This window comes from Bos indicus, chromosome 3 (genome assembly GCF_029378745.1).
Source record: "Bos indicus isolate NIAB-ARS_2022 breed Sahiwal x Tharparkar chromosome 3, NIAB-ARS_B.indTharparkar_mat_pri_1.0, whole genome shotgun sequence".
Lineage (NCBI taxonomy): Eukaryota > Metazoa > Chordata > Mammalia > Artiodactyla > Bovidae > Bos > Bos indicus.
The window spans coordinates 32,751,199-32,823,287 of record NC_091762.1 but is presented as its reverse complement, the minus strand read 5'-3'; the positions used below and the strand labels follow the sequence as shown (position 1 = coordinate 32,823,287).

The window sequence follows — 72,089 nt, the reverse complement described above, 5'->3', positions numbered from 1 at the left end:
CTTTAGAAAGACTCACCCCTAAGGAAGCCCACCCATGGAAACATAAAGAAGCCTATTACTTGTGGGACTGTGCCCAGTCTCAGCAATAACTCAGGAGCCCAATGAGAACCCCATTGCCTTTCTGGAGAGGCTAAAAGAGGCACTCCAAAAGTTTACCAACCTGGACTTAGACTCTTATGAGGGATGGGTGATTTTAAAGGACAAATTCCTGTCCCAATGTGCATCAGATATCAGAATTAAGTTACAGCAGCTACAACAGCAGGACGCTGCTGCCTCTTTAGATGAGATGGTCCAGACAGCCACCAATACCTTTTATAACAGAGAACAGGAGAAGGAGGCCAAGGCCCAGGAGGAGAGAAAGAAAGAGACAAGGCATGCCCAAATGCTGGCTGCCCTCCAGAGAAGCCCTATGGCAAACCCTGAGTCCTTGAGGGACAAGGCATGAGACAGATGCCTGATCTCTAGACAGGCGGGGCATTGGGCCAAAGAGTGTCCAAACCGTCCAAACAAGTCTCCTAGAATGGCTTGCCACAAATGCCATCAACTGGGACATTGGGCGGCACTCTGCCCTGGGGACCCAAGAGCCTCAAGGTCAAGTGCCAAGCCTACCCTCATAATGGTTCAAGAGGACTGAAGCAGCCCACTCCAGCCAGCCCGCCTGTCACAGATAACCATCATGGGGCTGGAGCCAAGGGTGCAACTGGATGTGGCAGGTAGGTCTGAGAATTTCTTGGTTGACACAGGGGCTACCTACTCTGTCTTGATCTCCTACTCCGGAGCCTTCTCCTCCCAAACCTGTACCATTTTGGGTACTACAGGAAAAGCAACTACTAAAAGATTCACCCGAGCACTTCTTTGTTGCTGGGATCGACAAATATTTTCCCACCAGTTTCTGGTGGTCCCTGAGTGTCCTACCCCCTTATTGGGAAGAAATATACTCACTAAACTGGGGACCAACCTTGTGATGGGAAGTTTTTCAGCCCCTAGAGCTCTACAGCTCCTGGTTACTACTGAAGAACCCATTACACCTTCAATAGAGAGGGATCAAAAACTATGGGAAGACAAAATTAACCCCCAGGTGTGGGACCAGGGGATTCCTGGACGAGCCCACCAAGCTGAACCGGTCATCATTGTCCTCCGAGATCCCACTCGCTTTCCTAACCGGAAACAATATCCTCTCAAAAGAGAGGCTCGGGAGGGACTATAGCCTTTAATAAATAAATTCCTTGCTTGCGGGCTATTGATCCCTACCAGTTCGCCATGTAACACCCCAATCCTCTCAGTAAACAAAAAAAAGACGGAACCTGGCAAATGGTTCAAGATCTCCGGATTATAAATGAAGCTGTAGTTCCCCTCCATCCCACAGTACCCAATCCCTATGTAATCTTGGGAGAAATCCCACCCAGTGCCAAGTGGTTTTCAGTCTTGGATCTCAAAGATGCATTTTTTTTTTTTTGCATACCACTGGCTAAAGAATCCCAATACCTTTTTGCCTTTGAGTGGGAGGCCCCAGGAGAAAAACACCAACAGATGACTTGGACAGTATTACCTCAGGGGTTCGGAGATAGCCCCCACCTGTTTGGACAGGCCCTTAGCCGGGATCTCATAGATCTGGACCCGGGACCTAATGGGAAAATATTACAATACGTAGATGACCTACTAGTCTGCTCTCCAGATGAGAAAAGTGCCCAACAACATGCAATTCAGGTTCTAAACTTCTTGGCAGAAAGGGGATATAAAGTCTCCCGTACTAAGGCACAGATGGTCGAGACAAAGGTCACTTACCTGGGAGTTCAGATTACACACAGGTCCAGGAGGCTGTCCTCTGATCGGGTACAAGGAATCCTCCAGTTGCCCTCCCCCACGACTCGAAAACAATTGTGAGCTTTCCTGGGGCAAACTGGTTATTGTAGAATCTGGATACCCAACTATGGTCTAATTGCCCAGCCCTTATATGAAAGCTTAAAGGGACGAGATGATTCAATCCCACTGATGTGGGGAACTCCTCAAAAGGAGGCAGAGGCTACACTAAAACAGGCCTTAACTCAGGCACCAGCCTTGAGGTTGCCAGACCCAGAAAAGCATCCCAACTTTATGTCCATGAAAGAGAGGGAATAGCCTTGGGAGTGTTAACTCAAAGGTTGGGATCTGAGCCCCAGCCTGTAGCTTACTTATCCAAGAGGCTCAATCCAACTTCCCGAGGTTGGCCCCCCTGCCTTTGAAATCTTGCAGCTATTGCAATCATGATAGAAGATGCTTTAAAACTCTCCTTTGGGGGCAAACTATTTTTACCAGCCACCAAGTAAAACAACTCCTAAATGGGAGAGGCCATTTATGGATGTCTGATCAAAGAATCCTCAGATATCAAGTAATGCTGATGGAAAATCCAGGCCTCACTATATCCCCTTGTGAGGTTTTTAACCCAGCCACCCTCCTACCTACCCTTGAGGGCTCTCTCCCATTTCATTCTTGTCTAGAAACCTTGGACCACTGGACAAAACCCCAAGAGGGATTGTCAGAAGATCCTCTGACCAATCCTGAGGAAATCTAGTACACTGATGGAAGCAGCTTTGTCTTGGATGGAAAAAGAAGAGCCGGGTATGCAGTAGTCTCCAGTTTTGAGACTGTAGAGGCTAAGCCTCTGCCACCAGGTACTTCAGCCCAATTAGCTGAGCTCATAGTCCTGACTCGAGCTTTAGAGCTGGGAAAAGGAAAAAGAATAGCCATTTACACTGACTCCAAGTATGCCTTTCTGGTGCTACATGCACATGCAGCTATTTGGAAAGAAAGGGACCACTTGACCACCCGAGGGTCCCCAATCAAATATGGTGATCAGATTCTTCGACTCTTGGAGGCAGTCCATCTGCCCACTGAGGTTTCAGTCTCCCACTGTAAAGGACACCAAAAAGGGAACACGGAAGTGGCATGAGGGAACCAAGCAGCTGATCAGGCAGCTAGGAGAGCAGCATTACAGAACCATGACCTAATAGGGATTGCCACCTTAGTTTCACAGACTAATTTTCCAAAAACTCCTTCATATACTGGAGGTGGGAGGTGAGACTCTTAAAGCTAAGAGCGAGGGCTTTCAAGAAGATCATATGGGGTGGTTCCAAAAAAAGGGACTCCTTTTTCTGCCTGGAAACCTCCAATGGAAGTTGGTTAACTCCTTGCATGCCACTACTCATTTAGGAGAAAAGGCCCTCCAAAGATTACTAGAAAGGTCCTTCAGAGGAATAGGCCTCCAAACAACTATAAGACAGGTGGTCTCCTCTTGTCCCACTTGCCAATTAAACAACCCTCAAGAAGCTCAAAGACCCCAGCTGGCCCAGCCCATCCAACAACGTGGGGCCTACCCAGGAGAGGACTGGCCAGATCGACTTCACCCAGATGCCAGTTTCTCAAGGGTATAAATACCTATTAGTTATGATAGATACATTCACAGGATGGATTGAAGGCTTTCCCACCTGGACCGAGAAGGCTGAGGAGGTAGTTAAAAAACTGCTCCATGAAATCATTCCAAGATTTGGTCTGCCCAGGTCATTACAAGTGACAATGGGACATCATTTACTTCTAAGGTCACCCAAGGGGTCTCGAAAGCATTGGGCATTACTTATTATCTCCATTGTGCCTGGAGGCCTCAATCTTCAGGAAAAGTAGAAAGAGCCAATCAGTTCTTAAAATCAGCGATAAAAAAGATAACCCAGGAGACCTCCCTGGGATGGAAGGAGGCTTTACCAATAGCTCTCCTCCGCACCTGCATTGCCCCTAAGGAACAGGTTGGTCTTAGTCCTTATCAGATGCTATATGGGAGACCTTTTGTTTATGTCAATGACCTCTTCCTAGATCCAGAGGTTCAGACCTTCCAGTCTTATATCATGGCCATGGGGCAGTTCCAACAGGATATACGCTTGTGGGGTATGAACCAGGACCCAAAAGATTCTAAAGAGTCACCACTATATGCTCCAGGGACTCAAGTCCTAATTAAAGTCTGGAAAGATGGGTCCCCAAAGGCTCAATTCCAGCCCACATGGAAGGGCCCCTACCCTGTAATACTTTCTACCCCCACAGCAGTCAAGGTACCAGGACATGACTCCTGGATTCACTACTCACGAGTCAAGCCATGGAAGAAAACAGAAGAGTACACTCAATACACCTGTGAGCCCCTGGGAGATCTCAGATACCTATTCAGAACTACCAATGAGTGCCATTCTAATGAACACCCCCAAAATCTGGTTTCTGTTGATAAGATTTCTCAGGATAACTCCCAACACAGCTTGACAGAGACTGTACTCCAAAACGGACAGGAGATAGATCTTCTGATCCCTGAACAAGGAGGGACTTGAGCTATCCTGGCGATGTGGATTTAAAATTGACCAATGTCCCTACTAGTCCTCATTATGCTATATTGATGATGCCTATGATTATTCCATGTACTGTCAATTGTCTAACCTGTTTTGTCTCTGCCCAGATCAACCAGCTACAACATGCAGTGCCAGTTCAACAAAGATATAAAACTACAGCTGACCACGGAAAATATCACACACCCTTGGACACCGCTATAAGGACTCTGGGGGTTGAGACTAGCAAGAGGGGGAGGCCCAATACCCCTCACCGCTCCAGTTCAGCAGGAAGTAGCCAGAAAGACCTCGACGCCCGTATTCTCAAAGAATTGGGCCTCCCATCTCTTGGGGAAATGTTAGGTAGGTAGAATAGGGAAAAGGAGTCCAAAATGGCGGTGACTAGAAGACAAGGAAGGTCAAAGAAGGTCCGAGGACCAGAGTGAAGACTTCAGGCAGAACAAACAGCACTCCTGGCTAAGCCCAATTTGCATAGGGCAGGCCCAGGTGGAGGAAAAAACATATAAAAGGAGGAGCCAAAGCGCTTTCTCACAGACTGTCTCTCTCTCTCTCCGCCCCCCACCCCCCCCCCCCCCGCGTACGCATGCGCTCTCTCTCTCTCTCTTCCGTGTGTGTGTGCGCGCGCGCTCTCTCTCTCTCTCTCTCTCTCTCTCTCTCTCCCCCCCACTCCCCACGCATTCCTCCACTCTCTTCTCTTCGAGTCTTGGATTCCCCTGCTATCTTCTAAATAAAATGGAGCTGTAACACTGATTTGCCTAAGAGCTGTAGCACGGTTTGTCCAAGACCCGAGAGCTGTGACGCACTGAGGACTTTAATGTCCGTCGCTCCAAATCTTTGTTGTGATGAGACAAAGAACCAAGGAACATACACTCGTGTGACATACCTATCAAAAGTGAAAAGATGGACTTTTCAATTAAGAATCTTGAAACAATGGGTTAATCATTTGGAAAGAAATCGAATTGAACTCATTCACACTGTACATATATGAAAACCAATATGAAGCAAGTTAAAGAACAGTCTTTGAAAGGAAAAAAATTCTAAACTCTTCACAGAAATTGTTGGAGAATTTTAAAATAAATTCAGGGTAATGTATAAGTCAGAATTCAATCAGAGAAGCAGAACCACAATGTGGAATATGTATGTCTGTGTATGTGCAAAAGGATTCATTCTAGGAATCTAATCTTCTTGCCTCCTTGTGAAGAGCTATTGTCTCCCTATCTGATGGTGAAACTTCAAGTCCACAAGGCAGGAAATCAGCAAGAAATTCTGAGGGAGAGGAAGAACAAGTCGGAACACACAAGGACAAGCTGAGGGCCACAGGACAGATTGAAATTTGTGTCAATTCCTATTGTCTCTTACCTTGATGGTTTGCATGCCCTCTTTGTCACAGACCTAAACTTAGTAACTTGGCCAATAAGTAAGAAAGCTGAAGAAAGATACAGGGAAGATGAAGTAGTTCCAGATCTGGCCACACCTCATGACAAAGATATGTGTCAGTAGATCAGACAAGCTGTGTGAGCAATAAAGTGGCTACTGCTTTGCTTTTGCCTCCCAAGTTTCCCACAGAAGTCTCTCTTGTAGTCCACCCTAACTAGAAATACTATATACAAAAGGAAGTTCTAGGAAATGTAGCTTAGCCTAGCCAAGCTGACTTAGTACAAAGCCACTGTTGTTCAGTCACTCAGTCATATCCAACTGTTTGTGACCCTATGGACTGCAGGACACCAGGCTTCCTTGTCCTTCTCTATCTCCCAGAGTTTGTCCAAACTCATATCCATTGAGTTGGTGATATCATCCAACCATGTCATCCTCTGTTGTTCCCTTCTCCTTCTGACTTCAATCTTTCCCAGCATCAGGGTCTTTTCCAATGTCAGCTCTTTGCATCAGGTGGCCAAAGTATTGGAGCCTCAGCATCAGTCCTTCCAATGAATATTCAGGGTTAACATATTTTTAAAAACAAAATATGCAAGGAATACCCTGGTGGTCCAGGGTTAGGACTCCGTGCTTCCAATGCAGGGGACCTGGATTCAACCCCTGGTGGAGGAACTAAGATTCTGCAAGCTCTGGGGCCAAAATAAACGCCCTACAATGAGCTGTAATAGCACATGTTAAAATAGTTTTATTCAACAAGGAAACCTGAAAAGCATATTTTCTCGGCTCTTGTATATTTGAGAATATTTTGTTATATATATATATATCATTTTTCATTTAGAACTTCAGTTCAGATCAGATAACTCAGTCATGTCCGAATCTTTGCAACCCCATGAATCACAGCACACCAGGGCTCCCTGTCCATCACCAACTCCCGGAGTTCACTCAAACTCACGTCCATCGAGTCGGTGATGCCATCCAGCCATCTCATCCTCTGTCGTCCCCTTCTCCTGCTCTCAATCCCTCCCAGCATCAGAGTCTTTCCAATGAGTCAACTCTTCGCATGAGGTGCCCAAAATATTGGAGTTTCAGCTTCAGCATCAGTCCTTCCAATGAATATTCAGGACTGAGTTCCTTTAGAATGGACTAGTTGGATCTCCTTGCAGTCCAAGGGACTCAAATACAGTCTTCTCCAACACCACAGTTCAAAAGTATCAATTCTTCGGTGCTCAGCTTTCTTCACAGTCCAACTCTCACATCCATACATGACCACTGGAAAAACCTTAGCCTTGACTAGATGGACCTTTGTTGGAAAAGTAATATCTCTGCATTACGATATGCTATCTAGGTTGGTCTTAACTTGCCTTCCAAGGAGTAAGCATCTCTTAATTTCATGGCTGCAATCACCATCTGCATTTTGGAGCCCCCCAAAATGAAATTTGGCACTATTTCCACTGTTATCCCATCTATTTCCCATGAAGGGATGGGACCAGATGCCATGATCTTCATTTTCTGAATGTTAAGCTTTAAGCCAACTTTTTCACTCTCCTCTTTCACTTTCATCAAGAGGCTCTTTGGCTCCTCTTCACTCTCTGCCATAAGGGTGGTATCATCTGCATATCTGAGGTTATTGATATTTCTCCTGGCAATCTTGATTCCAGCTTGTGCTTCTTCCAGCCCAGGGTTTCTCATGATGTACTTTGCATATAAGTTAAATAAGCAGGGTGACAATACAGCCTTGTACGTACTCCTTTTCCTATTTGGAACCAGTCTGTTGTTCCATGTCCAGTTCTAACTGTTGCTTCCTGATTTTGGAAGGAAAGTTATAACCAATCTAGATAGCACATTGAAAAGCAGAGACATTACTTTGCCAACAAAGGTCCATCTAGTCAAGGCTATGGTTGTTCCAGTGGTCATGTATGGATGTGAGAGTTGGACTGTGAAGAAAGCTGAGCGCCGAAGAATTGATGCTTTTGAACTGTGGTGTTGGAGAAGACTCTTGAGAGTCCCTTGGACTGCAAGGAGATCCAACCAGTCCATTCTGAAGATCAGCCCTGGGATTTCTTTGGAAGGACTGATGTTGAAGCTGAAACTCCAGTGCTTTGGCCACCTCATGTGAAGAGTTGACTCATTGGAAAAGACTCTGACACTGGGAGGGATTGGGGGCATGAGGATAAGGGGACGACAGAGGATGAGATGGCTGGATGGCATCACTGACTCGATGGACGTGAGTCTGGGTGAGCTCTGGGAGTTGGTGATGGACAGGGAGACCTGGCGTGCTGCAATTCATGGTGTCGCAAAGAGTCAGACACCACTGAGCAACTGAACTGAACTGAGTGTGAACTCCAATGTGAACTCTCTTCCTGGTTTGCAGATGGTTGCATTCTCACCATGTCTTCAGTTGATCTTCTTCAGAGCGAGCATGCTGGTTCAGTACATTCTTGCTGGGGGTGGGGGGGTGATTGTGGGGGATCATTCTAAAGTCTCATAAGGACACTAATCTTACTAAATCACAGTCCCATTCCTATGACCTCATTTAACCTCATTTACTTCCTTAGAGGCCCCATCTCCACACTGGGGTTTAGGGCCTCAGTGTATGAATTTTAGAAAGGACACAAACATTCAGCCCATAACAGAAAGGTTTTGTATTTTTGGAAAGACTACCACATACAAAAATGTCTTTATGCATCATATCAAGGGATTCATGATATTGATATGTCTACTTACTGGTGTTATTTATCCTGATCATTTGGATAGGTTGGTGTCTGCTAGGTTTCTCCCCTAAATTACAGTTACTTTATTTCCCCTTATAGTTAATAAGTATCTTTGGGGGAGTATTTTGAGATTGAAATTCCTTCTCAAACATCTGCCCCCTAATTTTAGCATCCATTGGTGAATCTTGTCTGCAACAAATATTACCAGGGCACTTAGAATGATGATTCTCTATTTCCCCTTTCCATCTACATTTAATTCAAATTCAACTGTAAGAAAGAGCTGTCTCTTTTCCTTCATTTATGCATTTAATTTTTATATTTGCATAGACTCCCTGAGTGTATTATTCTAGGCGTTAAAGTCAAACGCTATTATATTGTTATTCACATTATTCCAGTTTTAGCCATTAGATGCTCCTTTAGATTGGTTTCTCTGTTTTTAATAAGCCTCCATCTTTTGTAGGAGCATTTCCTTACCTTCTGACATCACAAAATGTCCTAAGTTTATCTTCTATTTTCTTTGCTCCAGGCTGCTGTGGAATCAAATTATCCAAGGAACTCTGGTTCCTTATGTTGGAGCATGGCATCTAGAAACCAAGATCTGATAGTAGGTGTGCTCATTGTTCTGGAGTGTCAACTGCTTCTAGGCCTTCTCAGTGAGTTAGTTAGGAAATATCAATGTATACTAACCCACACATATGCCCATATTATATATTTATAATAATGTGTCTGAATTATATACTAAAACCCATGAATCTATGTGGATGCCTCTTATTCTAATCCAATACCACAGGCTTGACTTTATCCTTCTTCCTTTCTTTACAAAGTTTTCCTCCAACAGTAAGACGCCTGGCTCTCACTATCCACAATATATGTACTTACTTGTTCAATTCCAGTACATAGTAGGCAAATGCAGTTTCAGGATTGCTAACTCATATACCTGTGAGAATAACATTTACTAACTAGAGCACAGTGCTTAAGACTTTAGCTCTGTGCCTAGTGAAGATACTGCTTCTAAGTTGCTTAGGTTGATTTTTTTCCCCATCTTCTTAAGTATGGTCATGTTATTCTTTCACAGTACATTTACTTTCATTTGTTAGTATTGGCATTTCAATTTTCTTTTGTCATTTCCTGCTTGGTTTTAGTCATTTGTTTATTTAAGGGTATGTGAAGAGCATGCAAGATTCTACGAATCATACAAAAAGATGTAATCAGAGAAATGTTACTCTACTTCATTCTTGCTAACCTATTGCCATTCTCTTCTTCTTTCTATCCCTTTCCTTTAGGTAGTCTGTCTTGTTAGCTTTTGGTTTATGCTTCTCGTATTTTTTTATTTTGTACAAATGAGCAGATGTTTATTTTCTTATAGCTCTTATGCCTGCTCAGTCGCTTCAGTCGTGTCTGACTGTGACTCCAAGGACCACAGTCTGCCAGGCTTCTCTGTCCATTTGCCAGGGATTTTCCTGGCAAGAATACTGGATTGGGTTGCCACGCCCCCCTCCAGAGGGTCTTACCCACCCAGGGATCCAACCTGTGTCTCCTGCATTACAGACAGATTCTTTACTGCTGAGCCACAGAGGGGAGATATTTTGAAGGGTAGATACATGAAGGGTAACATGCTATACTCTTCTGTGTTTTGTTTTTTTTTTTCATTTTAAAGCATGTCTTAGAAATTACTCCATGTCTTAGAAATCACTTATCAGTTCATAAAGCTCTTCCTCATCCCACTATGTAGACATGTTTTTTTTCAACTACTCTCCTATGAACGGGCATTTAAATTGTTTGCAATTCACTGCAATTAAAAACTATTATAATTAATATATTTTTGTATATACTTTAATACTGTTGGAGGGATATCTTCAGGATTCCTGAAAACAGAGGAGCTGGCCCCACTGGTTAAAACGTAAATGAATAACTTTGTTACATACCATCAAATTTCCCTCCAGAAAAACTGTATCCATTTGTAGTCCCATCAGGAACATGTGAACATGACTATTTCTTTAGTCTTGCCAACATGTATTGCCATATTCTTAAGTATTTTCCATTCTTACCAATGAAAATTGTTGAATTTTAATTTGCATTTATCTAATCTCAAATGAATTTTAATACTTTTCGTTTGAAGGTTATATCTTTCATCATGAATTATCTGTTCATATATTTTGCCCATTCTCATTCTGCTTTTGGTTCTTTTTCCTCTCATTACCTATACTTTTGGGGCTTCCCAGGTGGTGCAGAAGTAAATCTGCCTACCAATATAGTAGCCGCAAGAGATGCAAATTCATTCCCTGGGTCTGGAAGATCCCCTGGAGTAGGAAATTCCAACCCATTCCAGTATTCTCGCCTGGAAAATTCCATGGACAGAGGAGCTTGGCAGATCCACTCCTCAGGGTCACAAAGAGTTGGACATGACTGAGCATTCACGCACTTTTTTATACTTTTAGCACAATTATTTGCCTATTGTGCTAAGTAAAGGTTGTAGGAGGACACTGGTGGAAGCAGGGAGACGGTTGCTTCAATAATCCAAATGACAGATAATGCAAGGCTGTCACAATACAGGTGGTAAACAATGGTCAGATTCCAGGTAAATGAAGACAATTTCCTAACTGACTAGGGTAAGAGAAAAAGAAAAATCAAGGTTACTCCAAGGTTCAACTGTGGTGTACTTAGTCACTCAGTCATGTCTGACTCTTTGCGATCCCACAGACTGCTGCCCTCCAGGGACCTCTGTCCATGGGATTCTCCAGGCAAGAATACTGGAGTGGGTTGCCACGCCCTCCTGCAGGGGATCTTCCCAACCCAGGGATCAAACCCAGGTCTCTGCATTGCAGGTGGATTCCTTACTATCTGAGCCACCAGGGAAGCCCAAGAACACTGGAGTGGGTAGCCTATCCCTTCTCCAGAGAAGCTTAGACTAGGGTATAAGAAAAAGAAAACTCAAGGTGTACTCCAAGTAGGTACACTTGAACAAGTTGAAGCCTGGATTTTTCATTAACTGAGATAGAGATCTTGGTTGAGGAAAATTGTGGGTGTGGATTAGAACTTGGGTTTGGTCTGTGTTAATTTTGAGATGCCCACTGAACTTCTAAATAGAAATCTCAAGAAGGTGGTTGGAAACACAATGTTGAAGTTCAGGAAAAAGTTCCTGTATATAGATGGTATTTTAATTTATGAGAATTAGATGAGACTATCGTAAGTGAACATAGGTATAAAATCAAAGACACACCAGGACTGAGCTGTATGTAACTTCAACATTAAGAGATCATGGAGGAGGGAAAAAAATAACAGGAGACTAAGGAGGAGCAACCAGTAAGGTAGTAGGAAATCAAGAATATGATGTCTTGGTAGCAAGAGTGAAGAACAAATTTCAGTGTTGTTGTTCAGTCACTCAGTTGTGCCCGACTGGATGGAGAAATGAGAAATTGACTAAAAACAGGTACATGGAAACTCTTTGGAGCAACAGAAACACATCTTGCTTGGTATGTACATAGGTGTGTGTATCACTTCAGTTGCACAGTTGTGTCTGTGACCCCATGGACTGCAGCACTCCAGGCGTCCCTGTCCATCACCAACTCCCAGAGCTTGCTCAACCTCATGTCTATCGAGTTGGTGATGCCATCCAACCATTCATTCTCTGTCGTCCCCTTCTCCTCCTGCCTTCAATCTTTCCCAGCATCAGGGTCTTTTCAAATGAGTCAGTTCTTTGCATCAGGTGGCCAAAAATATTGGAGCTTCAGCTTGAGCATCAGTCCTTCCAAAGAATACTCAGGACTGATTTCCTTTACGATGGACTGGTTTGATCTCCATGCAGTCCAAGGGACTTGCAAGTCTTCTCCAACACCACAGTTCAAAAGCATCAATTCTTTTGTGCTCAGCTTTCTTTACCGTCCAGCTCTCACACCATACATGACTACTGGAAAGCCACAGCTTTGACTAGATGGACCTTTGTTGGCAAAGTAATGTCTCTGCTTTTTAATATGCTGTCTAGGTTGGTCATAGCTTTTCTTCCAAGGAGCAAGAAGAGTCTTTTAATTTCATGGCTGCAGTCACCATCTGCAGTGATTTTGGGGCCCAAGAAAGTAGTGTCAAATTTCAATGACTTATAAATTGTCAAATGCTCTAACAGGTCAAGTAATATAAAGACTAAGCATTGACCATTAGATTTAGCAATATGTTGATATTTGAAGACCTTGAGAAAAATAGCTTTAATGGAGTGATAAAGCTAAAACCCTAATTTGAGTGAATTTCAAATGAGAAATAAGAGTTTGAGACCATCAGTATAGATAAATTTTGAGAATTTTGCTCTAAAGGATTCAAGCTACATTCCATATTATGGAATTTATTATCAGAAAAAAATGGGTGCTTGATAATTCCATGAGAAGCAAAGCCTTAATAATAAAAGCAGAAAGCATCAAAAGGAGGAGGTAAAGTAAGAAAATGAAATGAAATGAAAATGGATGCAATATGTCTATTAGGATGATTTTAGATGATTTTATTTAACAAATACTGATACATCGCTGTCAGGCACTATCCAAGGATTTATAAATACAATTAATTCAAGAAGCTTCTGATTCCCAAAATTCATTTGAGACTGCCCTTTTCCCAATCTTTAATTGTATTAAGACATGAGCCCACAATTTCACCTTCTTCTCTGTTTATACTGTTTCCCTAAGTGAAGTTATTCAGACCAATGGCTTCAAATGGTACCTATTTACTGATAGCCTTTAATTATGTATACCCAAGCTCCAACATTTAATATTTTAGCTTGATAGGAAAGTGAAATTTTAATATTTTGGATTGTTGTATTTGCAATTTTCCCAAAATGGACATGTACTGCTTCTTTTTTTAAAGCTTAAATTTTTTTTCAAAGGAGGTAATTAATTCATGAACTAATCTCCCCACAGATAGATAAATTAAGAAGACTGACAACTGACCACTGGATCTAGCAACATGGTAGTTGCTGGTGTCCTTAACAAAATCTAATATGGTGGAGAAGGGGGAGAAAAATCTGCCTGGAATAATCTGGCAGTTCCTCAAAGTTAGGGTATGGCCCAGCAATTACACTCCTAGGTATATACCCAAGAGACTTGAAAACATTATGTCTACACAAAAACATATACCCAAACATTCAGAAAAACATAGCAATATAACATCCTAGTAGCCAAAGTGTACACAACCCAAATGTCCATAAACAAATGGATAAACAAAGTATGGTATATCCATACAATGGAATATTAGCAATTTAAAAAATTAAGTATGAATGCATGTGACAGCACAGATGAACCTTGAAAATATTAAACTAACTCAAAGAAATCAGTCACAAAGGAAAATATACTGAATGGTTCATTCCATGCATATGACTGTCTAAACTAGGCAAATTTATAGAGACAGAAAGTGTATTGTTGTGTTGCCAAGGGATGCGGAAAGAAGGGTCTGGGGAGACTGCTAATGAGTATGACGTTTTCTAGGTGGTAATGAAAATGATCTAAAATTAGATCATGTTGAAGGTTACACAACTGTGTGAATAACTACATTTCAAAAGGGTGAAATTACAATATGCAAATTACCTTAATAAAGTTACAGAAAAAAGCGGGGGGGGGGGGGGGGGGGGCAAGAGAATCTAGTTGACACTCAGTTTGCATTTGTTTTATTCCCTCTCAGTATTTTCTGACTTTCTGTTTTCTATTTTGTTGCCAATGTCCAGGTTTTATTTGACCTTACTTCCAGAAATTTATTATTTCTTAAAAATAACCTTTTCCTCCTTTCCCTTAATCCCTATCTCTACAACTCTCCAAATCAAAGATAACCAGAGATTAAAATGTCTGGCTCTATTAAGAAAAGCTACACTTTACAATTTTAAAAAGTATTAAATGTGGCCATGTTCAGATTTACTTTTCACACAATCTTAGTCATATATTTACATATTTCAAAAAACGGAAGCATTTGCCTAGAGATAACATACCACTTTAAGCAAACAATACATTATCTAGCCTGAATTCTAAAACCCATTTTGTATCATATGAAACTACTTTGTAAAAGTTACAAAACATCCCTCACTCTTGAAAAATGTTGGAAGTTTTTAATGCTGCTGCTATAATACATTTTCTTTCATGAAATTTAAGAAAAACTTACAACAATGGTGAGTAGAAGGTATTGTCATTTTATGGGTAAAGAGACATATAAAGATACAAGCCCACTGGCAAAGCTAAGTTTTAAGTTGATTTCCTATCTTGGATTATATAATTTTAAAAGTACACAATAATTAACTATTGTTGGAATAACATCTGGGCAATTTAGCTAAACATACAAATAACAAATATTCAAACAGGGAATTCTAGTTGAAGTAATAGAAAAATAGAAAATTTTTCCTTCCAAAAAAAGGTACCTATAGACAAAGATTCAGATATCCCATGAGTTATTCATAAAAGTCAAACATGAGTTAATCTTTTCTGTATTTCTTACATAAAATTTTACAATCAGCTGATGAAAAGACAACTTTTACATTCAAAAACACTTTCAGAATGCCCTATAACAATGCAAAAGTATATGAAAAAACATAGCTATTTCACTGATGCCTTTAAGAACAGCCATTTTATTATTTTTGATGCATCTTCTTACGCATTTCTTCAAGAGCTGCTTCTTTCTCTCTCAGCACTTGCTTAAGTCTTCTTATCTTTTCATCTCTAATGGTTTCTTCTAACTCTGGTGGTGTCATTGGAAAAATATCTTCAGTATAATTTTTATTAAAGGAATGGCTTTGTTCAAAAGCTGTACTTGAGTTCAATATGTCTTTTTCTTGGTTTCCATGAGTACGGTGCTCTACCTCAGTTCTATTTTTTTCTCTGGTTTTGTTGCAGCTTGTGAGGATGTTATGGTTTGACACATCTGAAGTTGGTAAAATACTGCTAATGAGCTGGGAACTGGTGACATTAGTTCCTCCATTTATAGTTGTGTTATTAACACTACTGGTTCTTCTCTTCTTTGGGTGATCCATCTTCTTAGTGGTTTTTGCTTTTCTTTTCTTATCAATACCCTGCTGCAGTTTTGAGTAAGACTTCAAAAGAAAAATAAAATATTATTGCTGTTTATTGTACTCTTGAATTTAAAAATATGTCCAGTTACAAATATTTAGCCATTAAATTTAACTCAACAAAACTACTGAGAACAACTACAGGAAGAAAGTAATGTTTGCCACTGTATGGTATCAAAGTGAATGGCAATGTCCCAGTGACAGTCACTGAGAATAAATTGCCTATTTTCCTGCTTAAGTCAACTAATAGAAGCTATATTGATCTACAATAAAAGCTTAACAATCATTTGTGAAGAGCCTAAGAAATAGAATTTATCTAACATTTTTTTTCATCTGCACAGTAGGCACATATGAAATTATCACTGGGAAAGGTTGACTGGTTTCTGATCTGAAGTTCAGGATATTCAACAATAAGGAAACATTTATAAGTAGAATGACAGTAGGCAACGTTACAGGGATTTTTTGGTTCATCATTATTGTGTAGATTTCTCTTAAGGCTTATATTAAAAGCAATACTGTAGTGAATATCTACATGCTTATATTTTCCTTACATTTCTGTCATTTATTTTCCTTTTTAAATTTTTTTGGCCACACTGTGCAGCTCAAGGGATCTTAGTTCCCTGAGTAAGGGATTGGGTCCTCGACAGTGAGAATGTGGAGTCCTAACAACCGGACTTCCAGGGAATTCCCTAAACAACATTTTAATTAACTGGAGATATCTTTTTACTTGTGCACATCTTATTTTCTTATATGTTTTGGTATAATACATATAGACACAATATTGGTAAGAACTATCATTCATATTAATGCATAAGACTAAAAAATAAAAATCAAGAAAATTAATACATTCATGTATCTTTGGAATACCTATAAAGGATACTTTAAAATCTATTACCTGTGTTCACGTGTGCACGAATTCCCCATCCTGAACCCCCACCCATGGCAGATGCATGTTGATGTATGGCAAAACCAAGACAATATTGTAAAGTAAAAAATAATAATAATAAAAAAGGAAAATCTATTACCTGTTTTCTCCCTTCCTCCTTCACTATAAACTCTGCCTCTTTGTAAGTTTCACTCTTCACCAAAGGGCTAATGGAATCAAAACCTTCTCCAGAGCCCAACTGCTGAGCAATCCGAGTAAGGCACACTCTCAAATCTTTAGTGATACCAAATATCTTTTTAAGTTCAGCATCACTCTTCAGATATGACACCTTATTGCTTCTTCGTTGAGAACTGTTCTTGTCATTTCTTTCTTGAGTAACTTTTTCTAATGTTGATGCCATCTCATTCTGGATCTGGAAATAGGAAAAGAAAACACACAAACAATACTGCCAATTACTTAAGCTATTTTATCACACTAGCAACTAAGTAATTACCTCATCTTACTTAAAATGCCATGCTTTAAAGTCCTAAATGGTTGGATTGCATTAGTCTTACGTTACCACCCACACTTGGAAAGCTGAACTTTACTGGGCAAAACCAAAATGCTCCCCTACAATTTTACTTTCTTGTACTAGGAAGGTAACAGGCAGTCAATTCTCAAACAAATGAAATGAGAATACAGACTAATAACAAGTTGAAGATAATCTATATGACATTGTTGGAAATTGTCATTTTTTGAAAAACTCTTACACCTTTAATCAATCGTACTTAATGAGAATTTACCTCCTTATATCCCTGGAGTTCAATGAATTCTGTACAAAAGGGGAAAATACTGAGATTATTAAGTAGACCTCTAAGTACAAATATTTAGAGGTCACACATACACATATCTTAAGTAGAACAAAAATAATTATGTGGATATGTTGGGTAACTGAATGAGGAGTCAGAAAGAAGGGCTAGAAAAAGGAAAAGGAAACTTGTATATTAAAAAAAAAAAAAATCAGGATGTTGATAACTTTTTTCCACATATGAATGAAAGGTGTTAATTAGTCAAGTCCTACCCTTTCCACCATCTACCTAAAAAACTGCCAGATAGCTCCCTACCACAAAACAAACAAATCCCAGCTCTCCTCTATGCCTAACATTAATCTCTTCTTATACTAAAAGTAAGCTCTTAAATACATGTATGTATATGTACTTATGTGTACAAATATAAGCATGCATATATATATTTACACACATAATTTTACGAAGCTTTGACTTCACATTATCCTTCTCCAACTCTTCTGAATCTTGTTGCTCTGTGATTTGTCTGTTTAATTTTGCTCTGAAGATTTGGCATGCCAAATGATTCAAGAGAAAAATACTGTTTGGTTTCTATTACACTTCTCAAACATTTCCCTCAAATGAAAGCTTTGGCTTAAGCATTCACCTGTGTATGATATGTATTCGATGAAAAGGAGGATGGGAGAGGAGGTAAAAAGAGGTATCATAGATAACTAAGAATCAAGAAAGAAAAATTTTCTATATACATAAGATAAAAAGAACACCCTGACATGGGAAAATTACCTTTGGTTCTTGGTCTCTGAAAACACACTGTTGTGAAGTAACAGTTGTTGCATCAACAGAGGAACTTATTTTCTCTATGCTCTGGATGATATTTCCTTTCCTGGGGGCATTTTGTCCTGTACTAAATCCATCTGGTAAGACTGGCTTTGAGAATAAAGTCTTACTCTGCTTTAAGTAGTTAATAGATTGGTTCATACTATGTGGGTTTGGGGCAGAAAGAGATGGTTTCTCCACTTTCTTATTCTTCTCTGCCCTTAAATTGGCCATGGAAGCAAGCTGAGTATTTGAAACTGATTTTGTCTCCATCTGGGAAGATTTACTTTTAGCCAAAACAATATTTACAACCTCTCTGGATATTTCTGTGACTGGACTTGAACTCACTATCTGTGATGCATCTTTTCTTGGTGGAATATCAGAAGAAACTGAATTCTGTTTGTCAATTAGTGATGGCAAAACATCTGTCCCCTTTTTAGCCAAGAGATAGACTTTCCCATTAAACATAACCAAAGCATTATCTTTAATAGGCATACTTTTGGATTGTGTCCCAGTAGGACTGATGGTACTCAATGGTGGCATATTTACAGTATTATCTCCCAAATTTTTTCTATCTACAAAAGTTTTTAAAATCTTTGAAGCCACATTATTTGAAGATTTAACAGGAACAAGAGATGGAGTGCAAGGCTGTAGATTTTCTTGAAAAATCCATTTCACTGGAGCAGCTTGAGAATGCTGACCACCTTTTAACTGTGTCTCTTTAGCAACATTCATTGGAATCTGTGTGGTGTTTAATATCATTGGCTTTGCTATTTCTGTAACAGGTTTTGGGTAAATGTTTTGAAAGTTCTTGGTAACTACATTTTTCACTGTATTTACAGGAGATACATAAATAACAGTAGGTATTTGGGAGGGCTCAACTGTTCCTGAGGTACTTGTGGTGGCAGTTGCAAGTATCTTTTGCTGAACTGAAGGAGGCAATGATGACGCTGGTACAGATTTCACTTCAGCATGGGCTGGAATCTGTAAATGATGCCCAGAAGGCAAAACCGGAGACTTCACAGTCATTGGGAGATTCTGGGTATTTACTAAAATGTAAGATGAATCATTTTGTGTTGAAGAGGGAGAAACAGCAAATGTTTGCATGGTGAGTCCATCAACTTTCACACCATGACTCTGAACTTTAGAAACTGATGAGGTAAAATTTTCAGTCCCCACAGAAGTAACTCTAACTTTTTCTGCTGTATCTACTGTTCTTGTAAGAAAATAGTTTGAAGAACTGGCTGGCTGAAAAATGGGCAATTGAACTGATGCACTTGTGGAAGAGCTGGAAATCTGAGTCTGAAAAGTAACTTGAACTGGACTTCCTGTATTCCCTTTCAAAGCATCAGACATGACTGAAGATTGAACTAGTGGCATAAGATTTCCAGAGGAATTAGGAATTGGAAGTAATTGCAGAAGGTTTTTTCCATCCGAGCCAATCGTCTGAACTACTTGGTACATGCAGCCTGAAACACTTAAAAAAAGATTGAGTAAATAAATACAACATACTACATGGTATATACATTTTATTTAAAAACAAGTATTTGTAAATATTATTTTTTAAAAGTAAAAGTTTATAAAATATAAGTATGTAATTTGACACTTTGAGTTTTCAAAGTGAAATACTGCAAAAGAAAGATTTTGAAGTAGAAGAGATAATCAAAGATATAGCAAGCTTTGATTTAGATCTTCTCATATGATTAGGCAATGCATATGAGATACTAGCACTTATTCTTAAAACTAAAATTAGACTTTCCTAAGGTTTTATCTTGTATAAAATTTCACCTACTAGAATATGCTCCTCTTAAACCACATATTCTCCCTTCTTTCTTAAATTCTTTCCTCTAGTCCTTCTTCTTTACTATTACTGACCATGATTCTCATTTTACCTCCATTTATGTCATTCTATTTCCCTCGCTCTTTTCTTTCCCTAGCTAATCTGTTCTGTGTTCTTCCCACTGATAATGACAAGTTCTACTGTCAGCTATTCTTTTGCTCAACACATCTCTTAAGACACCACCTTCATGTGCCACATGTCTGGAGACTAAACTGAGTTACTCATGTAGGAAGCAAATTCTTCTTTGATGTCAGTACGTTTGACATTTAGTACTAAATAGCTCTTGGTATGGCAATTACTCATATTAGTTTCAACTGTCTGTCAATCCATATTTTAATAGCAACATCATTTCAGCTGAATGGCTTTCAATGAATATGGAATATGAATGACATCATTCACTATAAACTATCAAATACACTGGAAGTCAGTATTCCTTTTTAACAGCCTATTTTGATCCTGATAGTTATTAGCTATTACTTAGCACAGGTTGTCTGATTTTAAAGAAAAAATCAATACATACCAGTATCAGATCGTATAATTAATTATCTGTAGATTAGTTAAATGCAGACACCTAAAGCTATATACCTAAAACCAACCTTCAGCTCTTGGAAAATACTAAACCTTTAGTATGGGAATCAGGGTCCTCACACATGCTAATTAGTTATTAATTAGTTATTCTTCATCCACCCATGTAACTTAAGTCTCAACATAAATGATATTTCCCAGAAGATACATCCTCTGGCCACTTTTAACTACCCTTGTTCCTCCTTCATAATTAATAACATTAATTAATTAACTTTCTTCAGGGTACATACATCACAGGTTTTTACCATATCTTAATTTTTTTTTCACCAGTTTATGTACTGTCTCTCATGCTAAATTCTAGCAATATGGGTACAGAGTCCATGTCCTATACAGTTAACACGGCTTTATATGACTAAGATCAGATGAAAAAAAATTAAGAATGAAAAACAATGAAATAATAATTAGAATTCTCAGTAGTGTAAAGGTATGTTTTACTGCCTAAAGGTGTTTTTTAAGCCTCAGGTATTAATACAAATCAAAGTAAAAAATTCTATGCAGTACACAAGCTAAGAATGCTTTTTTAAAATCTTTTTTAAAAAATCACAAGTATTTTGTGATACGTAAAAATTATGAATTTCAAACTCACTGATGGACAGGGAGGCCTGGTGTGCTGCGGTTCATGGGGTTGCAAAGAGTCAGACACGACTGAGCGACTGAACTGAACTGATCCATAAATAGTTTTATTAGTACAGAGTCACCCCTACTTTTTATGTACTGTACATGGCTACTCTCATGCTGCAACAAGAGTTCAGTAGTTGCAGAAGAGATCATATAGCTTATATAGCCTAAATATTTACTATCTAACCCTTTACAGAAAATGTTTGCTAGTTTCCAATGTAGTTCAACCCACAATCCCTAAAAGAACTTAAACTGTTGGGTACATGAACATGTAAATAGGCAATTATCATTGAGATGATGATCTATTTGTATGACAACAAACATGCTTACTCCTTTCTTATAACATTTTCTTCCCAAGGCTTCCTAGATACCATATTCTTCTATATTTGTAGTGGTTCCTCAGTCTTCTTTGCCAACTCCAATCCTTGAATCAGCCTTAAAATGTTGGAATTCAACAAAGTTTAAAGTGAACTCTTCCTACTCAATAAGCTTTGCCCCAGATGATTTATTTTATATACATGACTTAAATTACCATTTATATATCAACAATTCAAATATTTATATCTTAGCTCTTTTGAGTCAGGCTTGTATGTCCAACTTCCCTCTTGACATTTCCATTCACAATCTCAAACACACCTAAAACTAGACACAGTCTTTTCCAATGTTCTTCCTTCAGTAAATGGTATCCCAACTATCTTAGATCCTAAATCTAAACAAGTAATTCCAGCTTTCTAACAAGTAATTCCAACTTTCTAACCATATATACCCAACCTATCTCAAAATCCTGTTGATATTATTTCCTACCTTTCTCTTGATCTAGTCAACTGTTTCCAAATCAGTCGTTCCCACCCCAGTCTATCTCTGGCTTGGTCTGTTATAGTAGCTTAACAACCAATCTTTTCTTTAGTCTATCGTCTTCTCTTCAAATTACCTAGCACTCTTAAAGCTGGCTGGCCCTTCCCTACTTAAAATGTTTCATCAGCTTCCCACTATCTCAGTGGTAAAAAGGAAACCAAGAGATTCTGAGGCAATTGAAGACAAAGGAAGAAAGAGTTTCAAGAAAACTAGGTAATTCCACTGAAAATTTCTGAGAGACCAAATAGAAAGCAGATTAAAAATGTATACAGGAATTAATGGCATGAGGATCACTGATGGCATTAAAGGGCAGTTTTGTGTGGAAAGAAGTCAGTAGGAGTGAATATGAAGAAAGAATATGAAAACAGCAAAGACAGATAACACTTTGATGAACTTTGGATGTAAAGGGAAAGAGAAAAACTGGCAAGTAGCTGGAAACTAAACGGGGTCAAAGAGGAGTTTTGTTTTTTTTTTAAATGTTAGGTGAACTAGAGCAGCAGTCCCCATTCTTTTTGGCACCAGGGACTGGTTTCATGGAAGACAATGTTTCCATGAACCAGGGTGGGGGGATGGTTTCAGGATGATTTAATCACATTACATTTATCATGCATTTTATTTCTATTATTATTATATCACTTATTACATCAGCTCCACCTCAGATCATCAAGCATTAGATCTGGAAGCTGAGGATCTCTGAACTTGAGCATGAATACTCATGTGAGTCACCTTAAGGGAGAGACTGGAAATAAAGGAGAAAGAGGGACAATTAATAATGTAAAGTTTGAAAAAGAGGTAGGAAATTGAGACCACAAGTCAGTTCAAGAGACTAAAATGGAGGAATCAACCTACCTGACTTCAGGCTCTACTACAAAGCCACAGTCATCAAGAAAGTATGGTACTGGTACAAAGACAGAAATATAGATCAATGGAACAAAACAGAAAGCCCAGAGATAAATCCACGCACCTATGGACACCTTATCTTTGACAAAGGAGGCAAGAATATACAAGGGAGAAAAGACAATCTCTTTAACAAGTGGTGCTGGGAAAACTGGTCAACCACTTGTAAAAGAATGAAACTAGAACACTTTCTAACACCATACACAAAAATAAACTCAAAATGGATTAAAGATCTAAACATAAGACCAGAAACTATAAAACTCCTAGAAGAGATCATAGGCAAAACACTCTCCGACTTAAATCACAGCAGAATCCTCTATGACCCACCTCCCAGAATACTGGAAGTAAAAGCAAAAATAAACAAATGGGACATAATTAAAATTAAAAGCTTCTGCACAATGAAGGAAACTCTAAGCAATGTGAAAAAACAGCCTTCAGAATGGAAGAAAATAATAGCAAATGAAGCAACTGACAAAGAATTAATCTCAAAAATATACAAGCAACTCCTGCAGCTCAATTCCAGAAAAATAAACGACCCAATCAAAAAATGGGCCAAAAAACTGAACAGACATTTCTCCAAAGACATACAGATGGCTAACAAAGACATGAAAAGATGCTCAACATCACTCATTATCAGAGAAATGCAAATCAAAACCACAATGAGGTACCATTTCATGCCAGTCAGAATGGCTGCGATCCAAAAGTCTACAAGCAATAAATGCTGGAGAGGGTGTGGAGAAAAGGGAACCCTCTTACACTGTAGGTGGAAATGCAAACTAGTACAGCCACTATGGAGAACAGTGTGGAGATTCCTTAAAAAACTGGAAATAGAACTGCCATACGACCCAGCAATCCCAATGCTGGGCATACACACCGAGGAAACCAGAATTGAAAGAGACATGTGTACCCCAATGTTCATCGCAGCACTGTTTATAATACCCAGGACATGGAAGCAACCTTGATGTCCATCAGCAGACGAATGGATAAGAAAGCTGTGGTACATATACACAATGGAGTGTTACTCAGCCATTAAAAAGAATACATTTGAATCAATTCTAATGAGGTGGATGAAACTGGAGCCTATTATATAGAGTGAAGTAAGCCAGAAAGAAAAACACCAATACAGTATACTAAAGCATATATATGGAATTTAGAAAGATGGTAACGGTAACCCTGTATCCGAGACAGCAAAAGAGACACAGATGTATAGAACAGTCTTTTGGACTCTGTGGGAGAGGGGAAGGGGTGGTATGGTTTAGGAGAATGCCATTGAAACATGTATAATATCATATGTGAAATGAATTGCCAGTCCAGGTTCGATGCATGATACAGGATGCTTGGGGCTGGTGCAGTGGGATGACCCAGAGGGATGGTAGGGGAGGGAGGGGGGGGGTGCAGGATGGGGAACACGTGTACACCTGTGGTGGATTCATGTTGATGTATGGCAAAACCAATACAATACTGTAAAGTTAGAACACACACACACAAATACGAGAAAAACTTAGCTAGAAAAATAAAAAAATAAAAAAGATGCAAAAACAAGTCTTTCAGCAAGAGTAAGCTGACTTTAGAAAATATCAGAGTCATTAGACACTGCCCCAGAGAGGTAGGTAACGATCATTAATTTACAGTTATACCAACTGTGCTGGTTAGTCTCCTTGTTTTACCAGGCATAGCCAAAGAGAAAGTGTTATCACTAAGTTCACCCAAGGTTGCAGTGGCTTCAGAAGGGTGTAACAAAAATCAAAGAGCAGCAAATGATTTTAGGGTATTGAAAATTTTTTTCAAATAATGAAATGCAGAATCTATACTAGATGGGATGAAAATGAGAATATAAAATCTAACATTTAGGGAGAAAGGGGATTCCCTGGTGGTTCAGACAGTCAAGAATCTGCCTACAATGCTAGAGAGCCAGGTATGATCCCTAGGTTGAGAACACCTACAGAAGGCAATGGATACCCACTCCAGTATTCTTGCCTGGAGAATTCCCCAGACAGAGGAGCCTGGCAGGCTACAGTCCATGATGTTGCAAAGAGTCGGACGTCACTGAGCAACTAACATTTTCACTTTTTCACTTTCATAGGGAGAAAATAAAGGGAATAGACTGAAGGGCCAGATAAAAAAGTCAGCGTGGGAGTACTTAAAACAACTAAGCTAAAATACAGGAACTGTGGTGTTTGGAAAGCAGGATGCCTAAAACCAAAATTTTGTAAATGCAGCAATTTCATCTGATAACAACTACAGAAGTGGATTGATGGTGATAGAATGGAGAAAACATTGAAGAAAAAGATCTGTGTACTGAAAGACCAGGTGACAAAAGAGATTACCCATACAGATGCTGAAGTCATTTGGATTAGAGAGATGATTAGGATGTGGGTGCTTACATTCAGTGACAGGAAGTGGGTACATGGTGTTAATGAACCACAGTTAACTTTCTGTTGCTGATATGCTAGAAAGTTGACTTGAAGCTCATGTCTTCTGCAATCTATTTTCCTTCCATATTCTACTACACCTTATTTTCGAAGATTACCAAGTATGTCCTCACAGTTAAATCTGGCTTATTCTTTGTCTTCATTTCCTAGGTGCTCTCTGCTGAAGCTAACACTGGTAGCTAATTATCTGCCTATCTTGAACCTCTTCCTAACACAGTTTCCATTGTGTGCAGTATTTGTTTTGTCTTTCTGTTCCGTTTCTTATTAATTTTCTGCATTTTAAGCATCCAACTATGACTACTCCTGAAAGTACAGTTCTTCACTATTTTTCTTTCAAGACATTCCTTTGTAAATCAACCATATTTCAATTAAAAAAAAAAAAACAAAACTTTTTAAAGGCATTCTTCCATAAAGACTGCATCAGGGTAACAGTTCAAAGCTTCTATTATCTTAAATTATCTACTCTGCAATAATGACTCTATTATTTATCTCTCTTCCTATTCCTTAATATTTATCTCAATTCCATATTTGTAATGCCTGACCAAATATTTTCACTTCTAAAACCATTAAAGTTAAAATTACTCTGTACTGAAAACTAATACTTTCTTACCATCCAGTCATGTGTCAGCATACTATTTTCCAAGTCACTTAGGTCTTAAAATACCTAGTCATCTCTATCTTTACCACCCTCCTTATTCAACTTTAATTCAGAGTACCTTGTATAGATACCTACAAAGGATAAACATACAATAAACGTATACTGAATGAATCACCAAGTCTACATTTTTTCCCCTTTTTTACACCTCTTCGTCATATTCTCTTTCTTCGTCGTCACTTCTACTTCCTAGATCAGACCTGTATCACCTTGTGTCCTGTCCTCATTATCTCATCCCTATATTTTTTGGCTTTGACTTTTAAACTAGATTGCTTGATTGCAGCCATTATTATGATGTATCTCTGGCAGACTAAATCATTGTTTTCATCCTGTTGCCTTCTTGCTCAAAGTTTCAATAATTCATCACTGCCAATTCAGTTTGATGTTAAAATCATCTACAACCTAGTCTCAACCAATCTTCTATAACATCTCAACATAAAATCTCTGGTCTTATCATAAAGGTCTTTACTATTCTGGATTGTCCCATGTACAATATTTACTCTAACTATTCTTCAAGGGTTTTTTTTCCTTCTCTAACAATTTAAAAGTTATAAATTGAGGACCAATGCATTTTCTCTACGAAATATCTTCTAGACACTCAAACTCACATTAATTTCTCCCAACTTGGTATCCTGAAAGCACTCTTGTTGCCATTAATGCCAGGAGTTATATAATGCCTTCTGTATTGTCTTTATTAGTTAATTTTTTTAAATGAGTAAACTATTGTTTTCCTCAGTAAGGCTGAAACTCCTTATGGTCAGAGACTGTATCATTTATTTTGTAATTATTCTTCCAATACCAAGCACAGAAGGCCCTAACAAAATTATATAAAAAATAATGCAACTCTTTGAAATATTTCAAACATATTAAAATGCCTCAACACCTGTATTGTTTAGTTAATGTATTTCATCTGTCAGTAATATCTGGCTAACAGATTAGAAGTTTCAACAGAACAGAATCCATGCTTTTATAATTAATTATTTGCATAGCGGAAAACACATTTTGGACTTCCCTGGTGGCTCTGATGGTATGGAATCTGCCTGCAATGTACAAGACCTGGGTTTCATCCCTGTGTCAGGAAGATCCACTGGAGAAGGAAATGGCAACCCACTCCAGTATTCTTGCCTGGAGAATTCCATGGATAGAGGAGTCTGGCAGGCTACAGTCCAAAGGGGTCCCAAAGAGTGGGACATGACTGAGCAACTAACACGTTTAAGGGCTTCCCAGATGGCACTAGTGGTAAAGAACCTGCCTGCCAATGCAGGAGACGTAAGAGTTGTGGGTTCGATCCCTGGGTCAGGAAGATCCCCTAGAGGAGGAAATGGCAACCCACTCCAGTATTTTTGCCTGGTGAATCCCATGGACAGAAAAATCTGGCCAACTACAGCCCATAGGATCACAAAGAGTCAGATACCACTGAAGCGACTTAGCACACACGTAAACACATTTTAATTAGCACAGCAGTTAAGCAAATCACACAGGCTTCCAATAGGTCATTCATATACTTTATTATATGACCCCTGTATTCATTTTATAAAAAATATTTATACTATGCAAACTCTTTTTAAATCTAATCCAGAGTTTTTCCCTCTTTTCCACTTCCCCTCAAAAAAGGGATGGAAAATACAGTCTCTTCTATGTCAGTATACCAGTAGAGATTTATATGATCTGCCAGAGACCTATTCATATCTATGTTCTCTATACGTAATAGAGCAACTGGCACACTGTTAACAGTATTAGCTAAACTGAATCCTACAAGCTGTAATTTTTAAAAAATCCATGATTTCCTAGTAATAAATGGAATGAGTTCTAAAGATTAAACTGAAATGCAGAATGCTAAGGAAAGAAGTGATAAACCAGGATGAAATTCATACTTCTTCAATCACTGTACATTTTTTTCAGATACAGAAGAGACATTCCATTTAAGATACTAAAGATTATATTCTTCTAGCTAAAGTTAGAACTAAAACTAGAGCCAGATTTTGCATCCCATGTTCTGGTTAGGCCACTTAAAGAATAATAAACATGCTAATTACTTTAAATCAATTAGGATTTGAACTGAGAAATTACTTTGGAAAGTTAGTTTTAAGATTTTAAAAGAGAAGAGAGAAATGTATTAGAAGATTACTGGCTTCTAATCCTAGCTCTCCCAATTATTAATTGACTTTGGTAAACTTACTTAATTTCTTCTAATCTCTCTTTCTTTATTTGTAAGTTTTGCTATAACTGGTTGGGATCCTGATAAGCTCCCAATACATGCTAGACATTATCTTGCATTAAAATATTATAATTTCTGTCCAAGATCAAGTAAATGAATCAGGTAATCTTATGAAAATATGAGAACTTTAATAAAAGATATTAAATAAACTTACTATATAACTTTTGACATTTTTGACTTTTCATTTTGAATGAAGCATTTACAGATTTGATACAGAATCATAAAAATTTTGCAGGTTAGGACTTTCCTGATGGTACAGTGGATAGGAGTCATCCTGACAATGCAGGGGATGCAGGTTTGATCCCTGGTCTGGGAAGGTTCCCCACATCACAGGTAGCTAAAGCCCACGTGCCACAACTATTGAGTCCACATTCTAGAGCCCGTGAGCCACATCTAACGAGCCCCTGTGGTGTAACTACTGAAAACGATGTGCCTAGAGCCTGTGTTCAGCAACAAGAGAAGTCAGCACAATGGGAAGCCTGTGCACCGTGACCAAGAGTAGCCCCTGATCACTGCAACTAGAGAAAGCCCGTGCTCAGCAACAAAGACCCAGTGCAACCAAAAATAATTTAAAAAAATTTTTGTAGGTTAATAAACATTTTGTAGATAATTTCACAAAATTTTCAACTGCTAAGAGATTTTTTCCAACTTACTCTCTATGATTATTATAATAATCTCTATAATTATTCTCTATTATGTACACACATAACATATACAAATGCATAATATAATAATATATATGATAATATATTTCATATGACATCATATGTATAACAAGTTGTTATAAATAGTTGTCATTAACTCTACTCTTTATAAACAGTCCAACAAGGTAGGTACTGCCATTCCCATTTTATAGTTGAGAAAATGGAAGTTTAGTAATATTAAAGAACTTATTCAGAATGACATGCTTTCTTAGGGAATCCCATTCACTTTCTTGTATTTACTTTAGCATAACCTCAATATGGTCCTCAAAATTCATGCATAAACTGAGATATTAATGAGAAATAGATTTCATTTAACCAGTATAGTATGTTTCTCTTACACACACACACTCAAATCACATAAACAAAGATAATAACAACTGTACAAAACTACATGCACACCAAACTGACAATGAAACATTTTATAACCAAACCAAGTCCCATACTGAGGACACCCATTTAGCTCCCTATTTAAGAACAAAGGGTCAAAGGCGGATAGAAGCCAACTGCCAATCACATGGCATCCTAATTCTTATTATTGTGGGATATATTATCACAGGCTTTTATTATAATTCTTCTAAGCTGATGACTCACAAGTCTCTTTGTGAACTCTGACTCTCAAATTTCCAGCTTTGACTCTACCTGAATTTCAGATTCAAGTATCTCACTGATTGCTTTCTTGGTGTATTCCTCATCTCAATTAATTTGATAATATCTGCCCAGAAAACTGGCATAATTGACCCACTTTTCTTCATACCAATTCACTGACAAGATCTGCCCATTTGCCTTTCTGTATTTCTTTGAATCCAACCCTTGCTCTACATTCTAGCACAGACTTTCAGAATCTCTGAAAGGACAACTGAAATAGAATCTTTATTCATCTGACTCGGCACCTCAAATCCACACTGTCATCAGTTACCTAAAAAGACATGTGACTATAACAGTTCCTTTCTTAAGATCCTCAGAAGGGTCTCCAATGGAGAGAAGTCTAATCTTTTTAGCAAATCCTTATGAGCTATCTATTTATCCTGCTTGTAGTATAGACTCCAACAATAAATACCAATTACTAGCAATACATCATACTACCTTTTTTTTTTTTTAATCAATTTCCTCTGCCTGGGTATAGCCTTCATTTATCTTTTACTTGGACAGCTAATACTTAATATTCCCCAACTCAGCCACTCCAGAAACCTTTCCCACAATTTCCTTTCTCTATGCCCTCACAGGATCATCCTGTGCATATTATTATTAACAAGTGTATTATAATTCCCCCTAGATGTTAATGTTTTTCATGGGCATGGTCCATAGCCTATTCTTTAATCAGTCTCTCCATTTAGTAAAGTCAGTCACACCATAGGCACTCAGTGAACAGCTTTTAACCAAATGTTTTAACTATACTAAGTGATGAACTAGAACATGAACCTAGGTCTCTGTAACTATCTTCTTTCTCTAACTCTATCAAGGTCTTTGTACCTCAACTGTACCATTCTGACTCCTGGTTTTCTCTTTACATATAAAGTTCAAATCTAAATAAACTTAATGCCTACTATCACAGATATCTTCCAGATTTCTCCTTTGTATTATAAGATTAAGTTTGGCTTTTACATTTTATACCCTGATGAATTAAACACTTTTAAAGCAATCAACATTCTGTATTACATTACTGAAAGCTTTTACAGCAGGAAAGAGGTAACTCAAGAAAAATCCAAGTATCCATAGAAAATCATATAATTTTAAGCTTATAAAAAATGCTTTTGTACAATAAAAATATCATCAGATATGTAAGACCATGAAGCTTCCAAAAAACTAAAGAGCTGACATTAATCCACGTATTTACAAAAGTATCTTTGAATGTCCTGCAGATTAATTATAAAACAACAGAATCAAATATGCAAACAGTAACCAAAATAAATGTCAAAGAGCTTCAGAAAGGCATCTGGCAAATGTCCCAAATATGTGATTTAAAATCTTAAGGACTTGAAGAAAAATACATTCAAAGATGATAAAAATAATGTATAAACCAATGAGTTAATTAACTCCGAATAATTGATAAATGTAGAAAACATAATTCAATTTGCAATGTTTTTAAATATAACCAAAAGTAGAAACAGGATAATTAAGTACACAATAAACAAAAAGTAAGGTTCTTACTCTAATTTCTGGTATTTAAAAAGAATGAAACCCTGAAACAAATTGTATTAAACTAGGATAAATCAAACGTTATCAAATATGCAGGTATTAAGACAAGATAGAAGAAATCAACAACCATTAAAGACTAGTTCCATTTTTGCGTATCCACACAAGGCACTATCTCTGCTCTTTCCCTCAACTTCCACCAAAAATAAACCAACAAAAAACAGACATGCACAAAAGCTGGCTCTTGCTATGATCTGAAATACAATGGCTCTTTCTTGGCAGTTTTCAATGCAGTTATAGCTAACCACTTTTGATGACCATTTCGTTTTAGATTATTATGCATGCTTAAGTGTTTATCACAATTAGGTTTCGTATCTATTCGTAACTACCTACTTCCTGGGCTAAAATTTTTACAGAAGTAAAATCGTATCCTTAAAATTATAATAGCTAACATTTAAACAACGCTTTTCTATTTTTACTGCACTAAGTATTTTAGTATATTCATTCTTTTAATCCTTAAAATACCTCTGGGTGTTCTTACTTACAGACTGGAAACCAAGTCATTTGGCCTCACAAATAGTAACTAGCAAATCAAGGATTAAACCTAGTGATACTGTTTTCTTCAAACATAAACGCTCTTCCATGATTTTTACATCTCCATTTCTATGGTTTCTTCTTCACATTTTCTTCTACAGGGACTCAAACTTTTTTCTCACCACTTATTATATACTCACAAACCATTGACAGTTTAACTTAAAATATTCTACCTTAGGTAACAATTTTGTTCGTTTTATTTCATCTTGAATAATATGTTTTTAAAAAATGAGTTAGTGATACACTATTATCTAAATTTACAAATAAGTGTCTAAGAAATATAGGAATCTACCTCTGACAAATGTAGTTCCTTTATATATACATCATTCTCATTACACCCGCTTCAAATACGCTGTTCCAAAGGATTTTACATGATAATTCCTCTATTTTCATTTTTTAATATCTTCAAATAAAGCTATCATTTGAAAAATTTTTTTTAAATTAATTCCCTTATTCCAAAACAAATTTTCAGTTTCTATATTCTTATCAATTACCCCCCCCAAAAAAGCCTTTCCTTCCCACAAACTCTTACATTACAGCTATCTTCCCTGACGGTCCAGCGCCACCTGTGCTGCACTTGCTAATCCGCTCTGATTGCTGCGTGTTTTTCTGCGAGTGCGCGAGAATCTTCCAGAAGATTCTGGTCATACAGGCGCGCCGGCCATGTTGATTTTCCTCTCCCATGGAGATCTACTCTGTCAGCCTATGAAATTCAGACGCTGGAGTCCTGCGGCGCCAGGGCAGAGGCTGACTGCGTCAGACTCTGAAGGGGGACGTGCTTTAAGGGATCTAAGCGCCAAACTGCCGCGCACTTTCCCTGGAATGCTCACCCAGAGGGATCAAAGGCGTCTGAACTGCAGAACCTCAGGAAACGACGGCCGACTCGACATCCTGCTAAGAGACTGGAGAGGGGCCGCCGGGTCGAGGGAGATTAGAAACCGGTACTTACCAATGCGAGGCGTTGCCTGACTTTTCCTCTGTAGGTTTCAAGAAGACCCTCTGTGGGTTATTGGACATTTTATAGGGTTGGGAGGGGCCAATACATCCAGGAAAGGGGGCAGTGTCGGGGCCGAGGTCCTCCAAGGGACGAGAATGAGAGCGAGAGCGAGAGCGAGAGAATGTTGGGCTGGAGTTGTCCCGGAGCAATTCAGAGGGGTTCGAAGATGAAAGGAGAGAGATGGCAGGCTTTTAAGAGGGTGTATCCTTAGGCTTCGGAGGGAGGCGGCGCAGCCACTAAAAACCGGAAGAATAGAAGAGACTGACGGGGCGGGTCCGTCCCTAGCCTCTCAGAGAAGGGTCTCGAGTCTCCACCCACTCAGCGCCTGGGACTTCGCTCCACAGCCGCCCGGAGTCAGCGCTGGAGGCGTGGCCTTAATGGCACCGCCCCTATGGGTGCTTGGTCAGCCTTAAAGACCGAGCCAGAAGGGCCCGACCGACCCCGCCCACCAAAGCCGCCAGCTAGCAAAGCTCAGCCTGCCAGCTTCCTGTATCGTCACATCCGGTCGCCAAGATGACTGGCTCGCTAGCGCCCCGCCCTTATACTTCGATCCAATCAAAGGTGCTGTCTGCCATCTCTTCTTCCGGATCAAGTAACGAATCGCAAAAGAAAATTCTCCAGATGCCTACGCAAAATAAAATGTTTCCGGGGCAATCGCGAATTTCCTCCCTTTGTATTTGCCGCTGGTCTGTTTTCTTTTCCGCCAGTGCTTTAAAAGACATTGGAGGGCTCTTTCGTAGTCATAGGAACTTCCGGAGTGAGAAAATTTTAAGACACCTGCCTGTGGCAAGCGCCTGTTTTATTGCTACTTCCTGTGGGTCTCTCGGGTTTTATTCTCTTACTTAAAGGTTTGCCTCGAGACTTAACCTACGTTCTCCCTCCACCCCTTAATACTTGCTGGAAATAACACTGTCATATAGTTTCTTCATTCCCTAAAAGTTTCATTTCTTGTATTGACTTACTTTTTGGCATCTTTATGTGACTCTCCAGAGAAATACTTGGCAGATGTCTCTTGATTACTGTTGTTAAGTCTCTTATCTGAGAAATGGGTTGACTCTGGCTTCAGCTGGGACTAGGAGGAAGTTGTGGGAGGAGTGGTTTCAAAGATCTAGTTTTATCAGCTACCAGCAGTAAAAATGTAAACAGGCTCATACTGTTCAAATTTAGGAGACTGATGTATGGTAGCCAAATTAAAGGTTTATTTTGGTCTTTTATAAATGCTGGTTAGTCATTCTCCTAACTCGTTAGTGAAATGAAAGATCTTGACGTCTCGATTATCATAGAGTAATACTTTTAAACTACTATTCACTCTTTGTTAAAGATTAATTTTGGTGATATCGAATCCTGTGTGTGTAAGTGGTATTTATCTTTTAGTGAAATATCCCCATACTAAAGAGGAGGCACAGTGTTGAGCCCTTTTTACTATCTTGGTTTTGATCATCCTCCTGTCTGTGAAAGCAGAATTACTTAAATGAGTTGCCCATTCTTGGCTTGTTTTATTTTTCTCACCACTCATTTCTTAAATTTTGTGTTTTTTAACTTCTCATATTCATCAGCACTTCTCATAAATGAAGCTCATTGTCACAGATCGGGTTCCCTGGGAGGCAGACTCTTCAGATAGACTTTGGTGGGCAGGAAGTTTATTAGGGATCAGTGTCTGTGGAAGGAAAGCATGTTGTTTAGCTGTAAGTCCTGTTGGATTCTTTGTGACCCCATGAACTGTAGCCCAACCTGTCTCCTCTGTCCATGGGATTTCCCAGGCAGGAATGCTGGAGTGGGTTTCCATTTCCTTCTCCAGATGATCTTCCCTACCTGGGAATTTGAACCCAAGTCTCTTGCACTGGCTGATGGATTCCTTATCATTGAGCCACCAGGGAAGCCTCAGTTCAGTTCAGTTCAGTCGCTCAGTCGTGTCCGACTCTTTGTGACCCCATGAATCACAGCACGCCAGGCCTCCCAGTCCATCACCAACTCCCGGAGTTCACTCAGACTCACGTCCATCGAGTCAGTGATGACATCCAGCCATCTCATCCTCTGTCGTCCCCTTCTCCTCTTGCCCTCAATCCCTCCCAGCATCAGAGTCTTTCCAATGAGTCAACTCTTCACATGAGGTGGCCAAAGTACTGGAGTTTCAGCTTTATCATCATTCCTTCCAAAGAAATCCCAGGGCTGATCTCCTTCAGAATGGACTGGTTGGATCTCCTTGCAGTCCTAGAAAGGAAGAAAAGGGAGCAAAGTTGGACAGAGGGAAAAATTAGGTTGTGATGCCCAGTCTTAATAAAGCCCTTCAAGGATCCCACATAGAGCTCTAAAATTAAGATGAACTTTTGAAGCCTTCCCAAGTGGGATTCAGGCTTTTCCAGGGAAGGGTGCATGAGCTTAGGTGAGGAGGATCTCTTTAGCCAAGGCAATTACTCAAGGAGGCATAGCTAAAGCATGTCTGCTGGCAACATTCCCAGTTGGAATGTTGGCAGAATAAAACCATTTCTCAAAGAAGTTCTGGGAAATGCATTAAAGTGTCAAGTGTACTCATTAAACCACTCATTCAGCTACTTCAGTTGATGCTGTTTGTCACATTTATTTATATCTTTACTCAGTTCAGTTCAGTTCAGTCGCTCAGTCATGTCCGACTCTTTGCGACCCCATGAATTGCAGCATGCCAGGCCTCCCTGTCCATCATCAACTCCCAGAGTTCACTCAAACTCATGTCCATTAAGTTGTAATGCCATCCAGCCATCTCATCCTCTGTCATCTCCTTCTCCTACTGACCCCAATCCCTCCCAGCATCAGAGTCTTTTCCATTGAGTCAACTCTTTGCATGAGGTGACCAAAGTATTGGAGTTTCAGTTTCAGCATCAATCCTTCCAAAGAACACCCAGGACTGATCTTTAGGATGGACTGGTTGGATCTCCTTGCAGTCCAAGGGACTCTCAAGAGGCTTCTCCAATACTACAGTTCAAAAGCATCAATTCTTCAATGGTCAGCTTCCTTCACAGTCCAACGTTCACATCCATACATGACCACTGGAAAAACCATAGCCTTGACTAGATGGACCTTTGTTGGCAAAGTAATGTCTCTAATTTTGAATATGCTATCTAGGTTGGTAATAACTTTCCTTCCAAGGAGTAAGTGTCTTTTAATTTCATGGCTGCAGTCACCATCTGCAGTGATTTTGGAGCCAAAAAATAAAATAAAATAAATAAAGTCTGACACTGTTTCCACTGTTTCCCCAACTATTTCCCATGAAGTGATGGGACCAGATGCTATGATCTTAGTTATTCAGCAGCACGTTAATCCTTCTACTTGGCGCCATTGGTAATGTATTTTCTTGGATTCCCTCCTACTTTTTTGTGTACTCCTTTTAAGTTTCTTTTGAAGTTTTATCCCTCACATGCCCATTAAACAGATTTCCTTAAATTTGATCATTGATCCTTTTATTTTCTCAAATCATCCTGTCTCCTAAAATGACTTTAAACATGCTTGTGGTTTCAATGACCACCTCTAGCCATTTTTATCCTAACCAAACACCTACATAATATTACATGGCAAGCACTACCCTAAGTACTTTACAAATATTAACTTGTTTACTCTTAACAGCTAGTGAAAAATAGTACATTCGATGGAGAAGCTGATGCACAGAGAATAATACAACAGCATGGATAAAGGAATGAGACACCAAAGAGAAACAAGAGCATATTAAGATAAAGATCTTGTTAGCTAAAAGAGTGACAAATTTAAGCAACAACTGACAGAAATGAGTAGATTTACAAATCAACAAATGTAGAGGATGGTTTTATAGACATGTATCTCTGAGAAATTAATAGTTAAAACATACAAAAGCTAGGGATAGATTTCAAATTTCTAAACAATGCAATAAGCCAGATTGGGACATCAGTTGTGTAAATAACTCTCCACTCATTGAATAATTCACATTATTTTTGAGACCATGTAGAATATGTATAAAATAATGTACTGGATTAGGATTAATACTATACATACTATGTTTACCAACCATAAGTTGGTTAAAATTAGTTATTCAGATAATTAAGAATAGCTTTAAGACATATTTGGAAACTGAGTAACCTATTACTAAATTACGCTTGAATTAAAGATGAAATTATAGTGGAAATTAAGTGATTTAAATGTTTGTCATAAAATAACACAATATTTAAACACATGAGTTACATATGTTGTAACTAAAGATTCTGCATGCTGCAACTAAAAAAATTTGAAAAAGATCCCACATACCACAAGGAAGACCTAGCATACTAAAACTTAGACACAACACAGTCAAATTAATTAATTTTTAGAAAGTTAAGAATCCAATTTAGACATGTTTTTAGAAGCAACAGAATACCAAAGGAAACAAGAATAAGCAAGTAAAGTAAAGTAAATAATAATAATAATGCAGTAAGTTAACAAAGCCACAAGCTGGTTCTTTGATAAAATCAACACTAGAGATAGACGTTAAGAGAGATTAATCAAGACAAAAAAAAAAAAAAAGAGCAAAAATACAGAATAAAAAGTGGAAATAACTATAAATACAGCAGAGATTTTTCTTTACAAGTACTATAAGTAATAATTATAACACAACATTTGTTGAATCCTGCTACAGTGATGAGCTAAGAACAGCTGTTTACTTCCCCTATATTATAAAAGGAAAACATATTCTAAGAACTAAGAACATTGTTGGCTTAAAACTCAACATTCAGAAAACTAAGATCATGGCATCTGGTCCCATCACTTCATGGCAAATAGATGGGGAAACAGTGGAAACAGTGACAGATTTTATTTTGGGGGGGGGGGCCTCCAAAATCACTGCAGATGATGACTGCAGCCATGAAATTAAAAGACACTTGCTCCTTGGAAGAAAAGTTATGACCAACCTAGACAGCATATTCAAAAGCAGAGACGTTACTTTATCAACAAAGGTCCATCTAGTCACAGCTATGGTTTTTCCAGTAGTCATGTATGGATGTGAGAGTTGGATTATAAAGAAAGCTGAGTGCCAAAAAATTGATGCTTTTGAACTGTGGTGTTGGAGAAGACTCTTGAGAGTCCTTTGGGCTGCAAAGAAATCCAACCAGTCCATCCTAAAGGAAATCAGTCCTGAGTGTTCATTGGAAGGACTGATGTTTGAAGCTGAAACTCCAATACTTTGGCCACCTGATGGAAAGAACTGACTCATTTGTAAAAACCCTGATGCTGGGAAAGATTGAAGGCAGGAGGAGAAGGGGACGACAGAGAATAAGATGGTTGGATGGCATCACCGACTCAATGAACATGAGTTTGAGTAAACTCTGGGAGTTGGTGACAGGGAGGCCTGGCATGCTGCAGTACTTGGGGTTGCAAAGAGTCAGACATGACTGAGCAATGAACTGAATTGAAGAACATTTTGAAAACTCCAGAGGGAACTGAAGGCTGTCTTAAAATGAACATGTAGGGAAGAAAGTAGCTGCTGTCTGAGCACAGAAAACTGAAGTCATAAGTTTGAAAAAGGCAGTTTTAAGTTATTTCTGTTCCCGCTCTCCCACATTGCCTGGAATTATCAATGTCTGTCCATCCTCTCAGAAGGAAGTTAAAGAAATAGTCAAGATTCCTGGTGCAGGTGTTCATGATAATATCAGGTCAGCAAAGAGCACTTCAGGCTTCTCTGGTGGCCCAGATGGTAAAGAATCTTCCTGTAATGCAGGAGACCTGGGTTCGATCCCTGGGTTGGGAAGATCTCCTGGAGGAGGGCATGACAATCTACTCTAGGGAGTCAGACACAACTGAGTGACTAAGCACACAAAGTGCACTGCTGAGGTGAAGAGTTGAATAAGATATTAATAGATAAATAGTTTGAGATGCGGGCATCTCTGTCTCTCTAAAAATCCTAAGACTTATAGATTAGAGTCTAGGATGCACCTTCCTCCCAAAATTCCAGTGAATTATATCAGTCAAGTGAAACCCTCACTTGGGGACCTGGTTTGTGGGGAGACAGAAAGCAGGAATATTTTACTGTTTGGGGATACCTGGAGTTCTCTGTTCTAGACCTCAACCTACCCACTCTCCTTCATTTTACTGGAAAAATGACATAAATATGGGTAAGGCCTTTGGCCCTTGCTTAAAACGCATTACCAGGTAAAGCAACCACAGTCAACAGGAGAATATGGCATCACAAACCAAAGTAACTAAAAAGGAATCACTATTTCAGAAGAAGACAAATGGAATTATTGAAAAAATACAATATGAAGTAGAGTTACTAAAACAAATCAAAATTTTAAATATGCATTATCAATCAAGTTAAGATAAGGAAAATTAAAGGAAATTTTAATTGGAAAACCACCAAAAAATGCATTTATTAGGTCAGTAATATATGAGTTAAAAATACATTGGATGTGACAATTAGTAGAATCATACAGCTGAAGGAAAACTTAGGGAACTGAGAGAACATATGAAGAAAAATGTTGGATAGCAGCTGGAAAATATAAAAAATTAATATTTATTAATTATTTAATAGCAATCTTTGAAATTAAATAATAATAAATAATAAAATTATGTTAGATAGAAGCTATGTGCCAATATCTAGATAACAAGAGTTGCAGAAAGAGAAAAATGAAAACAATTATTTAAATCTATAAACTATTTTTCTAGGATTAAATAAAGTAGAAAGATGTCAGATAAAAAGAGCCATAAAGAAATGAGTAGGGAAGAAAAGGAAAAAAAAAAAACAAAAAAACCAGAAACAAAGACCATGCCTAAAAATAGAGAAAATAGAGACTACAAAAGAGAAAGAGAAAATTTAAAGCTTCTAGAGAGGAAGACTGTATTAGTTATGTAATGCTGCATTACAAATTACCACAAGTTTGGCTAGTGAGAAAAACCCACACTTTACTATCGCATGGTTTTTCTGGGTCAGAAGTCCAGGCACAGCTTAGCTGAGTCATCTGCTTTAAGGTCTCTCACAAGGCTGCAGTCAAGGTGTTGTCCAGGGCTGCAGTCTCAACTGGGCAAGGTCTACATTCAAGCTCTTGTGGTTAGCAGAATTCAGTTCTTTGCAACTGTTAGACTGAGGGCCTCACTCTCTTGCTGGTTGTTTCTTCAGAGGCTACTTTCACTTCTTTGCTATGTGAGCTGTAAGAGATAATCACAGCTGGGGATTAGTAAAAGCAGTGAAACATTTCTGCTTCCAGTAAGAGAAAGAACCTGAGCCTCATACCAATTTGTGAGGAAATGTTCTGGTATTTTAAAGGGAAAATCAGAGAAAGGTGAATTGAGACTCAAGGAGAGGTAAAGAAGTGAAAAATTATGAAGGGTTGGTCAGTGTAAATGCAGGTGGGCCAGTGTCTGCTAGCTGGCAATTATCAAGGTTAAGATTTTATCTTCCCCCAGAGACTGGGAGTGCTCTATCCTTCCTTATGATTACATTTTGAAGCAATGACTTTCTGGTCTTTGAGAAAGACACATCTAGTTGTAGGACATAGATATACATCTCAAAAGGATGGATAAAGGATTCATAATTGTAAGTCCTTTTATAGTAAATGTTCAATTTAAGGGAGCATGAAGATAGCAGTGGCCTATCATTAGGTGCTGGGTAGGACAAACAGTATATTCTCTTGGCAGTGTTTAGCTTTCTCAGGCAAGCATTTTACTGGAGTCATCCTTAGAATTCCAGGATGTCAGACGCTACGTGAGTGGGCACACCATCGAGGTTATCTGGGTCATGATCTTTTTTGTATACTTCTTCTGTGTATTCTCACCACTTCTTTTTAATATCTTCTGCTTCTGTTAGGTCCATACCATTTCTGTCCCCTATTGTGCCCATCTTTGCATGAAATGTTCCATTGGTATCTCTAATTTTCTTTAAGAGACCTCTAGTCTTTCCCATTCCATTCTTTCCCTCTATTTCTTTGCACTCATCACTGAGGAAGGCTTTCTTATCTCTCCTTGCTATTCCTTGGAACTCTGCATTCAAATGGGTATATTTTTCTTTTTCTCCTTTGCTTTTCACTGCTATTCTTCTCACAGCTATTTGTAAGACCTCCTCAGACAGCCATTTTGCCTTTTTGCAATGCTTTTGCTTGGGTATGGTCTTGATCCATGTCTCCTTTACAGTGTCACAAACCTCCATCCATAGTTCTTCAGCCACTCTTGTCTATCAGATCTAATCCCTTGAATCTATTTCTCACTTCCACTGTATGACCATAAGGGATTTGATTTTGATCATAGCTGAATGGTCTAGTGGTTTTCTTTACTTTCTTCAATTTAAGTCTGAATTTGGCAACAAGGAGTTCATGATCTGAGCCACAGTCAGCTCCCCATCTTGTTTTTGCTGACTGTATAGGGCTTCTCCATCTTTGGCTGCAAATAATATAATCAATCTGATTTCAGTATTGATCATCTGGTGATGCCGATGTGTAGAGCCTTCTCTTGTGTTGTTGGAAGAGGGTGTTTGCTGTGACCAGTGTGTTCTCTTGGCAAAACTCTGTTAGCCTTTGCCCTGCTTCATTCTGTACTCCAAGGCCAAATTTGCCTGTTATTCCAGGTATCTCTTGACTTCTTACTTTTGCATTCCAGACCCCTGTGATGAAAAGGACATCTTTTTTGGGTGTTAGTTCTAGAAGGTCTTGTAGGACTTAAAAGAACCATTCAGCTTCACCTTCTTCAGCATTACTGGTTAGGGCTTAGATTTGGATTACTGTGATATTGAATGGTTTGCTTGGAAACGAACAGAGATCATTCTGTCATTTTGCATACAAGTACTGAATTTCGGACTCTTTTGTTGACTATCATGGCTACTCCATTTCTTCTAAGGGATTATTGCCCACAGTAGTAGATATAATGGTCGTCTGAATTAAATTTACTGATTCCATTCCATTTTAGTTCACTGATACCTAAAATTTCGATATTCACTCTTGCCATCTCCTGTTTGACCACTTCCAATTTACCTTGATTCAGGATCCTAACATTCCAGGTTCCTATGCAATGTTGTTCTTTACAGCATTGGACTTTACTTCCATCATGAGTCACATCCAGAACTGGGCGTTATTTTCACTTTGGCTCCATCCCTTCATTCTTTCTGGAGTTATTTCCCCACTGTTCTCAAGTAGCATATTAGGCATCTACTGCCGTGGGAAGTTTATCTTACCTTCAGTTCAGTTACATTCAGTCGCTCAGTTGTGTCCGACTCTTTGCGACCCCATGAATTGCAGCATGCCAGGCCTCCCTGTCCATCACCAACTCCCAAAGTTCACTCAGACTCACGTCCATTGAGTCAGTGATGCCATCCAGCCATCTCATCCTCTGTCGTCCCCTTCTCCTCCTGCCCTCAATCCGTCCCAGCATCAGAGTTTTTCCAATGAGTCAACTCTTTGCATAAGGTGGCCAAAGTATTGGAGTTTCAGCTTCAGCATCATTCCTTCCAAAGAAATGTCAGGGCTGATCTCCTTCAGAATGCACTGGTTGGATCTCCTTGCAGTCCAAGGACTTTCAAGAGTCTTCTCCAACACCATGGTTCAAAAGCATCAGTTCTTCGATGTTCAGCTTTCTTCACAGTCCAACTCTCACATCCATACATGACCACAGGAAAAACCATAGCCTTGACTAGACGGACCTTTGTTGGCAAAGTAATGTCTCTGCTTTTCAATATGCTGTCTAGGTTGGTCATAACTTTCCTTCCAAGGAGTAAGTGTCTTTTAATTTCATGGCTACAGTCACCATCTGCAGTGATTTTGGAGCCCCCAAAAATAAAGTCTGACACTGTTTCCACTGTTTCCCCATCTATTTCCCATGAAGGGATGGGACCAGATGGCATGATCTTCATTTTCTGAATGTTGAGCTTTAAGCCAACTTTTTCACTCTCCACTTTCACTTTCATCAAGAGGCTTTTGAGTTCCTCTTCACTTTCTGCCATAAGGGTGGTGTCATCTGCATATCTAAGGTTATTGATATTTCTCCCAGCAATCTTGATTCCAGCTTGTGTTTCTTCCAGTATGCAGGTCAAGAAGCAGCAGTTAGAACCAGACATGGAACAACAGACTGATTCCAAACTGGGAAATGAGTACATCAAGGCTGTATATTGTCACTCTGCTGAATACATCATGCAAAATGCCAGGCTGGATGAAGCACAAGCTGGAATCAAGATTGCTGGGAGAAATATCAATAACCTCATATATGCATATGGCACCACCCTTATGGCAGAAAGTGAAGAACTAAAGAGCTTTTTGATGAAAATGAAAGAGAAGGGTTAAAAAGTTGGCTTAAAACTCAACATTCAAAAAACTAAGATCATGGCATCTGGTCCCATCATTTCATGGCAAATAGATGGCAAACAATGGAAACAGTGAGAGACTTTATTTTGGGGGGCTCCAAAATCACTGCAGATGGTGAATATAGCCATGAGATTAAAAGATACTTGCTTCTTGGAAGAAAAGCCATGACCAGCCTAGACAGCATATTGAAAAGCAGAGACATTACTCTGCCGACAAAGGTCCCTCTAGTCAAAGCTATGGTTTTTCCAGTAGGCATGTAATGATGTGAGAGTTGGACTCTAAAGAAAGTTGACCACTGAAGAATTGATGCTTTTGAACTGTTGGAGAAGACTCTTGAGAGTACCTTGGACCCAAGGATATCCAACCAGTCCATCCTAAAGGAAATCAGTCCTAAATATTCACTGGAAGGACTGATGGTAAAGCTGAAACTCCAATTCTTTGGATACTTAATGTGAAGAACTGACCCATTGGTAAAGACCCTGAGGCTGTGAAAGATTGAAAGCAGGAGGAGAAGGGGACGATAGAGGATGAGATGGTTGGATGGCATCACCGACTCAATGGACATGAGTTTGAGCAAGCTCCAGGAGTTGGTGATGGACAGGGAAATCTGGCATGCTGCAGTCCATGGGGTTTCAAAGAGTCAGACACGACTGAGCAACTAAGCTGAACTGAACATAGGGCCATCATAAGAGCACAATTTCTTGCAGCTACAAGTTTTGCAGCTCTCTGACCTTCCCAATTTGGCACCTTGCTTTGTCAAATCCAACATGGAAGAGATTCTAGTAACAACATGGAGGTCACAAGCTCATGTAACTTAAACACAGAGGTGATATCCCATCATTTTTTATGAATTCAATTTGTTACACTTGAAAAGAGATTGTTGCACTAGATGGTCAACAGAAGAAGATGGGAATCATTGAAGACCAATCTTTAAGTCTGCCTTCCACAACTAGCAAGCACTAAAAAATGATATTGGTATCATACATCTCAAAAAACAGTTGATGCAAAAGCAAGGTGAAGGGGATTTCCCTGGTAGTTCATTGGTTAAGACTCCATACTTCCATTGCAGGGGTTGTATGTTTGATCCCTGGTCTGGGAACTAAGATCCCACATGTCGTGCAGCATGGCAAAAAAAAAAAAAAAAAAAAATGTGATGGAGTTTTTGAACTGTTAAATGATAATTGAAGAAATGTAAAATTATGGCTTTCATGTAAAATTAAATGGGCATGTATTAATAATTTCATGTAACTTATAAATTAATGAGGGAACAATTAAGATGTTTAAATAGGTTTAAATAGAATCCTAAGAGCAGGCAACTATTTAGGCAATGGGGAATGCTGAACTGAATTTTTTTTTTTCTAATTTTATTTTATTTTTAAACTTTACATAATTGTATTAGTTTTGCCAAATACCAAAATGAATCCGCCATAGGTATACATGTGTTCCCCATCCCGAACCCTCCTCCCTCCTCCCTCCCCATACCATCCCTCTGGGCCGTCCCAGTGCACCAGCCCCAAGCATCCAGCATCGTGCATCGCACCTGGACTGGCAACTCGTTTCCTACATGATATTTTACATGTTTCATTGCCATTCTCCCAAATCTTCCCACCCTCTCCCTCTCCCACAGAGTCCATAAGACTGTTCTATACATCAGTGTCTCTTTTGCTGTCTCGTACACTGGGTTATTGTTACCATCTTTCTAAATTCCATATATATGCGTTAGTATACTGTATTTATGTTTTTCCTTCTGGCTTACTTCACTCTGTATAATAGGCTCCAGTTTCATCCACCTCATTAGAACTGATTCAAATGTATTCTTTTTAATGGCTGAGTAATACTCCATTGTGTATATGTACCACAGCTTTCTTATCCATTCATCTGCTGATGGACATCTAGGTTGCTTCCATGTCTTGGCTATTATAAACAGTGCTGTGATGAACATTGGGGTACACGTGTCTCTTTCCCTTCTGGTTTCCTCAGTGTGTATGCCCAGCAGTGGGGTTGCTGGATCATAAGGCAGTTCTATTTCCAGTTTTTTAAGGAATCTCCACACTGTTCTCCATAGTGGCTGTACTAGTTTGCAATCCCACCAACAGTGTAAGAGGGTTCCCTTTTCTCCACACCCTCTCCAGCATTTATTATTTGTAGACTTTTGGATCGCAGCCATTCTGACTGGTGTGAAATGGTACCTCATAGTGGTTTTGATTTGCATTTCTCTGATAATGAGTGATGTTGAGCATCTTTGCATGTGTTTGTTAGCCATCTGTATGTCTTCTTTGGAGAAATGTCTATTTAGTTCTTTGGCCCATTTTTTGATTGGGTCATTTATTTTTCTGGAGTTGAGCTGTAGGAGTTGCTTGTATATTTTTGAGATTAGTTGTTTGTCGGTTGCTTCATTTGCTATTATTTTCTCCCATTCTGAAGGCTGTCTTTTCACCTTGCTAATAGTTTCCTTTGATGTGCAGAAGCTTTTAAGGTTAATTAGGTCCCATTTGTTTATTTTTGCTTTTATTTCCAATATTCTGGGAGGTGGGTCATAGAGGATCCTGCTGTGATGTATGTCGGAGAGTGTTTTGCCTATGTTCTCCTCTAGGAGTTTTATAGTTTCTGGTCTTACGTTTAGATCTTTAATCCATTTTGAGTTTACTTTTGTGTATGGTGTTAGAAAGTGGTCCAGTTTCATTCTTTTATAAGTGGTTGACCAGATTTCCCAGCACCACTTGTTAAAGAGATTGTCTTTAATCCATTGTATATTCTTGCCTCCTTTGTCAAAGATAAGGTGTCCATATGTGCGTGGATTTATCTCTGGGCTTTCTACTTTATCCCATTGATCAATATTTCTGTCTTTGTGCCAGTACCATACTATCTTGATAACTGTGGCTTTGTAGTAGAGCCTGAAGTCAGGTAGGTTGATTCCTCCAGTTCCATTCTTCTTTCTCAAGATCGCTTTGGCTATTCGAGGTTTTTTGTATTTCCATACAAATTGTGAAATTATTTGTTCTAGCTCTGTGAAGAATACTGTTGGTAGCTTGATAGGGATTGCGTTGAATCTATAAATTGCTTTGGGTAGTATACTCATTTTCACTATATTGATTCTTCCAATCCATGAACATGGTATATTTCTCCATCTATTAGTGTCCTCTTTGATTTCTTTCACCAGTGTTTTATAGTTTTCTATATATAGGTCTTTAGTTTCTTTAGGTAGATATATTCCTAAGTATTTTATTCTTTCCGTTGCAATGGTGAATAGAATTGTTTCCTTAATTTCTCTTTCTGTTTTCTCATTATTAGTGTATAGGAATGCAAGGGATTTCTGTGTGTTGATTTTATATCCTGCAACTTTACTATAATCATTGATTAGTTCTAGTAATTTTCTGGTGGAGTCTTTAGGGTTTTCTATGTAGAGGATCATGTCATCTGCAAATAGTGAGAGTTTTACTTCTTCTTTTCCAATTTGGATTCCTTTTATTTCTTTTTCTGCTCTGATTGCTGTGGCCAAAACTTCCAAAACTATGTTGAATAGTAATGGTGAAAGTGGGCACCCTTGTCTTGTTCCTGACTTTAGAGGAAATGCTTTCAATTTTTCACCATTGAGGATAATGTTTGCTGTGGGTTTGTCATATATAGCTTTTATTATGTTGAGGTATATTCCTTCTATTCCTGCTTTCTGGAGAGTTTTTATCATAAATGGGTGTTGAATTTTGTCAAAGGCTTTCTCTGCATCTATTGAGATAATCATATGGTTTTTATTTTTTAATTTGTTAATGTGGTGTATTACATTGATTGATTTGCGGATATTGAAGAATCCTTGCATCCCTGGGATAAAGCCCACTTGATCATGGTGTATGATCTTTTTAATGTGTTGTTGGATTCTGATTGCTAGAATTTTGTTAAGGATTTTTGCATCTATGTTCATCAGTGATATTGGCCTGTAGTTTTCTTTTTTTGTGGCATCTTTGTCAGGTTTTGGTATTAGGGTGATGGTGGCCTCATAGAATGAGTTTGGAAGTTTACCTTCCTCTGCAATTTTCTGGAAGAGTTTGAGCAGGATAGGTGTTAGCTCTTCTCTAAATTTTTGGTAGAATTCAGCTGTGAAGCCGTCTGGACCGGGGCTTTTGTTTGCTGGAAGATTTTTGATTACAGTTTCAATTTCCATGCTTGTGATGGGTCTGTTAAGATTTTCTATTTCTTCCTGGTCCAGTTTTGGAAAGTTGTACTTTTCTAAGAATCTGTCCATTTCTTCCATGTTGTCCATTTTATTGGCATATAATTGTTGATACTAGTCCCTTATGATCCTTTGTATTTCTGTGTTGTCTGTTGTGATCTCTCCATTTTCGTTTCTAATTTTGTTGATTTGATTTTTCTCCCTTTGTTTCTTGATGAGTCTGGCTAAAGGTTTGTCAGTTTTATTTATCCTTTCAAAGAACCAGCTTTTGGTTTTGTTGATTTTTGCTATGATCTCTTTTGTTTCTTTTGCATTTATTTCTGCTCTAATTTTTAAGATTTCTTTCCTTCTACTAACCCTGGGGTTCTTCATTTCTTCCTTTTCTAGTTGCTTTAGGTGTAGAGTTAGGTTATTTATTTGACTTTTTTCTTGTTTCTTGAGGTGTGCCTGTATTGCTATGAACTTTCCCCTTAGGACTGCTTTTACCGTGTCCCACAGGTTTTGGGTTGTTGTGTTTTCATTTTCATTCGTTTCTATGCAAATTTTGATTTCTTTTTTGATTTCTTCTGTGATTTGTTGATTATTCAGCAGTGTGTTGTTCAGCCTCCATATGTTGGAATTTTTAATAGTTTTTCTCCTGTAATTGAGATCTAATCTTACTGCATTGTGGTCAGAAAAAATGCTTGGAATGATTTCTATTTTTTTGAATTTACCAAGGCTAGCTTTATGGCCCAGGATGTGATCTATCCTGGAGAAGGTTCCATGTGCGCTTGAGAAAAAGGTGAAATTCATTGTTTTGGGATGAAATGTCCTATAGATATCAATTAGGTCTAACTGGTCTATTGTATCATTTAAAGTTTGTGTTTCCTTGTTAATTTTCTGTTTAGTTGATCTATCCATAGGTGTAAGTGGGGTATTAAAGTCTCCCACTATTATTGTGTTATTGTTAATGTCTCCTTTCATACTTGTTAGCATTTGTCTTACGTACTGTGGTGCTCCCATGTTGGGTGCATATATATTTATAATTGTTATATCTTCTTCTTGGATTGATCCTTTGATCATTATGTAGTGACCTTCTTTGTCTCTTTTCACAGCCTTTGTTTTAAAGTCTATTTTATCTGATATGAGTATTGCTACTCCTGCTTTCTTTTGGTCCCTATTTGCATGGAAAATCTTTTTCCAGCCCTTCACTTTCAGTCTGTATGTGTCCCCTGTTTTGAGGTGGGTCTCTTGTAGACAACATATGTAGGTGTCTTGTTTTTGTATCCATTCAGCCAGTCTTTGTCTTTTGGTTGGGGCATTCAACCCATTTACATTTAAGGTAATTACTGATAAGTATGATCCCGTTGCCATTTACTTTATTGTTTTGAGTTCGAGTTTATACACCGTTTTTGTGTTTCCTGTCTAGAGAATATCCTTTCGTATTTGTTGGAGAGCTGGTTTGGTGGTGCAGAATTCTCTCAGCTTTTGCTTGTCTGAAAAGCTTTTGATTTCTCCTTCATACTTGAATGAGATCCTTGCTGGGTACAATAATCTGGGCTGTAGGTTATTTTCTTTCATCATTTTAAGTATGTCTTGCCATTCCCTCCTGGCTTGAAGAGTTTCTATTGAAAGATCAGCTGTTATCCTTATGGGAATTCCCTTGTGTGTTATTTGTTGTTTTTCCCTTGCTGCTTTTAATATTTGTTCTTTGTGTTTGATCTTTGTTAATTTGATTAATATGTGTCTTGGGGTGTTTCTCCTTGGGTTTATCCTGTTTGGGACTCTCTGGGTTTCTTGTACTTGGGTGATTATTTCCTTCCCCATTTTAGGGAAGTTTTCCACTATTATCTCCTCAAGTATTTTCTCATGGTCTTTCTTTTTGTCTTCTTCTTCTGGAACCCCTATGATTCGAATGTTGTAGTGTTTAATATTGTCCTGGAGGTCTCTGAGATTGTCCTCATTTCTTTTAATTCGTTTTTCTTTTATCCTCTCTGATTCATTTATTTCTACCATTCTATCTTCTAATTCACTAATCCTGTCTTCTGCCTCTGTTATTCTACTATTTGTTGCCTCCAGAGTGTTTTTAATTTCACTTATTGCATTATTCATTATATATTGACTCTTTTTTATTTCTTCTAGGTCCTTGTTAAACCTTTCTTGCATCTTCTCAATCCTTGTCTCCAGGCTATTTATCTGTGATTCCATTTTAGTTTCAAGATTTTGGATCAATTTCACTATCATTATTCGGAATGCTTTATCAGGTAGATTCCCTATCTCTTCCTCTTTTGTTTGGTTTGGTGGGCATTTATCCTGTTCCTTTATCTGCTGAGTATTCCTCTGTCTCTTCATCTTGTTTAGATTGCTGAGTTTGGGGTGTCCTTTCTGTATTCTGGAAGTTTGTGGAGTTCTCTTTATTGTGGCATTTCCTCACTGTGTGTGGGTTTGTACAGGTGGCTTGTCAAGGTTTCCTGGTTAGGGAAGCTTGTGTCGGTGTTCTGGTGGGTGGAGCTGTATTTCTTCTCTCTGGAGTGCAATGAAATGTCCAGTAATGAGTTATGAGATGTCTATGGTTTTGGGGTGACTTTGGGTAGCCTGTATCTTGGAGCTCAGGGCTGTGTTCCTTGTTGCTGGAGAATTTGCTTGGTATGTCTTGCCCTAGAACTTGTTGGCCCTTGTGTGGTGCTTGGTTTCAGTGTCGGTATGGAGGCATTTGATGAGCTCCTGTCAATTAATGTTCCTTGGAGTCAGGAGTTCCCTGGAGTCAGGGTTTGGACTTAAGTCTCCTGCTTCCAGTTATTGGTCTTATTTTTACAGTAGTTTCAAAACTTCTTCTTCTATACAGCACCATTGATAAAACATCTACATTAAAGATGAAAAGTTTCTCTACAGTGAGGGTCACTCAGAGAGGTTCACAGGGTTACATGGAGAAGAGAAGAGGGAGGAGGGAGTTAGAGGTGACCCAAATGAGATGAGGTGAATCAATTGTGGAGAGAGTGGGCTAGCCAGTAGTCACTTCCTTATGTGCACTCCACAACTGGACCACTCAGAGATGTTCACGGGGTTATACAGAGAAGAGTAGAAGGAGGAAGGTAACAGAGGTGGCCAGAAGGATAAAAGGGGGGAATGAAAAGGAGGGAGACAGATCCAGCCAGTAATCAGTTCCCTAAGTGTTCTCCACCGTCTGGAACACACAGAAATTCACAGAGTTGGGTAGAGTAGAGAGGGAGGAGACACAGGCGACCTGGTGGAGAAAAAGGAGAGTCCAAAGGGAGAGAGAGCCGTCAAGCCTGAACTGAATTTGATAATAGGTGTAAATAGGATATTTACCCAATATCTGCTGGGTAATAAAGCAAATGTAGTATTTATAATCATCTCTCTCACAGGTTTGAGAGGGGTGTAGAATAAAACGCATCTCTACCGTACAAAATTCACTTGCATCTTTTTTAAGAGGAACCATTTGTTTCATCACTATCAGGCTTTTGAAAAGTTGACTTCATCACTAAAGAGTTGAAAAATTATCAGAGATAATGGAAAGTGTAAATTCTATAGACTCTGATAAACCTTAAAGAGAATTATGGATAAAGTCCAGCATTCCTTTGAAAGAATGTGTCATCTTTTTTCCATTTCTCTGCTAAATTTTCTGAAAGAATGAAGAAATTTATATGAAGCAAAATTATCACTTAATATGATATTCAAATCCTTAATATGATATTCAAATCCTTTTCATATATACATGAAAAGTATTTTAATTAAATACTAAAATAAAAAGAAAAACAAGTCAAGGAAATACAAGGGGAAGATAGTTATTCTATAATCCTTGGTTTGAAAGTATGATTTGTTACTAGACATTTGATACATTACAGAAGAATTTGAGAGGATGTAAATTTTGCATTTCCTTAACAGCAGCCATGAAATTAAAAGACTCTTACTCCTTGGAAGGAAAGTTATGAGCAACCTAGACAGCATATTAAAAAGCAGAGACATTACTTTGCCAACAAAGGTCCATCTAGTCAAGGCTATGGTTTTTCCAGTAGTCATGTGTGGATGTGAGAGTTGGACTATAAAGAAAGCTGAGCGCCAAAAAATTGGTGCTTTTGGGCTGTGGTGTTGGAGAAGACTTTCGAGTTCTTTGGACTGCAGGGAGATGCAACTAGTGCATCCTAAAGGAGATCAGTCCTGGGTGTTCATTGGAAGGATTGATGTTTGAAGCTGAAACTCCAATACTTTGGCCACCTGATGCAAAGAACTGACTCATTTGTAAAGACCCTGATGCTGGGAAAGATTGAAGGCAAGAGGAGAAGGGGACGACAGAGGACGAGATGGTTGGATGGCATCACTGACTCAATGCATATGAGTTTGGGTAAACTCTGGGAGTTGGTGATGGACAGGGAGGTCTGGCGTGCTGCAGTCCACGGGATCACAAAGAGTTGGACACGACTGAGTGACTGAACTGACTGAAGCACAATTTTGTACCTAAAAAACACTAAGTAACTGCAAACGACTGCACCCAGATAAACTGAGAAATGTAGATCATAAAACACATGTCCCCACATGCCTCAAGGACAATGAGCCCCACACATCCATATCTGGTGTTGAAATTCTCCATCTTATCTTGGACAACCCTCCTTGTATCACTTGACAATAATTCACAAGTTATATCCCTTCAAATGGTCAATTTGGCTGCTCAGCCTAGTACATTCTAGCTTTAATTTCCTGTCTGTCTTGTCAGACTATTTGCACTTTTTTCTCCATGTTCTTTGTTGTTTTTCTGTTTAATCTACCATTTCTCTCAATGTTTTTAAAAGCTCTTTTGCTTTCTTTCTCATACATACAACATGGTGAGGGTGAGGTGGGCAGGCTGGCAGGAGAATGAGCATGCCCTCCCACAAGTAAATTTCAGATTTTTCACAAGGTAAAGTGCCATGTTTGTTATAGTATTTATTAGTCATTAAACCTGTTAAAAACTGTACTTCCATTTTTATTTAGTACTTATCTTTTTATTTAATGTGTCAGAATTTTCTGGTGTTGTGTTCATAACCTAATTTTCCTATGAGTAAAATGGGTTTTTATTGCATAATTTTGCATGGCGTGGTGATTTTTAGGAATGTATATATCATGCTATATTAAAAATGACTGAAAAGATAATTTTAAAAAAGTCTAGTAATACCACTTCTGGACAAGATAGAGTAACAGGGACTGGATTTAACCTCCAACTTGAAGCAATGACAATAACAACAATCAGACAAGAATGTTTGAAACAACTGTCTTCAAGACAATCAGATAATGAACAATGTTTCAGTCAGCTTGCGCTGCCATATAAAATACCATAAAACGGGTGGCTAATAAATGGCAGGCATTTATTTCTCACAGTTCTGGAGGCTAAGACCAGGGTGCCAGCATGTTCAGATTCTGTTGAGAGCAGACTATCAACTTCTCATTGTATTCCCACATGAAAGAGAACAGAAAGAGGACAGGAGTTCTAACTCTTATAAGGGCATTAATCTCATTCATGAGGACTCCACCTTCATGCCTTCTTCTAATTCTAGTTACTTCCCAAAAGCCCCATATTCAAATATCATCACGTGGAGTGGGTGGGTAGGATTTCAACATACAAATTTAGGGAAACACAAACATCCCCATCAGACAGTGATCCCTGAAAGATGGGAAACAACTGAGTTAAAGCTTACAAACACCTCAGATTACTGCTTTGAGAGTTTCTACACTACAAGTCAGGGAAGGGAAAGTGAGGAAGAACATGTCAGACTAGCTGAGTTGTGAAGATGGAGCTGATGGCCTAGGATACAAGGCAGCTAGAGTTGATAAGGTAAAAAACCCGTCTGCAATGTAGGAGGTCCCAGTTCGATTCCTGGTTCAGGAAGTTCCCCTGGAGAAGGGATAGTTTACCCACTCCAGTATTATTGGTCTTCCCCGGTGGCTCAGCTGATAAAGGATCTGCCTTCAATGTGGGAGACCTGGGTTCGATCCCTGGGTTGGGAAGATCCCCTGGAGAAGGGAGTGGCTACCCACTCTTTACTCTGGCCTGGTGATTCCAAGGGCTGTACAGTCCATGGACTGTATATTTTGATAAATGGGGCTAGGAAAACTGGGCTGCTACATGTGAAAAAATAAAATTAGAAATTTTCTCATACAATATACAAAAATAAGCTCAAAATGGATTAAACACCTAAATGTAAGATGAAAAACAGTTAAACCTAGTATAGAAGAAAACATAGGCAATCTCTTTGGCATCTATCTTCAGTTCAGTTCAGTCACTCAGTCGTGTCCCACTCTTTGCGACCCCATGAATTGCAGCACGCCAGGCCTCCCTGTCCATCACCAACTCCCGGAATTCACCCAAACTCTTATCCATCGAGTCAGTGATGCCATCCAGCCATCTCATCCTCTGTCATCCCCTTCTCCTCCTGCCCACAATCCCTCCCAGCATCAGAGTGTTTTCCAATGAGTCAGGTCTTCCCATGAGGTGGCCAAAGTATTGGAGTTTCAGCTTTAGCATCAGTCCTTCCAAAGAACACCCAGGACTGATCTCCTTTGGGATAGACTGGTTGGATCTCCTTGCAGTCCAAGGGACTCTCAAGAGTCTTATCCAACACGACAGTTCAAAAGCATCAATTCTTCAGTGCTCAGCTTTCTTCACAGTCCAACTCTCACATCCATACATGACCACTGGAAAAACCATAGCCTTGACTAGATGGACCTTTGTTGGCAAAGTAATATCTCTGTTTTTCAATATGCTATCCAAGTTGCTAATAGCTTTCCTTCCAAGGAGTAAGCATCTTTTAATTCATGGCTGCAATCACAATCTGCAGGGATTTTGGAGCCAAAACAAAAACAAAACAAAAACAAAAACAATAAAGTCTGACACTGTTTCCACTGTTTCCCCATTTATTTCCTATGAAGGGATGGGACCAGATGCTATGATCTTCTTTTTCTGAATGTTGAGCTTTAAGCCAACTTTTTCACTCTCCTCTTTCACTTTCATCAAGAGGCTGTGTAGTTCTTCTTCACTGTCTGCCATAAGGGTGGTGTCATCTGCATATCTGAGGTTATTGATATTTCTCCCAGCAATCTTGATTCCAGCTTGTGTTTCCTCCAGCCCAGCATTTCTCATGATGTACTCTGCATATAAGTTAAATAAGCAGGGTGAAAATATACAGCCTTGTGGGGTGTTAAAGTCCCCTACTATTATTGTATTGCTTTCAGTTTCTCCTTTTTGGTACGTCACTATTTGCTTTATATATTCTGATGCTCCTACATTGGGTTGTTCAGTTGCCAAGTCACATCCAACTCTTCACAACCTGATGGACTGCAGCACTGCACCTACATTGGGTGCATATATATATTAATGAATATTTATCTTCTTGCTTTATTGGCTTCTTTATTATTGCTTAGTACCCTTATCTTTTATTATAGTCTTTGTTTTAAAGTGTATTTTATCTGCTATAACTATTGCAAGTTTCTTTTCATTTTTGTTTGCATGGAATATCTTTTTCCATCCCTTCACAGCCTGTGTGTGTCCTTACTTCTGAAGTGAGTCTCTTGTATGCAGAATATAGCTATGCTGCTGCTGCTGCTAAGTCGCTTCAGTCATGTCCGACTCTGTGTTTGCAGCCCACCAGGCTCCCCCATCCCTGGGATTCTCCAGGAAAGAACACTGGAGTGGGTTGCCATTTCCTTCTCTAATGCATGAAAGTGAAAAGTGAAAGTGACGTCGCTCAGTCGTGTCCGACCCTCAGCGACCCCATGGACTGCAGCCTGCCAGGCTCCTCCGTCCATGGGATTTTCCAGGCAAGAGTACTAGAGTGGGGTGCCATTGCCTTCTCTGGAATATAGCTATAGATGAGTGCTATTTTTAAAATCCATTCAGCCATTTTACCTCTTTGATGAGCAAATTTAGGCCATTTACATTTAAAGTAATTATTGATAGGCATGTACATATTGCCATCTTGTTCACTGATTTCTGGCTGTTTGCATAATTCCTCTTTTTTCCTTTCTTCTCTTTCCCTCTTTTGGTTTGATGGTTTTCTTTGGTGTTATATTTAGATTCCTTTCTCATTTTCTTTTGTGTATGTACTGTAAATTTTTTCTTTGTGGTTACCAAGAGTTTCATAAGCAACATCCTGTGCATATATTAAAAATTTTTTTGATGGCAACTTATATTTGAACACATTCCAAAAGCTTTACATTTTTACTCTTCCAGTCAGTCTTCATATTTTAGGCTGATTTTACATATTTTTATTTAATGCATCCCTTAAACTAGTTATTACAATTTTAATTCTACTTTTATTTTTTGACCTTCATACTTCCTTTATAAGTGATTGATATACTACATTTCTACCTTTCATTTTTGTTGAACTTTTCCAATGAGATGATTGCTTTTGTGTTTTCTTATTATTAATTAGTATATTTTTTCAACTTATAGAATTCTTTTCAACATTTCTTGTAAGGCTTATTTAGTGATGATGAGCTCCTTTAACTTTTGTTTTTGTGGAAAACTCTTAGTCTCTTCAGTTCTGAACAATAACTTTTCTGGGTAGAGAATTCTGGATTGGAAGTCTTTTCTTTCAGCACTGTGACTATATCATTCTACTCCTCTCCGGCCTGAGAATTCTACTGATAGTCTCATGGGGTTTTCCTTGTATGTAATACATTGTTTTTTCTCTAGCTGCTTTTATTTATATCTGTTTAGGTCCTTTGCCCACTTTTTGATTGTGTTTTTGTTTTTCTGGTATTGAGCTGCATGAACTGCTTGTATATTTTGGAGATTAATTCTTGGTCAGTTGTTTCATTTGCTATTATTTTCTCCCATTCTAAGGGTTGTCTTTTCACCTTGCTTATAGTTTCCTTTGCTTTGCAAAAGCTTTTAAGTTTAATCAGATCCCATTTGTTTACTTTTGTTTTTATTTCTATTACTTTAGGAGATGGGTCATAGAGGATCTTGTTGTGATTTATTTCAGAGGGTGTTCTGCCACCAGGGCTTCCCTGGTGGCTCAGATGGTAAAGCGTCTGCCTGCAATACAGGAGACCTGGGTTTGATCCCTGGGTCGGAAAGATACCCTGGTGAAGGAAATGGCAACCCACTCTAGTACTCTTGCCTGGAAAATTCCATGGATGGAGGAGCCTTGAGGCTACAGTCCATGGGGTCGCAAAGAGTCAGACACGACTGAGTGACTTCACTTTCACTTTCTGCCTATGTTTTCCTCTAAGAGTTTTATAATTTTCTGGTCTTACATTCAGATCTTTAATTCATTTTGAGTTTATTTTTGTATATGGTATTAGAAAGTGTTCTAGTTTCATTCTTTTACACGTAGTTGAGCAGTTTTCCCAACACCACTTGCTGAAGAGACTGTCTTTTCTCCATTGTATATTTTTGCCTCCTTTGTCAAAGGTAAGGTGCCCAAAGTTGTGTGGATTTATCTCTGGACTTTCCATTTTGTTCCATTAATCTATATTTCTGTCTTTGTGCCAATACCATACTGTCTTGTTGACGGTAGCTTTGTAGTAGTCTGAAGTAAGGAAGGTCGATTCCTCTGGTTCCATTCTTGTGTTTATACAAATTATGAAATTGCCTGTTCTAGTCCTGTGAAAAATACCATTGGTAGCTTGATAGGGATTGCATTGAACCTATAGATTGCTTTGGGTAGTATACTCATTTTCACCATATTGATTCTTCCAGTCCAAGAACATAGTAAATTTCTCCATTTATTTGTGTTATCTTTGATTTCTTTCATCAGTGTTTTATAGTTTTCTGTATACAGGTCTTTTGGTTCTTTAGGTAAATTTATTCCTAAGTATTTTTTTCATTGCAATGGTGAATGGGATTATTTCCTTAATTTCTCTTTCTGATTTTTCACTGTTAGTGTATAGGAATAAAAGTGATTTCTCTGTGTTAATTTTATCCTGAAACTTTACTATATTCATTGATTAGCTCTAGTCATTTTCTGGTGGTGTCTTTAGGGTTTTCTATGTAGAGAATCATATCATTTGCAAAAAATGTGAGTTTTACTTCTTTTGCAGTCTGGATTCCTTTTGTTTATTTTTCTTCTCTGATTGCTTTGGCTAGGACTTCCAAAATTTGTTGAATAGTAGTGGTGAGAGTGGGCACTCCTGAATTGTTCCTGATTTCAGAGGAAATGGTTTCAATTTTTCACCATTGAGGATTTTTTATTTCCTTTTTTATTTCTTCAATGATCTGTTGGTTATTCAAAAGCATGTCATTTAGACTTCATATGTTTGTTTTTTATAGCTTTTTTTCCTGTAGGTTATATGTAATTTTACAGCTTTGTGATAAGAAAAGATACTTGAAGAGATTTCAATTTTTAAAAATTTACCAAGGCTTGATGTGATATATTCTGGAGAATGTCCCATGTGCAGTTGAGAAAAAAGTGAAATCCATTGGTTGTGGGTGAAATGCCCTGTAGTTCTAACTGGTCCAGTGTATCATTTAAGGCTTGTTTTTCCTTGTTAATTTCCTGTCTGGATGATCTGTCCATTGGTATGAGTGGGGTATTAAAGTCCCCCACTATTATTGTGTCAATTTTCCTCTTAATAGTTGTTAGTATTTGCCTTATGTATTGAGATGTTCCCATGTTGGGTGCATATATATTTATAATTGTTATATCTTATTCTTTGATTGATCCCTTGATCATTATGTAGTGTCCTTCTTTGTGTCTTATAACAGTCTTTATTTTAAAGTCTATTTTATCTGATTTAAGTATTACTAATCCCGCTTTCTCTTGGTCTCCATTTGCATGAAATATCTTTTTCCATCCCCTCACTTTCAGCCTGTATATGTCCCTAGGTTTGAGGTGGGTCTCTCACAGACAGCATGTATAGGGGTCTTGTTTTTGTGTCCATTCGACCAGTCTTTGTCTTTTGGTTGGAGTATTTAACCCATTTACTTTTAAGGTCATTATTGAAAGATATTATCCCATTACCATTTATTTATTGTTTGGGGTTCATTTTTATAAACCTTTTCTGTTTCCTGTCTAGAGAACATCCTTTAGCATTTGTTGAAGAACTGGATTGGTGGTGCTGAATTCTCTCAACTTTTGCTTGTCTGTAAAGCTTTTGATTTCTTCTTTGATTCTGAATGAGACCCTTGCTGGGTAGAGTAATCTTGGTTGTAGGTTTTTCTCTTTCATCACTTTAAGTATATGGCCTGCCATTCCCTTCTGGCTGGCAGAGTTTCTGTTGAAAGATCAGCTCTTATCCTTAATGGGATCCACTTGTATGTTGTTTGTTCCTTTTCCCTTGATGCTTTCAATATTTGTTCTTTGTGTTTAATTTTTGTTAGTTTGATTTATATGTGTCTTGGCATGTTTCTCCTTGGGTTTATCCTGTATGTGACTCTCTGGGCTTCTTGGACTTGGGTGGCTATATCCTACGCCATTTTAGGGAAGTTTTTGATTATTATCTCAAATATTTTCCAATGTCCTTTCCTTTTGATTTCTTTTTCTGGGATGCCTATGATTTGAATGTTGGGGTACTTAGCATTGTCCCAGAGGTCTCTGAGGCTGTCCTCATTTCTTTTTTTTTTTTTTCCACTCTGCTTCATTTATTCCCACCATTCTATCTTCCAGCTCACTTATCCTTCCTTCTGCCTCAATTACTCTACTGTTGATTCCCTCCAGAGTGTTTTTAGTCTCGGTTATTGAATTGTTCATTCCGACTGACTATTCTTTATTTCTTCTGGGTCCTTGTTAACCATATCTTGCACATTCTCAATCCATGTCTCTAGTCTATTTACCTGTATCTCTATTTTGTTTTCAAGATTTTGGATCATCTCTACTATCATTATTCTGAATTCTTTCTTAGGTAGGCTCCCTATCTCCTCCTCTTTTGTTTGGTTTGGTGGGTTTTTATCATGTTCCTTAACCAGCTGTATATTTCTCTGCCTTTTCATTTTGTTTATTTTGATTTACTTGGGGTCTCCTTTCTTCAGTCTGGAGTGTCATACTTCCTCTTAATTATGGAGTCTGTTCCCTGTGGGTGGTGTTGGACCAGTGGTTTGTGAAGGTTTCCTGGTTGGGAGAGCTTGTGTCTGTGTCCAGCTTATATGTCCCAGATTATATGGAGCTGGATATAATCTCTCTGGAGGGCAGTGGAGTGTCTAGTAGTGAGTTTAGGGGTATCTATGGGTTTGGTATGGCTTTAGGCAGCCTGTCTTTTAACGTTCAGGGTTGTGTTCTCGTTTTGCTGGAGGAGTAGTGTGAGGTGTATTGCACTGAAGCTTACTAGCTCTTTGGTGGAGTTCAGTGCCAGTATAGGTATGGAGGCTTTTGGGTGGGCTCTTGTCTTTTAATGTTCCCTGGAGTCAGAAGTTCTACAATGGTCTAAACTTCTGGAGTTGACCCTACTGCCTCTGGGTTTTGGTCCTGACCTCTTACAATAGCATCAAGACTTCTCCATCCACACAGCACAGAAAACAAAACCCCTAGGTTAATGGTGAAACAATTCTCCACAGACAATAGCACCCAGAGATTCATAGAGTAATATAGAGGAGAGAAAAGGGAAGAAAGAGACAGAGGTGACCAGGAAGAGAAAAGGGAGAGTCAAAAGGGAAAAGAGCAATGAAGACAGTAATCAAATCCTTAACTGAAAAATGGATACTAAAAATTAGACTCTTAAAGACACAAAATTAATAACAAAAGATCAAAAAGCAAAAATTAAAAACCTAGAATAAAAATTAGACTCTCAAATGTACAATAAAAAACAAAATGGAAAACAATTATTTTTTAAATGGAATTTATTTTAAAAACAAGGGTTTTTTTTGAAAAAAAGTAAAAGTAGTCTCTAAAAAATAAAACTTATAGGAGAAATAAAGAACTATATTAGGACAGAATGAGAGGACAAAAGAAAAAGAGAAGGGGAAGAAAGGGGGAAAAAGAGAAAAAAGAAAAACTAAGAATAAAAAATTTAAAAGAAAATTTAAAAAGTAAAAAAAATAATAATAAAGAAAATATATATTTAGGAATTTGTCTGGAGCCATTTTTGGCAGTGTGGAGTCAGTTCAGTGTCAGATAATCCCTTGTTCTAGCTTGTACCTGTTCTCAAAATCTACATTTGCCCCTCAAATGCATAGTCTCAATTTAACTGCAGGATTTTAATATGTTGGACCTGCCATTTCTGGTCTGGTTCCCCTTCTTTTCTTTGCTTAGGTTGGCCTCCTCTGCTTGCAAGTCTCTCTTCACTGTCTGATCTCTTCCCTGACATGAGGGGGTGGAAAGTGGCCACTTATTTGGGCTCACTTGCTCAGTTGTGCTGTGGAGAGGGAGGGACACTGCAAACAAATCGCACTGGCACGTGTCTGCCAGTGCTCACGGTGGATGGACCACACAGGGGTTGCTTCAATCTACTGTTGTGTCCTTCCCAGGTCCAAGCCACTCAGGGTCCTGGATGCACCACAAGGGCACAGTCCCAGGTGGACCATGCATCTCCTCAGGGGAGCTAGTTTCAAGCTGTTACCCTCTTGGCAGATATGAACTGTGCAGGATCCCAGGAAGATGTGGTTAGCGACTGGGTTCCCACTCACAGCTTGGTGGGAAAAATGATCTCTGGGACTAAGATTGCAGTGGCCCCTTGCCTTCTGCCTCTGGCTGTCATGCACCTACCTTTCCACCTCCAGTGGTGGTAGTTTAGTCACTAAGTCATATCTGACTCTTGCAACACCATGGTCTATAGCCTGCCAGGCTCCTCTGTCTATGGGGTTCTCTAAGCAAGAGTACTGGAGTGGGTTGCCATTTCCTTCTCCAGGGGATCTTCCTGACCCAGGAATTGAACCCAGGTCTCCTGCATTGCAGGCAGATTCTTTACTGACTGAGCTATGAGGCAAGCCCTCTCTCTGCCTCCAGAGAGGGCCACAAATAGCAGCTGGCTTGCTGTCCTTTGGTATTCGCTAGGGTGGGATCCTTCGCTCTATGAGTGCACCGGGGGTCACAGTGCAGCATTATAGCCTTTCTGCGGGTAAGGTCTTTTGTTTTTGTCTCTCTGGCATTCCCACAGTTTAGGTTTTCCCCATTATGTCTGTGCTATGTCACATGAGTCCCCTCAGAGTGTCCTTAGGGCATTCAACCCTGCTCCTTTTTCTAAGGACTGAGGATGCAGCCAGCACATCTGCAGCCAGCCCCAACTTGCTGCAGGCGATTGTGATCTGTGAGCCTCTTCTTGGCTGGTAATTGCCATTGGGCGTGATTTCTGTGGTAGTTCCCATCCAATTCCGCCACCCCAGCCCCCACCGCCCTGGTTACCCGGTTAGGCTGCCCTCTGAGATTCCAAAGCTCCTGCATGTGAGTGGGTTTCCTGTTGTGTGGAAAATTGTCTTTCATGACTCCCTCCCCGGGACGGGTCACTGCCCTGAAATCCTCTGTCTTGCTTTTCATCTTTATCCTTTGTCCTATCTCGTTTCCAAGAGATTGGTTTGCCTTTCTGGGTATCTGGTGTCGTCTGCAGTGTTCATAAGTTGTTCTGTGGAAGTTGTTCCACGTGCAGATCATCTTTTGATATATTTTGGGGGGAGAAAGTGGTCTCCCCATCCTATTCTTCTGCCATCTTGGGACCCCCTCTCTCTTTAGATGCTTTTAAAATTCTGTCTTTATCCTTAAATTTTTAAATGTTAATTATGATGTGCTGTGGTGTGGTTCTCTTTGGGTCACCGTATTTGGAACTCTCTGGGCTTCTTGAATATGGATGTCTGTCTCCTTTCCCAGATTAAGGAACATTTCATATATAATTTCTTCAAATAATTCTTCTGCCCCCTTTTCTCTCTCTCTTTCACTCTCATCCTCCTGGGGCCCCTGTGGTGCAATTGCTATTCTGCTTGATGTTGTCTTAGGGATCCCCTAAGTTATCCTCACTTTTAAAAAATTCTTTAATTTTGCTGCTCTATCTGGGTAAGACCTATTGCTTTGTAATCCAGCTAACTGATTTGTGCTCCTACTTCATCCATTCTGCTCTTGAAACCCCCACTGTATTTTTCAATTGTTATAAGCTTTGTTTGGTACTTTCTTATAGATCTAATTTCTTTCTTTAAGTTCTCATGTTTTTTCACCCCCTTGTCTCCTGAGATCAGAGAACATCCTGATGACCATTACTTTGAACTCTTTATCAGATAGGTTCCTTACCTCCTTTATAAAAATTTTATTTAAAATTTTTATTGAAGTATAGTTAATTTACAATGTTTTGTTACTTTCTGCTGTAAAGCAAAGTGAATGTTATCCACCTACATAATTTCATTCTTTTTCTTTTTTAGATTCTCTTCCCATATATGCCATTACAAGTATTGAGTAGAGATCCCTGTGCTATACAGTAGGTCCTCATTAGTTGCCTATTATATATGTGTGTGTGTGTGTGTGTGTATATATATATATATATATATATATATATATATATATATATATATATATATATATAAAACAGGGTATATATGTCAGCCCCATTCTCTCAATTTATCCCTCTCCTTATTCCCTTACTCCTTTATCCCCCTCCTTACTCCTACTTATCCCTTCTTTAAATCTCTTTTTATTTATGGTCTTTTTCTGGGGCTCTGTCTTGTCCTTTGGTTAGGAACATATTCCTCTGTCTTCTTATTTTGCCTGACTCTCTGTGTTTGTCTATATGTATTAGGCAAGAAAGCCACTTCTCTCAGTCTTAAAGGAGAGGTTTTGTGTAAGAGATGATCCATGAGGCCCAGAAGCACAATCTCCTCTGTCCTCCAGAGCTAGGCAGTCAAGAGGCATTTATTGTGCAGACTGGGTCCCCCTACCAGTTATGGCAGGGCTTCAGCTACTGCACAGGGAGGGCAGGGTGTAATGTGGTCACCTAACACAGCTGTGGCAGAAGTACAGCATGAGGTAAATGGGGCTCAAGGCATTCCCTTGGCTCGGTTGTGGTATGGCTGGTGCATGGGAAGGGCAGGGCTTGGGGCACTCACCTAACTGTGGTGTGGCTGCTGGATAGGGTGGTGGGGCTCAGGACCCTTGCCCAGCCTGCTTACATGTGGCTGCTGCTCAGACATGGTAGGGTACCATGTGCTTGCCTGTCCTGCTTGTGGGGTGGCTGTTATGTAGGGTAGGTGATGTGCAGAGCATGACTTCTTGTGCTTGTAGGCTATAGAAAGGGCGCCAAAAGTGGTTCTCAGCAGTGCTTCTGTCCCTAGAGTCACTCAGGTTCCTGCCTCTCTGGCAACTGCTTTAGAATTAGTGAGTAGATACCCCTCACTTATGACCTAGGTACTTTTTAGACATCAGAGTGAGTCAGTCTGCACATGAACACTTTAAGAACTTTAAGAACAAGTTCTTGATTCCCTATAGTTCCTAGATTGAATCTCTGTTAATTTTCAAAGCCAGATATTTTGGGGATTTGTCTTGCTGGTACAAGATCCAAGAATTGGGGTTAATGTCTGTGGTGGTGCACAGTCCCTTGACTGCCCTTGGGAATATTCTGTATTTAGGGAATTCTTCCCCAGTTGTGTAATGCCATGCCTGATGTTGGGTCCCAAGCAAGACAAAGTCCCTGCCTCTCCTATATATTTTGAGGCATTTCTTTTCTTTTGTTGTAAATATGCTGTTCCTCTAGTTCTCAGGTCCTTTTGAGAGGATAATTATTCCACATGCAGTTGTAAATTTGTTATGTCTGTGTAAGAAGTGTGTTCAGGATCTTCCTCTGTTGCTATCTTAAACCTCTTCTGTATTCTTTTAAGTGATGGTGAATCGGGTGCGGCCACAAGGGGGAGCATGGACAGTTAGCTACATTCATGCAGATCCTCACAGGTGAGGAGCACTGAGGGAGCAGATTCAACAGGTGCATGAGAGAGAGGGAACCTGTGAGCAAGTGCTTTTATTGTGGGTCAGGGGACTATAAAAGCAAAAAGTGCCAGGGGATTTCACTGGTGTGTTTCAATGTCAGCAGGTCACAGCCAGAGGATGACAAGAAGGAACTTATGGCAAGGGCCAACCCTATCACATCTACTCACCTGGGCAGGATGCTCACAGCCTACTGGTGGCGATGTTGAGGCAGCAGGGGAAAAAATGAAGTTTTAAAGTTTACAGTACAGTTGACCCTGTGGTTCAACATCACTGACAATTCTAATGGGGAGTCAGAATGGATAATGCTTGCCCCCTAGGTTCTGGAGATGTTAAAGGTGAATGGAACAGCTTGACTTAGCCACCGAAAGTAAATGTTGACAACGGTGACAACTAGTAGGAGTTCTATTAGGGATATTATGAGGGTTTGTAATGCACTCAGTTCACAAGGCACCCTACCTTGTGGGACAAAACCCATCACATCTGAATTAAAGAAATCTGTTGAAAGATGTTGGTTATATTATGAAAGATCTTTACCTCTTGTCATTCCTCAAAACTTGGTCTGTCTGTACATGTTCAGAGTTATTCATGTACATACAACAGAAGGTATCCTGAATAGCACAAACCCCTCCTTCCCTGGCTAGCAAAAAGACAAGAGCCAATCTGCTATTCATTAACATTTGGCCTAGAGACTAATGGTGTGTGTGCTCTGTCGCTCAGTCATGTCTGACTCTTTGTGACCTCATGAAGTATAGCCCACCAGGCTCCTCTGTCCATGGGATTCTCCAGATAAGAATACTGGGGTGGGAAGCTATTCCTTTCTCCAGGGGCTTTTCCCAACCCAGGGACTGAACCCAGATCTCCTGCATTCCAGGCAGATTCTTTACTGTCTGAGCCACCAATGGACTAATTGTAAAACGGATGGTGTTTTGACAAGCCTTTAAATATGATCTGAAAAGTCAACTGAAATATGATGGTTGGCAGTTATAATCTGATTTTATTTGCCAAGGACTGCTGCTCTGCCAATTCTGCCAACTCTTATAGCTATGGCAAGGGCTATTAAGACAGGGATAAATGTTGCCCATTTTGCTTGGTGTCCTTGGTTTATAGAAACAAGGAGGTACCTAGTGTATAAAGGAATAAGGGAATCTCCTATGTAACCATTGCTCACTGGGGTATGATTTTATTAGAGAAAATCTGTGGGGAAATTGGCAAAATAAAAATACATAAGGTGCTGTGCCTGTGAGTTTGGACCACAGTATAACTGGAAGGTGCCATTATTTAGAGCACAATGTATCTTTGATGATGTTACCAAATAGACCAAATAGAACTACTGAAAGGAGAAACAGTGGAAATAATCACTTCCTTCTTTTAGTAAATCTTGACAAACAGGTAGAAAGTCAGGTGTCTTGTTATGGGATTTTGTGTCGTGTTCACCACCTTTACTGGCAGGGACAGTCCCATGGGGTCTCACTTTGCAAATAAGACTAGTAGAGCCAAGGACTTTGATTTGTTCCAGTGTTGCATGAAATAAGCTTTTATGCCTACAGTAAGAAAACCCAAAGCCAGAGGAGTCGCCAAGATGGGCAGCTATTAAAACAAATAATTTTTCCAATAGTGACATCTACTGGAATCTGTTTGCCATGGGTAGTTTTACCCACGTTTACCCTGCCTGGTGGCTCAGACTATAAGAATCTGCCTGTGATGGAAGACATCTGGGTTTGATCCTGGGTCAGGAACATCCCTGGAGAAAGGAATGGCTACTCACTCCAGTATTGTTGCCTGGAGAATTCCATGGACAGAGGAGCCTGGTGGGCTACAGTGCATGGGGTCATAAAGAGTTGGACACAACTGAGTGACTAACACTTTAACCTTCACTCTGCAGTTTAAAAGAAGTATCCCTTTTAAATTTGGATGGTTGCCTATAATGATGGTAACTTGCATTTCCATATCTGACAAAGCTAGAAAATATTATTTTTAGAGTTATGATTAACCACCAGAGTTATATATGAGCAATTGCCCCAAGGTGATGTGACAAGGCCCAGGAATGGCCAAATCCCTTTGGAAGAGTTTGCAGAAATTCCCAATTTCAGAGATTTGGGTATTGGCTGCACACATCTTGGGTGGGCCAGTGGTTTCCTTGGCCATCAGATTTGTGGGCAAAGGATGATATTCTTTCAATGCATCTCTTGGAGGTGACCTGTCTAGTGATTATTTCATGAGGCTACCCCTATTCAATTGCCAATGAAGAGAGAGAATTTGATTGCTGAGAGGTGGTAGGGGTAGTCAGTCAGAAAACAAATGGCAGGCAAATTGGTTTAGGTGGGGATTGAGGGTAAGGGGCAGGGTTTCTGTGCTCCAGAAGGTGGTTTTTAACAGCTCAAAATTTGTGAGTCAGGGTGGGCAGAGCCCTCCTAGAGAGTCAGAAGATCAATTCTATTCATGGTCTCCCACAATTTCATGGACTCTGTATCAAAGGGGGTTTCCTTCAGTTTAGAAATGTGTTGAGGATCTTCCTTTCTGGATGTTCAAAGAAATGATAGACCCATTGAACCAAACCAGTTTTGCAGAAGAGCATGCCACCCTCCACCATAATTTTTTCACTGGGCATCTGCTTTACCAGCAATGATTGCAAAGGAGGGTTGAAGTCACCATCAAGCAATGAAAGTCCAAGTCAGCAATGGAAGGGCTTTGAAATGCTGAAGGATGCTAGAAATTTTGAATTCCTTATTTTAAGTTTCTATAACCTCCTCAAAAGCTTTGGCCTATTATCATACTCTCCCTGGCTTTGAGAAAGGTATGATAAATGCCCTCTATCTTCACTAGGTACCTTCAGACCTAAATACCATGTAAAAATTAAGCTCCAAGGGTCAAAGAATCTCCAAGTGAATAATGCATTTTAGGATCTTTAGTAATGGTGCCAATCTCTGTGGTTCAAGGCAGGGCCCCTATTAAACATTCTCAGTAACCAATTTTCTCCCTTCTCATCTCTCTGGAAAGAATCTTTGAGTTGGTGATGCCATCCAACCATCTCGTTCTCTCTCATCCTCTTCTCCTGTCTTCAATATTTCCCAGTTCTGTGGAGTTTTCCTTTTTTCCTCTCTTTTTTTCCTTCTTCCTTTTTTTCTTTTCTCTTTTTTAAACTTTTTAAACCAATTATTATTTTTTCTACATTTACTCCTTTGTTTGCTTTTCCTACTGTTCTTTTCCCCTTGCAGTTAATCTTTAATGTATATAGGTCTTCTTTATCCAACTCTATTTAACTTTGCATATTGATTATTTCTTTTCTTTCTTTCCTTTCCTCTCAACATATGTGTTAGTTTTGCTTTAATTTCTTTATTCCCCACTTGACACCTTGCTTTAGTTTTGTTTTCCAGTTTGTGCTTTACTTAGTTTTTTTCTTAACTGGAAGATAGAATTTTTGGTTTCCTTTGTTTGCTGAGTCACTTTATTGTACTTTATTTTTGTTGGACTGTTTTGACTTTGCTTATGGGTGTACATATATATGTGTATATTCCATTATCTTAATTATTATTTTCCTGATTTGTAACTGCCATTTGTCTGGGGTTCATCTTTGTTTTCTTATTTTGGGGTATGTGTTTTAATCTCATTTAATGCCGTAACAAAACACTTGTGGAATCTTTATTCTTGACCAGATCAAGCCCTGAGCCTTTGGAGTGGGAGCACTGACTCCAAGACCCTAGACTACCAGAGAACTAACCCTAGGGAGTATCAAACAGTGAGAATTCACACAAAGGAAACTGCTTGAATACAAGACCTGGTATCACCTAAACCACCAGTTGCACTCTGTGAAGGATGCCTCATCTAAACAACAAACAAAACAAAAATACAAACCCAATCATCATAATAAAGGACTGCCACCTCACTCAGCCTCACCAATCAGAGGAGAAACAACAACAACAAAAACTCAGCACAAACCTCACCCTATACAAAGCTTACACAAACCACTGGACCAACCTTAGGTGGGCAGAAACCAAAAGGAAGAAAGAATTCAACCTTGAAGCCTGAGAAAAGGAGACCTCAAACACAATAAGTTAAAAAAAATAATAAAAAGGTAGACAAATACTACACAAATGAAAGAACAAACTAGAAACACAGAAGTCCAAATAAACAAAGAGGAAATAGGCAAACTACATGAAAAAAAATTCAGAATAATGATAGTAAAGATTATCAAAAACATTGAAAACAGAATGGATAAAATGAGAGAATCAATTAACAAAGACCTAGAAGAATTAAAGAATAAACATACAGAGACAAACAACACAATTACTGAAATTAAAAATACTCTAGAAGGAATCAATAGCAGAATATCTGAAGCAGAAGAACAAGTCAGTGAGCTGGAAGATAAAACGGTGGAAATAACTTCTGAAGAGCAGAATAAAGTAAAAAGAATGAAAAGAACTGAGGATAGTCTCAGAGACCTCTGAGACAATATCAAACACACCAACATTCAAATTATAGGGATCTCAGAAGAAGAAGAGAGAAAGAAAAGGTATGAAAAAAATTTTTTAAGAGATTAGAGTTGAAAGGCTCCCCAACATGAAAAAGAAAATAGTCAATCATTTCAAGAGGTGCAAAGAAGTCCCATACAGGTTAAAGCCAGGGAGAAACATGCCAAGACACATACTAATCAAACTAACAAGGATTAAACACAAAGAAAGAATGTTAAAAGCAGCAAGGGAAAAACAACAAGTACCATACAAGGGAAACCCCATACATTTAACAGCTGATCTTTCAGCAGAAACTATAGGCCAGAAAGGAATGGCAGAATATATTTAAAGCACAGAAAGGTAAAAATCTACAACCAAGATTACTGTACCTGGCGAAGATCTCTTTCAAAATTGATGGAGAAATCAAAAGATATTCAGACAAGCAAAAGTTAAGAGAATTCAATACCACCAAACCAGCTTTACAACAAATGTTAAAGGGACTTATATAGTCAAGAAATACAAGAGAAGAAAAAGATCTACAAAATCAAACCCCAAACAATTAAGAAAATGTCAATAGGAACATATATATCAATAATTACTTTAAATGTAAATGGATGAAATGCTCCAACCAAAAGACACAGACTGGCTGAATGGATATAAAAACAAGACCCATATATATGCTATCTACAAGACCCACTTCAGACCTCAAGACACATATAGACTGAAAGTGAGAGGATGGAAAAATATATTCCATGCAAATGGGAAGCAAAAGAAAGACGGAGTAGCAATCCTCATATCAGACAAAACATACCTTAAAATAAAGAATATTAAAAAAGATAAGGAACCTACATAATGATCAAGGGGTCAATCCAAGAGGAAGGCATAGCAGTTGTAAATATCTATGCACCCAGACCCTGACGCTAGGAAAGACTGAAGGCAGGAGGAGAAGGGGATGACAGAGGATGAGATGGTTGGATGGCATCACCGACTCAGTGGATATGATTTTTAGTAAACTCCAAGAGTTGCGATGGACAGGGAAGCCTGGTATGCTGCAGTCCATTGGGTCACAAAGAGTCAGACATGACTGAGTGACTGAACTGAACTGAACTGATGCACCCAACATAGGAGAAACTCAATACATAAGACAAACACTAACAGACATAAAAGGAGAAATTCACAGTAACACAATAATAGTAGAAGACTTTAACACCCCACTCACACCAATGGACAGATCATCAAAACAGAAAGTTAATAAGGAACATAAATCTTAAGTGATACTAGATGAGATGGATCTCACTGATATCTTCAGGACATTCCATCCAAATGCAGAAGAATACACCTTCTTCTCAAATGCACATGGAACATTCTCCAGGAGAGACAATATCTTGGATCACAAATCGAACTTCAGTAAATTTAAGAAAATTGAAATCATATCAAGCATTTTCTCCAACCACAAGTCTATGAGACTAGATATCAATTACAAGAAAAAAACTGTAAAAAGCACAAACACATGGAGATTAAACAATACATTTCTAAATAACCAGCAGGTTACTGAAGAAATAAAAAGGGAAATAAAAAATTTTCTAGAAACAAATGACAAGTAAAACATGGCAACTCAAAATTTATAGGATGCAGCAAAAGCAGTTCTAAGAGGGAAGTTTATAGCAATACAATTCTCCGTCAAGAAACTAGAAAAACATCGAATAGACAACCTAACTTTACACCTAAAACAACTGAAAAAAAAAAAAAAAAAAACACCAAAATTAGCAAAAGGAAAGAAAACATAATGATCAGAGCATAAATAAATGAAAAAGAAATGAAACAGTAGTAAAGATTTATAAAACTACAAGCTGGTTCTTTGAGAAGATAAACAAAATTAACAAACCTTTAGCCAGACTCATCAAGGGAAAAAAAGAGAGAAGGATCAAATCAACAAAATTAGAAATAAAAAAGAGGTTACAACAGACAATGCAGAAATACAAAGGATTGTAAGAGACTATTATGAACAATTACATGGCAATAAAATGGATAACCTGGAAGAGATGGATACATTCTCAGAAAAGTTCAATCTTTCAAGAGTGAACCAGGAAGAAATAGAAATTATGAACAACTCAATTGCAAGCCTTGAAATTGAAGTTGTGATAAAAAAAATCTCCCGAAAAACAAAGGCCCAGGACCAGATGACTTCACAGGAGAATTCTATCAAACATTTAATGCCTATCCTTCTAAAACTCTTTCAAAAACTTTCAGAGGAAGGAACAATTCCTAACTCATTCTACTAGGCCACCATCACCCTGATACCAAAACCAGACAAGACAACACACAAAAAAGAAAACCACAGGCCAATATCACTGATGAACATAGATGCAAAATTTCTCAACAAAATTTTAGTAAACAGAATTCAGCAATACATCAAAAAACTCATACGCCATGATCAAATTGGGTTTATACCAGGGATGCAAGGATTCTTGCATTTCTATATACATTGTTAGTATATATAAATAACTTGCATTTCTATAAACTAACAATGAAAAATCAGAAAGAGAAATTAAGGAATCAGTCCCATTCACCATTGCAGCAAAAAGAATAAAATATCTAGGAATAAACTTACCTAAGGAGACAAAAGAACTCTACACACACAATTATAAGACACTGATGAAAGAAACCAAAGATGACATAAACAGATAGAGAGATATTCCATGTTCCTGGCTAGGAAGAATCAATTTTGTGAAAATGACTATACTACCAAATGCAATCTACAGATTCAATGCAATCCACATCAAACTATCAATGATATTTTTTCACAGAACTAGAACAAAAAATCTCACAGTTCATATGGAGACACAAAAGATCCCGATTGGCCAAAGCAGTCTTGAGGAAGAAGAATGGAGCTGGAGGAATCAACCTTCCTGATTTAAGATTATACTACAAAGCTACAGTCATCAAGACAGTATGGTACTGGCACAAAAGCAGAAATATAGACCAATGGAACAAGATAGAAAGCCCAGAAATAAACCCATTCACCTTTGGATACCTGGTAACTTATTTTTGACAAAGGAGGCAAGAATATACAATGTGGCAAAGATAGCCTCTTCAATAAATGGTACTGGGAAAACTGGACAGCTACATGTTAAAGAATGAAATTAGAACACTTCCTAACACCATACACAAAGATAAACTCAAAATGGATTAAAGACCTAAATGTAAGACCAGAAACTATAAAACTCTAAGAGGAAAATACTGGCAGAACATTCGATGACATAAATCAAAGCAAAATCCTCTATGACCCACTTCCTAGAGTAATGGAAATAAAAACAAAAGTAAACAAATGGCACCTGATTAAACCTAAAAGCTTTTGCAAAGCAAAGGAAACTATAAGCAAGGTCAAAAGACAACCCTCAGAATGGGAGAAAATAACAGCAAATGAAACAACTGACAAAGGATTAATTTCCAAAATATACAAGCAGTTCATACAACTCAATACCAGAAAAACAAACAACCCAAGCAAAAAGTGGGGAAAAGACCTCAACAGACATTTCTCCAAAGAAGACATACAGATGGCTAACAAACACATGAAAATACGCTCAATATCACTCATTATTAGAGAAATGTAAATCAAAACTACAATGAGATATCACCTCACACCAGTCAGAATGGTCATCATCAAAAAGTCTACAAACAATAAATGCTGGAGAGGGTGTGGAGAAAAGAGAACACTCTTGCACTGTTGGTGGGAATGTAAATTGATGCAGCCACTATGGAAGGCTGTATGGAGAGTCCTTAAAAACCTGGGAACAAAACTACTATAGGACCCAGAAATCCCACTCCTAGGCATATACCCCGAGGGAACCAAAATTGAAAAAGACACATGTATTTCATTGTTCATTGCAGTACTATTTACAATAGCTAGAACATGGAAGCGCCCTAGATGCACAT

At 38.8% G+C, this 72,089-nt stretch overlaps 1 protein-coding gene across 3 annotated transcripts; it reads right to left on the bottom strand.

Annotated features, from left to right (window-relative positions):
• Positions 1–12,904: 12,904 nt before the first annotated feature.
• On the bottom strand, positions 12,905–32,938 carry LRIF1 (ligand dependent nuclear receptor interacting factor 1). 3 transcript variants are annotated; one of them, XM_019956870.2, is made up of 4 exons: positions 32,435–32,938; positions 17,922–19,423; positions 16,493–16,765; positions 12,905–15,491 (listed from the first exon to the last, which is right to left on the bottom strand). In XM_019956870.2, exons 2-4 carry the CDS (start codon positions 19,416–19,418, stop codon positions 15,033–15,035), a joined length of 2,229 nt encoding a protein of 742 aa, XP_019812429.1. In that variant the 5' UTR covers positions 19,419–19,423; positions 32,435–32,938; the 3' UTR covers positions 12,905–15,032. The 3 variants fall into 3 exon arrangements, with proteins under 3 accessions (XP_019812429.1, XP_019812428.2, XP_019812430.1); XM_019956869.2 differs by having other exon boundaries at positions 17,922–19,431; positions 32,435–32,937; XM_019956871.2 differs by lacking the exon at positions 17,922–19,423 and having other exon boundaries at positions 32,435–32,928.
• Between the last annotated feature and the right edge of the window lie 39,151 nt (positions 32,939–72,089).

Coding starts and splice junctions, on each gene's coding strand:
- LRIF1 (XM_019956869.2), bottom strand. CDS start 32,502: ATGTCCAATAACCCACAGAGGGTCTTCTTGAAACCTACAGAGGAAAAG. Junction 19,432..32,434: donor TCAGGCAACGCCTCGCATTG/GTAAGTACCGGT, acceptor TCTTTTTTTAAG/TGTTTCAGGCTGCATGTACC. Junction 15,492..16,492: donor AGGAGGAAGGGAGAAAACAG/GTAATAGATTTT, acceptor TTTCTTTTGAAG/TCTTACTCAAAACTGCAGCA.